The sequence below is a fragment of the Phodopus roborovskii genome, unplaced genomic scaffold (genome assembly GCF_943737965.1).
Source record: "Phodopus roborovskii unplaced genomic scaffold, PHOROB, whole genome shotgun sequence".
Classification (NCBI taxonomy): Eukaryota; Metazoa; Chordata; class Mammalia; order Rodentia; family Cricetidae; genus Phodopus; species Phodopus roborovskii.
In genome coordinates, this window is record NW_026126480.1 from 45258995 (window position 1) to 45319942 (window position 60948).

At 44.9% G+C, this 60948-nt stretch overlaps 1 protein-coding gene across 1 annotated transcript; it reads right to left on the reverse strand.

Annotated features, from left to right (window-relative positions):
• Positions 1–30887: 30887 nt before the first annotated feature.
• Positions 30888–60414, reverse strand: CUNH10orf143 (chromosome unknown C10orf143 homolog). Its single transcript, XM_051193236.1, has 4 exons — positions 60243–60414; positions 37794–37955; positions 37622–37684; positions 30888–31457 (listed from the first exon to the last, which is right to left on the reverse strand). Exons 1-4 carry the CDS (start codon positions 60309–60311, stop codon positions 31428–31430), a joined length of 324 nt encoding a protein of 107 aa, XP_051049193.1. The 5' UTR covers positions 60312–60414; the 3' UTR covers positions 30888–31427.
• Between the last annotated feature and the right edge of the window lie 534 nt (positions 60415–60948).

Genomic DNA, 60948 nt, shown 5'->3' on the forward strand with positions numbered 1-60948 from the left:
AAGCTGTTCTTGGGCTATGCATCAATCAGATGGTTCTGAGTGTATCTCGGATGAACCTCAGTAAGGATTCTGGGTAGATGGGGAGACATAGCGCCACCTCTTTTTTCAGCAGAGTGCTCAGGCACCAGCTCTATGGCAGTGACGAAGCATGACTGGAGGGTCCTGGCAGGGGGAGTGTGGTGGTTTGAATGAAAATGTCACCCTTAGGCTCATATATTTGAATCATGGTCTCCAGTGGTGGAACTGTTTGGCAAGGATTAGATATGGTCTCCTTAGAGGAGGGTCACTGGAGTGGGCTTTAAGGTTTGAAAAGCTCATGCTATTCCCAATTAGCTCATACTCTCTGCCTCATGCTTGTGGATCAGATGTGAGTTCTCAGCTACTGCTCCAGCACCATAACTACCTGCCTGTTGCCACACTACCCACCACAATGGTTAGGTACTCACCCTGTGAAACTTTAAGCCCTATAAACTCTTTCTTCTATAGGTTGTCTTAGGCATGGTGTTTCATCATATCAATAGAAAAGTAGCTAAGGGATCATCATGGGAAAATAACAGTATACCCTGTGCCAAGCACTTTGAGTTCCAAGGTATGGGGCTAGGATGGTTATCAGACTTCCAGGGTCACAGCCTTGTTTCTGCCAGTCTCCTGCACAGTAGGCTCCAAGAAAAACATGACAGCAGCTGGGTAGAGTATAGAGACAAAAGCCTCGTGATTGAGTGGAGAGGTCTGGTGTCCTAAGGCTACAAGGCAAACACTATGTCTGGAGCTGGGCCTCTCCACACTGTTTTTACCCTTGATCTGGAGTTTGAGATGAAAAACACCTTCCCGGAATTTTTAGGACCATATCTAGCCAAAGTTAAAAGTAAGATGCCCAAGTTCTCCTTTGATGGACCTCTGAAATCAGGGCTGGTGCACAGACTGGCCAAGGACATTGGTGAGGGGGGCTCCCAGAGCAGCACCAGGCAGGGAAGAAGTGGGCCTCAGCAACAGGGCCAACAGGGGCTGAAAATGAGGCTGGCGGTGGTACCATATCAGCTCTCTGGTGTGACTGGTATGAGCCACCAGGCCTCCTGAGATGGGATAGAACCCATCACCCAGAGTAGCTGCTCTCTTGGAGACCCTGGGAACACAGGAGAGCTAGGCACAGTCACCCAAATTCCTAAAGTGAGAAGGTAACAGCGAGCCTTCTCGGGCTTCAGGCAAGACAGAGGGCTCAGAGTCAGGGCAATAATGCTCAGAGGTCTTACCTGAAGTATTAGGTTCTGGTCCAGGGACACTTGTACCTCTGCCCTGTCAGCCAGCTGACACATGCAGCAGAGCACCAAGCAACCAGAGGGGCTCTTCTCCCCACCTGTGGGCCAGCAAGAGCAATAATGATAATAATGTCCCCCATTCAGTAATAATGACAAGTACTGTCCCCATCTCTAAAACCAGAGTAGAGCACACATGGGCTTCAACTCAACTGGGAGGTGGGATTGCAGAAGCCACACAGCCAGCCACAAGCCTGAGCTGTTTCCTGGAAGACAATTAATTTATACTTTTTAAAGTAAGTGGTTCACTGAAGGCTCTTATTTTATACCCAATTTCAGGTTTTTCCTATTATGTGGTATGTTCTTAGATGAGAGTGGAAGCATTGCTTCAAAAGCAAAAATCCTGTGGGCAACCTCTGCTTTACCCCCGGGGACTTCAATTGTGCTCAACTCCCATGCTCCGGTCATGACCCCAGCCACCCTGAGTCCAAGGCGCTGGGCAGATGGACTGCAGGAGGAGGAGGAATCAAGTGTGGGGTGGGAGCTATTGTGTCCCACATGGTCCAAGCACTGCTCTGTGCCTCTGGCCCTTGGTCTCTCTGCTGGCCTTTAGTCTCCCAGATGTCTAAAAGGCCTTTCAAAGTCTGCTGCCCTCACTTTTCTCCGTGGGAGGAAGTTGTTCTTCCTTGCAGGCCCTCCTGGAGTCTCTCAAACTTGATGAGAGCCATCTAGGAATTTGGAGAAAAGGAGACTGGTGGGCTAACAGGGCCTGCACTGGAGTGTGGGGCTGCACGGTTGGCAGGGGAACCTTCATTACAGGCAACCCATCCTCAGTCCCTTCCCCTCAGACATGTCATTGTCATTGTAGAAGATGGGGGTGGGAACACTGACATCTAAAACATTCATCTAAGAGAGCCCTAGGGGCAGTTTTCAGAGCAAAGCAGGGAAGAATTTAGGAACAGGATCCAACCGTGTGAGATACTGATTTAGCATCACCAGAGAGGGCCTCTAGATGGTTCAGGAGAACATGTTTCCAGCTTAAAATTTCCTAATGGACATGCCAATTTTAACTGGTTTCCCCCAGATACCTCTAAATCTCTCTTTTAGACCACACTGTATGGCTGTCTGTCATGTGGCAAATGAGATTAGAGGTATATCATCCAGATAAGCCTTCTGGCTTGGCTGTGACTGGCCTGTATTTTCCCATGCTAGGTCCCAAGGCCGGAGAAGCACCAAGAGGTGGGAGGCAACTGGATAAAAGAGCACTCCTCTTTGAACAGGCAGCTCCTAAGAATGCCGCCTGAGATTGGTGCTTCATTTGGATTCATCTGTAGATTTAATTTTTATAATAATTTAACCTGTTTTTGGGGGGGAAGCTGTCTGTGAAGTCCAGAGCAAGGAAATGAGCTACCTAAGATCTCATAGCAACAGCAGCTTTGGCAGCAAAGCATTGCTGGGCACTTTGACTATCCCAGAGATTGCTCTGAACTTCTCTCCTATTAACCCACTGAACCCCACAACAAATCATGGTGGTATCCACATTTTACAAAAGGGGAAAGTAAGGCATATAGACAAAGGCTGGGAAGTTCACCCAGGGCACTAGGGGTGGTCAGACGATGTGAGTTCAACCCATGCAAGGAGAAGGCTGTCTGATGACTGCTGTATTTCTAGGTTATTTATAGATCCCCTCTCCAGCCCCACCCTACAGGCAAGTCAAGGCTTCTCAGCAATGTGGGATTCTCACTGAGACAAGCTGAGGTACACCAGGAAAGCAGGGCTTCACTGGGTGGCTTTGGCCTTCAGCATGACCAGTGGCTTCCCAGTAGAAATTTGGGTGCATGGTGGAACTCAGAAGAAAAGGGTTGGGACTGCCTGCAGACATCACTTATGCCTAGGAAGACTCACTAACCCAAATCTTCAGGTTCTTCCTGACATATGCCACGTGTCTATGTTTTATTGATTCTGTTGCTATGCTGTGCAGGAATGCACCACATTGATGTGCTGATGAAGACTCCCTTGAAGGGGTATTAACATCTGAATAAATTGTTCTTAAGATGAAATAAACCATAATAAGCACACATGATAGTGTCCCATGGAGCACCATATTCACCATAGCATATGTTCATCAAACATTGTGGTTGGTAGTTTGCATGACAATGTCCCACATAGGCTCGTATATTTGAATGCTTAGTCACTGGGGAGTGGAGCTATTTGAAAGGATTATAAGGAATAGGAGGTGTGACCTTGTTGAAGTAGGTGTGGTCTCGTTGCTGGAGGAAGTGTGTCACTGGGGGTGGGTTTTGAAGTTTCTCTTTCTCTCTGTCTGTGGATCAGGATGTACCCTCAGCTACGTTCCTGTGCCATGTGTGCTGCCAAGCTCCCCATCATGATGATAGTTTACTAAGTCTATGAAACTGCAAGCAAGCCCCCAGTTAAATGCTGGATGTGGTAATTTGAATAAGAATGGCCCTCATAGGCTCACAGTAAGTGGCATTATTTGAAAAGATTAGGAGGTGTGGCCTTATTGGAAAAAGTGTGTCACTGGGAGTGGGCTTTGAGGTTTCAGAAGCTGAAGCTAGGCTCACTGTCTCTTTCTGCTGCTGACAATCTAGATGTAGAACCCTCAACTCCTCTCCAGCAACAGGTATGCCTGCGCCACCATACTTCCTGCCATGCTGATAATGCGTTCTACCTCTGAACTGTAAGCCAGCCCCAGTTAAAATGCTTTTCATTATAAGAGCTGCCTTGGTCATGGTGTCTTTTCACAGCAATAGAACAATTACTAAGATACACATTGGTACCAGAGAGTGGAGAGTTTCTGTGACAGGTCTGACAATGGTGATGCTGACAGAACACTTTAAGCAGGACTTAATGGGCCATACGTGTAGAAGTATGGGACACAGTGATGCCAACAGCAATGTAAATTATGATGGCCTGATTCAAGAAGTTTCAGCGGAGAAGAATATTATTAGTAAGTGGTCTAGAGACCATTCTTGTGATAATTTGGCAAAGAATATGGCTGCTTTCTGCCCTTGTCCTAGAAACCTGCCTGAGGATAAATTGAAATTTCTTGGATTAATGGACTTGACAGAGGAGATTTCAAGATAGCCTAATATTGGCTGTGTGGTGTAGTTATTGGTGTTCACTCTTACACGTATCTGTAATGAAAAGAAGCACACTGAACAAGGAAAAATACAAAATGTGCTGTTTGAGGAAACGAAGAGCACCAGGAAGTGTAATGGAATTAAGTCCTGTGCTCAAGGAGATAAAACATTTAAAGAAAAGCCTGATGCTTAATGGAATAAAGGGAGTAATGACTTCAGGGCAGGAACCTACCCAGCTAAGCTTCCAAGCCTTGAAAAGGAATTAAAGGAAAAGCTTAAGCAGTGAAGGGAAACATCAGCAGCAGAAAGCTGGCTGATGTAAATATAACTGAAAGAGAGGGCCAAGTTCCATCCCCATCAAGCAGCAGAACTTGGCAACTTCAGCCATGTGGTTCTGGCTTTAGAGTCAAGAATACAAGAAAGGGATTGTGGGAATCTCCCTCCACAGCTCAGGGAAGCAGCTGAGTCCAGATGGGACAAAGGAGCCTGCTGCTCAAGGATGGAACTGAGGTACAGAACCAAATGTCTCTCGGGATCCGGGTTCTGCCTTGGTTCCTTATGCATGTTTCACTCAGTTCCAAACCAGTGTGGATGTCACACCCACACCTAAGCAGATGATTTATTAAGTGTGCTCTCAACAGCACTAGGAATTGAGAGTGGGGGGGGGGATCTGTGCTGGGTCTTAGCACTAAGTCCATCAGTACACAGCTGTAAAGTCAATCCTGTTACATAATCAAAATGCTGAAGCTGCCTGCAGCTGCTGACCACACCCTCCAAGACAGGGGTCCGCAACCTTTGTGTGTATAGGGCATAGCACTTTGCAACAACCTCTCAGCTCTGCCATAAGGGGAGAGGACAGACCTTAACTAAATACTAGTGGCCACATCCCAGCAGGGACAGGCCAGACATGGGCAGTGGGCTAGCATTTGCCAGGCCCTCCAATGGGTCTTGTCATGAATGAAGTCAGCAGTGCTTCAAGCCAATAAACGCCCCTTGTGCTTTTGCTTCAGCTGTGATCATAACCCCTGTTAGTATAGTTTTGATCGCCAGCCCTGGCTTAGGGTGCTAGGCAGTTTCCTTCACTCCTCTTGCTGACTTCTGGCTCCTGTGTGTGTACCAACCTCTCTCTCCCTTTATTTTTCTTGTCCATATTTCTGCTTGTTTAGCAGCATTGCAACATGAGGTTACCTGCCACAGGGGTGGACGCTGTCTGCTCAGGGACTTGGAACCCTCAATGAGGACATGGGGGCATTGTCAGATGGCTGAGGGCAAGCTGGCAAGCAGGTGGAAAGACCCTATAAGCAAATGGCTTCCTGGGTCTATAAAAAGGCTTTGTGCTATCCTCCCTGGTTGTGAATCCCTTCTGGCCCATGGCAGTTTCAGGTGGGAGCAGCAGCAGGATGCTTGAAACCCAACAGGTTTAATGGCTCCAGTGCTGGCTGAACTCCAGCCCAGGCCTCTGCCCAGTCCTGTAAATGGAATCAGCCTCAAATTACAGTAGCTCAGGGTTTCCAAATTCCCTGGCCAAAGGGTCACTTTAGCACTCAGCTTCTTAAACTTTGGGTCATGACCTACATAGGGGTCATGTAACTGAATATGGAGCTTGCAAAGCTTTGAAAGCTGCCAAAGGTTGCAGGCAATGGCCAAAACCTAACTCAAAACCAAGCATGGGATGAGCATGAGGTGTTTCTGGCAGTGCCCGCCCATTCATGGTTGTATTTTCACTGTGCATACAAAGCGTTCTGCTGTTATTGAGTAGAACAGTTTGACCGCAGAAGAAAAGGATGCTTGTCGTTCGTTTCCTGTCATTGTTCAGCATGTGCTATCAAGTCAGACTGCCTTCAAATTGTGTGTTAAAATAATTAACTTTTAAAATTGCTGTTTCACTCACTGACTGGAGATTCATAATAGAAAAAAAAATAATTAAAATCCTTAGAACTAATTTTGGCTTGGGATTAGGACAGAACTCCCTGATTGTCCTGAGCACACTTTTGCTGTGTTCAACTACATGCTTACCCCAGTTTCATCACTGTCACTGCAATAAAAATACTCCGACAAAAAGCGACCTATGGGGGAAAGAGTTTATTTGGGTTCACGGCTGCGGGTTATAGTGCATCGCGGTGGGGAAGCCAGGGTGGCAGAAATTTCAAGCGGCTGCGAAGGGAGCAAGCACACTCAAGAGCGGGGAGCGATGAATTGGTGCATCGGGCTAGACTTTCTCACCCTTTTAAAAAAAGATTTGTTTTCATTCTGTGTGTATGTGTGAGTGCCCTCATGGAGTAGAGGCATGATGAGAAAGACAATGCAGGATGCCAGGAGGACCTGATTTCATGTGAGACTATCTCACCTTGTTGGTTGCTTACTGGGGCATTTAATTTATGATGGGGCAGCATGCTTGGCTTTTTGCCTCCCTAGAAAATGTCCGTGTCCCGGGAGACAGCCTCTCGTGTTTCTTTAGGCTTTTCTCTGCTTGTGGGATATAGAACCAGTCTGTGTACCATGTCAAAGCACCTTGGGTCCTCCTTCCCATAGCTGGGATGCAGCCCCATGCCCCTGTAAAGTGTTCTCTGCCACCATTGCAAGGGAGATTCTCCGGGAGTGACTTCTTTTCCTCCCTGAAATACATTTAAAAATGGCTGCCTTGGTGACTTGGGATGGCAAGTGCTCCGAATCTCTAGAACACTCTTTAGTTGGAGATGTTTCCCCTAGCAGCCAGCCAGCCCTTAAAGCTCTGTACATGGGGTGTTAGTGTTCAGCTTTGGCTCAAAACTCTCTGAGGTGTCAGAAGAAGTGAACAGGTAATTTGGACTTTGGACCTTTTACCAGGACCATAAGAACCTCTGCATAAAATGTATAAAGGAACAGGGCACAGGGGTTTGCAGCATGAAGCCATTTTTTGTTGTTGGTGGTGGTGGTAGTTTGTTTTTGTTGTTGTTTCTCTATGGAGTTTTGGAGCTAGCTTTTGTAGATAGACCAGGCTAGTCTCAAACTCACAGAGATCTGCCTGCCCCTGCCTCCCAAGTGCTGGGGTTAAAAGCATGTGCCACCACCGCCCAGCTGAAACAATTTTCTTGTGGGTTCAATGATAACTAGGCCTATTGGTGAAATGAAGGTATAATGGAGCTGGGGAATGACCCAGAGCAGTGAGTAATCCTACAGCCAGACCCATTGGGCTTCTGATCCTTCCAGTCCCCCAGCACTGAAGATGTGTACACTTCCTTGAGTTTGTGGCCCTTTGGTCATTTGGAAGTCCTGTGTGTCCCAGCGTTACATTGCTCACTAGCAGGGCATGATATCTGAAGTGCTGGGGGCGGGGGGGGGGGGGCATAATCCCATAGAGAGTGTTAGGGAGGCCTTGGGGTATTGCCTAGCATATCAAGGCCTGCTTGAGTAATGAGAAATGTCCACTGGTCTATTGTCCAGTACATTCACTGTGTCCAAGCTGGAGAGAGGGAACAGATGTCTCCCCAGGCAGCAGCCACAAACTGGCCTGCCCTTGGACTTTTGCTATCATGCCCCTCTGCTCCTGCTCTACCCTGCAGTTCCATTTCAGGGAGGCCAAAGTAAACAGCAGAGCCCACAGTTGCGGCGGAAGGTCTGGCACCTAATATCGTGTAGGCCCCCATCACATATCTGTATGCCCTAGCCAGCTGGTGATGGAGCCACATGTACAGGTCATGACATTGGAATGAGCATGGCACACACTGCTTTCCCACCCACAGCCTATTCTTTTGGGGAATAAATATAAAATTGTCTGGAACAACAGACAGGGCTTGAGGTAGCGTCAACATTGGAGTCATGGGGGTAGGGGACTGGAGAGATGGCTCAGTGGTTAAGAACACTATGCTCTTTGAGGACCTGGACTCAATTCCCAGCACCCACATGGTGGTTCACAACCATCTATTAACTGCAGTTCCAAGGGATCTAGTGCCCTCTTCTGGCCTCCTTTAACAACAGGCCCACACATGGTAAACAAACTTACATTCAGGTGAAATACTCACACACATAAAATAAATATTAAAAGCCAAGTTGAGATCATGATTAAAGCCGTGGCTTCATTTGATTCAACTCTGAATCCTGGGATGGTGTGATGATAAATTGTTTATGATCTAAGAAAACTTGCCTGAAGATCAAAATGCAAAGCTAGCCACAGCCATAGAGGCCAGGCAGTGGTGGTACACACCTTTAATCCCAGCATCCACACTAGTTAACCATAGAGGCTGGATGGTAGCAGTGTTCATCTTAATCCCAACACTAAGAGGGTACATAAGACAGGTCTCAGGGTTTCATTTGGTTATTTAGTATTCAGTCTGGCATTTGGTCTCCAGCCATGCTGAGAACAGGATCACCCCAGCCTCAGTAGAGGCAAGAGCTAGTGACTGACTGTTTTGCTCAATATCTGCCTCTGGGTTTTTAATACTTTGGCTACTACAGGATGGTCCTTCTGTGAGGATGTTCTGGATCCTGGCAACAGCAGCACTAACCTACATGATATTTTTAAATTTGTATGAAGACACCGGAACATTGTACAAAAGCTTCTATTACTATGCATTTCTCAGAGACATTTGCCCAGCCACTGAGGGTCCTGAGGGTGCCACAAACAAAGATCAACCTATACATTCACTTTCAGATGCCTCAGTAGGAGGCCTTGGCATGGGAGCTCCTCAACATGGCCTTCTCCAGCTGTCTGTCCTGAGAAAGGGAATTTCCTCCAGGATGCCTGAATCTTAGGGGATATGATGGGTTGAATGACATAGTCTCTACAGTCTTGGGCATTTGAATGCCTGGTCCCCAGTTGATGATGCTGTGAGAGAGGTAGGAGGTGTGGCCTTCCAGGAGGAAGTATATCACTGGGCATGAGCTTTGATAATTTAAAGAGTTCAGTTTATTCTCTGCTTGCAGCTTACTGTTTAAAGTGTGAGGTCTCATCTTCCTGCTTCGGATGCCTGCTGCCTCTACTCTGTCATCACGTACTCTAAACCTCTGAAACCATAAGCCTCAATAAATTATTTCTTCTATAAGTTGCCTTGGTCCTGTTGTTATATCATAGAAATAGACAACAGAAAAGCAATTAAGACAGGGACCGCTTTATCTCACATGGGTGACACAGGCCAGGCACTGTCCACTTGAAGACCCAGGATGCAGATGGGAACTTTTCCTTTAGTTCTAGACTTCATTTGTTTCCCAGAGACAGTGTCACAGCTGGCCTTCCTTGGGCGAGGTTGGATAGCAGGCTCATAGAATCACCTGCCACCCTCCAAGTGCATCTCTTGGACAAGCTGAGAAGCTGTTCCCAGCATCCTTGCCTGCTGGTGAGAATGGAGGTGAGGATGGCAGGATCTGCCTCAGGTAGCTCTACGTGTCCTGGGAAAAGACCATAGAAGGGAAGGCAGGGACAGTGCTCTGGATGGGGAAACCCAGTGTGCAGGATAAGAGTCCGTGTCTGGGGCCAGATGTAGTGAAGGTGTAAGCTCTAATGTGAAGTCCTCAGCTCTGGTGGTACTGGCTCCCATCACAGGCACAGATCTTTTTTTTTTTATTATTATTAATTTATTTTATTTTATATAACAAAGTCCAATTAAATGAAAACAAACATTTATACACAATATTTGGGACAGATCTTACAGCCTGCAGTGCCATGTACCCCAGGCCAGCCTTGAATTCAGTGGCCTTCCTATCTCTGCCTCTCGTCTCCAGTGCTGAGATTATAGGCATGTGCCACCATCCCTGATGTTGACTTTGCATGTGTGTTTGTGTAGTCCTATGTATGCACATGTTTTTTGCTTGTTTATTTGTTGTTTGTTTGAGACAGGGTCTTTCACTGACATAGAACTCATTGTACCCCAGAGACCTGCTTGTCTCTGCCTCCCTAGTGCTGAGAAATACAAGCATGTGCTGCCACACACAGGTTCTGGGGGTTAAATTCAGGTCTTCATGCTCACACAGCAAGCACTTTACCAACCAGACTGGATCCCCCAGGTCCCTGGTATTAACTTTTAATTATACATTATAACAAACCTTGTGAATTGAAATTGGAGGAAAATCTCCCATTGTGTGGGAAATAAATGTATTATTTTACAGTCCTGTAGGTCAGCATTTCAAGCTAGGCCTTACCAGGTACACATTAAGGTATAAGCAAGGCTATACTTCCTAGAATCCCACCCTTTGCCTCTTTTGGCTGCCTGTCTTCCTTGACTTATGGCCACTTCCCCTGCCCTGCAGGCTAGTGATGGACAGAGGGGACCCCTTCAGTCCTCTGGCCACCATTATCTCCTCACCACTCTTTCACTTTAACAGTTGTCATTGAAGACATCACTGCACCCCCAATAACCAAGATGACACATCATCCTAAAGTCAGATAGTTAGTAGCTTTAATTCTGTCTACAGTCTTAAGTCCCTTTGCCATATAAGGTAACATACAGACCCAGGGATTAGGATATGGCTAACTTAGGGGGGGTGCTTATTCTGTCTAACGCCAGGATTTTCCTGGCTATCATATTGTTATTGATCTCTAACTTAATTCCACTTTTATTAGACTACACCTTGTGCATTATCCCAGCCCCGTACATTCATTACCACTCTCTGTGTGGCCCAGCATGTGGGGCTGTACCTCAAAGAACTCCTTCCACACCCTTGGAGAGAAAGTGCACCGCACAGGGTAAGTACCAGTTAGGTCACAGTGATGGGGTGTCACATCCCCTGTGTACATCATATCTCTGAAACGTTTTAAAGATCTCTGAGCTGGCAGGACTGTCTGTTTTTGCTTTTATTGGCTACATTCATATTTATTATTATACCTGCTTGATAAATGGACCCTCTTTTCTTTATGTGCATCCTTCTTTATCTCGTTTAATCTCTTGGTGTGTTTGCTGTCTGATTGATATTCATGGAGCTGTTCCAGATATCTGCATCAACTGTTTATGTTCCATTGATCTCAGTCTGCCTCAGCCTTAGAGTCACAGCCAGGTCTCCAACTTCCAGATTTTTTACTCCTACTTGAGGTGAAATGCATACGGATAGGGGCTGGGTTGAGGCAGGGTCTTGTTTAGCTCAGGTTGGCCCTGAACTCAGTCTGTAGCCAAAGCTGGCTGGAGCTGCTGATCCTCCTGCCCCCACCTCCCAAGTGATGGAAGCGCAGGTGTGCACCACCACACCCGGCCAGCTTCACTATTTAAAATGCACAGACCAGCCGTTTCAACTCCTTTTGCATTGCACTAGAATGTCTTCATCTTACAAAACTGCGATTCTACACACGCCAGAAAACAACCCCTGAGCTGGGTGTGACAGTCCCAGCACTCAGAAGGCAGAGGTGGGAGGACAGTTGCCAGTTCCAAGTCAGCCAGGGCTGCACAGCAAGGCTCTGTCTCAGAAAATACATGAGAAAGATAACACTGTATTTCTCCCTTCTCCCAGCCCTGGCAGCCAGGATTCTACAGTCTGTGTGTAGCAGTCTGACTGCAGCAGCTGCCTTTGGGAAAGTGCTATCATTTGGCACCTGTCCTTCTGTGAATGGCTTATCCCACTCTGTATAAGAACCTCCAGCCTCACCTGCATTGTATCATGTGTCAGGATTTCCTTCCTTACAAGGACTGAACACCACTCCATTTGTGTTGGTCTGAATGAGAAATGCCCACCTCCATAAGTTCTGGTATTTGCATATTTAGTCCTCAGCTGGTGGCTCTGTTTGGGGAGACTTAGGAGATTTGCTCTTGCTGGAAGAAGTAGGTCACCAGGGCCCGGCTTTGAGACTTCAAATCCTCAAACTACTTGCTGTCTCTGCTCCATGCATGTAGTTTAAGGCGTGAGCTCTTAGCTTCCTGCTCCTGCTACCATGCTTGCTCTTGCTCTGTGCCTCCCTGCCACGATGGACTCTTATCCCTCTGAAACCGTAAGCCAAAATAAACTTCTGATATAACTGGCCTTGGTCTTGGTTTTTACTCACAGCGACAGAAAAGTAACAACACAGGATTGTACCTCCCCGTCATCTGTCTGTTTACCTGCTCAGCTGCCATCAGGCATGTGGGCCCCTCCCTCAGCCTCTCAGCCACTGTGAGTAGTGCTGCTTTGAGGCTTTGTTTTCAGTCCTCTTGGAGGAATACCCAGAGTTGCTGGATTGTATGCTAGCTCTATGTTTGCTTTTTAATGAACTACTATGCCATTTTCCATAGAGGCTGTGCCATTTTACTTTTTCACTGGCAGTGTCTAAGGCTCCCAATGTCTTGAAATCCTTACCCAAGCCTTCTTCTCCATCCCTCCTTCCTTTGCCTCTCCCAGCCTCCCTCCTTTTCCAATAGCCATTTTAATGGTTGTGAGATATAGTTCTTGCCCTGTCCATCTGTTTCTTTTCTATTGCTGTGACAAAACACCATGGCCAAAACATCTTATAAAGGAAAGTATTTAATTGGGTTTATGGTTTTAGTAGGTCAGAATTCAAGGTGGTGGAGCACAGGCGGAGTGGCAGGAACAGCTTTGGGGTGGCAGGAACAGCTTAGGATTCACACCTTGATACACAAGCAGGATGCAGAGAGAAAGATCACACTGGGACTGGCATGAGTCTTTTGAAACCTCAAAGCCTGCCCCTAGTGACACATCTCTTCCAACAATGCTATACTTCTTAATCCTTCCCAAACAGCTCCCCCATTTGGGGATCAATAATTCAGTTATGTGAGCTTACTGGAGCCATTGTTATTCAAACTATCACATGTTGTTCTCTTTTTATTAGCACATATTAATTATAAAAACTTGATTTTATTATTGGCCTTTCTTCTAATCAATTTTGTTATCCTATGCCTTTGAATTACTGGACTTTGCCCACTAACATTTAACATGATTATCTATATACAGTTGAACAGGCTATGCTAATTTATTAATTTTCTATTTCCTTCGTTCTTTGTATTCTTCATGGTCTGCCATATTTTGGAATGATTTGATACTTGTAATTTTTCCATCTTACTGTCTTTTGTTTTAGCCATTCCTCTTTCTATGACACTATATTAGTGGCTGCTTAGGAGACAAAATATACACAGAGTATATTTCATATTAGTTACCCTTGTGCCATTTTATACCTGACCATGCCCTGCCTATTCTCCATGCCATAGTCCACAATCTGTGTCTAACCTGTAATAGACCTCACATGATAACATGGCATATTTTTGACATAAACAATTTTTTTGTATTTCAAAGAAATAGAGACATTACAAGCTCTCTCATTTCCACACATCTTCCGAAAACTGACAGCCTTCATTGCTTCTTGGAAATTCCAACAGGAAAAAAAAAAAAAAAAAAAAAACTTTCCTTCCAAGGACTTCCCTCAGTGTTTTTTTATAAATGACAACACGTTGGCTAAGCACTTTCTCATTTCAAGCTTGTCTTCATTCCAGAAGGATGCTATTTTGGATGCTGGGCTTTGAAATCAGCAGGTGTCCTTTCAGGATTTTCAAGACATGGTCACACTGCCTCGTGGCTTCCACAGTCTTGACAGAGAAATCTGTAGTCACGGCTGTTTTCAGCCATGTGGAATGTGTCTATTTTCTCTGGGTGTTTAAAGACTTCCCATGTGTCACTGCAAATACCTCAAGCACCAACCTGCATCATGGTTCAGACAGCTTTTCCTTGGCTAAAGTGAGGTATGTGTAGTTGAAGGTCAGCTGGAACTTGGGTAGCATTTGATCTTTGCCTGGGGTTTATAGCTCTCATTTGCAGTGAGAGTTGACCTAGCTGTGTCCACATGCTTGCTTCTAACACCCAGATGTCTTCTCACCTGCCAGCTGGAGGATTTTGAACAGGAATATAAACTAGGAGAGGAAAGACTTTGGAAGAGGTTGAGGAATGCAGAGCCAACTCTATGTGATGAGTAGAGACAGTTGTGGGCAAATTTGCCCTGTGAGGCTACCAGGGAAGCTGTAGTAACACATACTCACCTGGTTAACCACCTGAACTAGCTCATGATACTCTGAAGGTGGGACAGCCATCAGAGCCCATGTAGAGGCTTCCCATTTGGCTTAAAGGTGGACATGTTCTTGCTGTGTCCTCATGTCACCCCGGGTTCTATTCTCTGTCGTAACACCTTTTCTAAAAATTATGTTATCATTCATACTGAATTAAGGCCCCTTCCACTGACCTCATTTAACCTTTATTGCCTTCAAAGACCTCATCTCAAAATGAACACAACCTGATTAATTTGGGACTTTCACAGGAAATCTAGGGGGACATAGTTCAGCCCCACAATTCTATCACAGGCTCTAGACAGAAGAGCTGCCCCATGGTTTGTGTTGTGGAAGTCAGGTGGCAGCTCCTCAGGCTTGGTCGCTGGCTATCTATCACCGTATCACTTCATCCTCCCCCAATTCATATGTAGCTGATATGGTTTCTCTTCTGCTTATATAGAATTAATCTTAAATCACTCAGCTAGTGAATGGCTAGACCCTTCCCATGCTGAGTGTTTCCTCCACAGTGTCTGGTATTTGGTAGCGCTCAGAGTTAACATTTTTAGATTTTTTTTAAAGATTATATTTAATTATTTATTATGTGAGTACATGTGTGCATGCATGCATGCTAAGGCATACACTGCAGGGGGCAGAGGACAACTTGTAAGAGCTAGTTCTCTTCTTCTACTGTGTGGGTTCCGTGTTTAGAACTCAGGTCCTCAGGCTTGATGGCAAGTACCTTTACTTACTGAGCCATCTGGCTGGCACTAGAATCAACTTTGCTTTTGCTCCAGGTTGATTCTGCTGACAGACCCAACAAACAGTTCATGCTGTAGTTCAGGCTACCCACCACAAATGATGCTTTAAACAACAGAAATACGGGGCTGGAGAGATGGCTCAGAAGTTAAGAGCACTGGCTGCTCTCCCAGAGGTCCTGAGTTCAATTCCCAGCAACCACATAGTGGCTCACAACCGTCTATAATGAGATCTGGTGCTTTCTTCTGGTGTGCAGACATACATTCAGGCAAAACAGTTTATACATAATAAGTAAATAAACCTTAAAAATAATAAACAACAGAAATACATTTTCCCACAGTTCCAGAGACTAAGAGTCTAAAGCCAGGTGCCACATATGTAAGTTCTGATGAGGACCACCCTTCTGGCTTGCTTTCTTGATATTGGATGGTGGAGAGGCAGCAAATGAGCTTCTAATGACACATCTTCTAATGACATATCTCCTGGTCAAGCCAAGATCAACTCTAAAAACCTCGGCTGACCTTAGTTATCTTCTGCTAGGCCCCACCTCCAAACATGGTTCCTCTGGGATCTAAGGCTCCAGTATGTGAATCTCGGTGGTGTAGATTAATTCATTGTAGGCCTGGTGTTTCTCTTACACTGTGATGAGGAAACTGGGACCCAGGAAGATGCAGTCACTGAGCTAGAGCATGGAGTGGCTACTTGCCTCTTTCTATACCAGGGCTGTGTAGCCAGAAGTCTGGTTGGGGATCATGAGCCCTGGTCTTCTAAGCTACTCACCAGCGCAGGGCATCCCAATACGAGACACTGATACACCCATGTCAGGACAGTACCTGCAGTGACTGGAGTGCCTAGGGGTTATATGATCCACCAGAAGGTTAGTGTTAACTCCTGCCACTGCCAACAGCCCGAGCCAGAAGCAGCTCTTTTTCAGGTCTCTCAAGTACCCAGAGCCTGACCATTTGCAGGCACTCTGAGAAAATCACTTCTCATGAGCTGCTGAAGAGCTACATGGCTTCTGAGAGTCCTGAGATTGAGATAGAAGCCCATGTGGCCCTGTGGCAGTTTCCTGTACAAAGTGTTCTGCCCCATGGGAGCAGGATAAACAGCCCACAGATGAGCTTGTGGCCAATGCTGCTTTCTCTTTAGCAGGGTCTGTAGATCATGACTTGGCCTTGCCTAAGTCTGCAGTGTCTCCTACTTGTGACTCCTTCCTCTAGGCTGAAAGGAAAGCCTCTATAGAGCTTTGTTCCACAGAATGAGGTAATGCCTGCAAGAGGCCAAATTGGAACTTTCTAGAAAGTTTGACTCTCATGTTAGTGTATAGATGGTATCAAAGAGAGCTCCTGTCATCACCAGACCCAGAGGTGGACCATGAGGCCAGAGAGATGACCTCTGCATAGGGGCAGGTGAGTGAGCACCGAGGGTTCATGACATAACATTCAAATTTCCCGATGTGAGAGATTTGGTGGCAGTTACATGCTAAGAGGTATTTGAGCTGAGCACTGCTTCCTCCCACAACTGCATAAGCCATGGCTCACGCCACCACTCCACCTCTCACTGTACCCCCATGCTGTGAGGGGATTGGGCTTCAGCTTCTGGGAGAAATGCTTGATTCTTGGCCTTTAATAGGTGTCATTAATAGGTGTGCACCCTCCTGGAAGAATAAAGGGACATATGAGCTTCATGGCATCAGGTAACTGTAGCTCAGCATGTAGCAAAGGGTACAGTCACAACAGGAAGATGTGCAATTACAGGGACAAAAATACCCCAAGGAAATCAACACGGGACTTATTAATATAGGACCCATAGGTGACAACTGTCAGACAATCGGTCAACAAGGGGCCTCGTGTCTGCATGATCCCAGCTAACCCGTCATGATCTTTATGAAGTGTCCTTCTGGGGGGTCCGGATCTTCAAATACGAGGGGAGACCCTTCCCTTTTATTAGCAGCTAAGCTCTTTATATACTTTTACTATATTGAGGCAGGTTAGAAGTCTAAGCTTTATTGTCTTATGTTATTGGAAATCCAGATTCCGGCAGGCTTCTCCCTCAGGTCAAGCTTTGTCTGCGAATATATTCTCAATTTTCCATGTACAGAGACCGTCTGGAGAGGGGCAGGAAAGATTATGACTGTAATATACTTAAATCCAATTTATTTGCCTGACCAGAAACTTCCACCCTTCACGATTGCTTCCTACCCAAGATGCCGTCTTTGATTCTTTCACGATAGGGAGAAACGTGCGTGGGCTGCTTCCAGCAGAGTTAGGTGCCCAGAACACTGTGGATCCCACTGTGACTGGGTCAGAGGGTGGAAAGTGGGTATGCAAGAGTTTCCATTCAGAACTTTCCACTTGCTTCTAAGGTCACACTTGTCTCCTGGAAGAGAAACAGGGTAACCAAGGTTCTGCTCTCCTCTCGAGAAAGTCCTTTGCCTGCCTCTTCCCTGTTGTGGCCACTTATCCGCCTCCTTTGATCCAGGCCTATCTTTATCAGTGGTCATCCTGTCCCTGGGTGGTGCCTGGGCCAGGATGGCTCTGACCTCACACTATGGGCTTTATAAGCTTGTGCTGCCATTTACTCCTCGCCTCCAGACATAGGCTCACAGCCCTTTTTGGAGGGGATGGTTTTGGACATTATTTTCTTTCTTTCTTTTTGAGATTATCTTCTTAATTGGTATTTGTTCATTTTAAAATGATGGGCTGTAAAGGCACCAACTGGACAGATGGAGATGTGTGGGCAGGACTGCCTGGAGAGTGCCCAGTTGTGCCCAAGTCCTCCTGACCCCCATCTTGGCCAAGGGATGTCTGTTATCATCCTAGGCCTAGGACTGTGCAGCAAATGATTTAGAAGTATAACAGCCTTCCCGATAGTTATCTGTGGGCCTCACCTACAGCCACTTCAGTGTAATAGATCACACACACACACACACACACACAATACCAACTGTGTATACTCTTCCCTAGTATTCTAGAAGGGGATGAAACAGAAAGGGCAACTAGCCATGAATAAAGAAGTGGTGGACTCTGAACATGGAGCAGGGGCACGAGGCCCTGGGTAGGGTCATGGCTACAGAGAAACAAGGTCACAGAGATGCTGTGTAATGTGACTAATTCAACCTCCCATGTCCCAAGAAACCCTCCATTCCAGACAAACTGGGACAGGTGATCTCTACAGCAGCCAGAATTGGCACAGACTTGGCATCGTGATGCCCTGGCTTCCCGGGCCTAAAGAAATTGGGCCAAGAGGACATGTACAGGACCCAATCGAGAGAGATATCATGAGGAATTTTGATCTGGGATTATGAAGGCCGAGAAGCCACCCAGGTCTCTGAGCTAGAGGCCCTAGCACAAGTATAAGGTTAATCCTGCTCAAGTTGTAGGGCTCAGGATGTTAATGGGGAGGTCTCAGTCTGAATCAAAAGATGGAAGGATAGGAGATCAGTGAGTGAGGCTAGAGAGATGAAATCCCAGCATAGGCAGGGAGCGAAGGTTCCCTTCCTCCACCATTCTATCCTAATCAGGGCCTTAGTAAGGATGGAAGGTGAACCCAACTAGACTACTGATTCAAATATGTCCTCAAGAAATATTTCTACCCTCCCCTCCCTCCACCACACACACACAAATAACATTTCCCAATGTACCTGGACAGCCTTTAGCCCAGTCCAGTTGACAGAAAGTTGACCATCATGAGTCATCTTGGTCCCTGGATCTGTCTCTTCCTTTGAAAGCCACAGATGATACCGATGGCCCCCTACTATCCCCTACTCCTGGATACCTTTGATCTCCCATAAGACGTTGGAGGCCATACTGGGCATTGGTGGCTCACAACTTTAATCCCAGCACTTGGGAGACAGCGGCAGGAGGATCTCTGTAAAGATCCTGTTCTACAAAGCTAGTTCCAGGACAGGCTCCAAAGCAATACAGGAAAACCCTGTCTTAAAAAAACAAAACAAAACAAAACAAAACAAAAAGACATTGGGGGCCTCTAAAGAAAGCATGGTGAGCAGTGATGTCCTGTTTCCTGGGAGTCAAGAGTATCAATTTGGAGATGTGGTGAACATAGCACAAGGCTGGGTGTGTGTGTGTGAGAGAGAGAGAGAGAGAGAAACTGATTGGTCTGGGAAGCTGCAGTATCTTGCTTCTTAGTCTGTGAGAACCCAGGATAGGGTCCTTGTCCCCTGGCACTTCCTTCTCATGAGGTAAGCACAAGAGGGACCAGGCAAGTTGGGCTTAGTGCTACTACTTCCTCAAGAGAACATGGCATCATGACGAAGTCTGAGCCTGTGGCTCCCATCCTCAATCCCTATTGGGCTGAAAATACTCTGTCCTCAGGAACCTGAAGATAAACAGTCCAGAAAGAGCCCTGACATTGTGCTTTAGAACCTGCTAATCTCTATACAAAGACAGAACATGCAAAGGCTGTTTCTCAGCCTTGCATGGAAAGCTGGGGTAAAGGTACTGGTGCTATTTAGATCTTTCTAAGGGAAAGGTCACAGCAAGGCTCCTCTTGCAGAAAAGCCTAGGAAGTGGGTCATTTGAGTTTCAGCATTAATCCCTTACTTCAGGAAGAGTAAGAATCCAGTGGCTGCCCTTCATTCTACCACATCCTGTGTGATAGTTTGAATGAGAATGGTCTCCATGGGCTCATATATTTAAATACTTGTCTCTAGTTGGTAGAACTGTTTGGGAAGGATTAGGAGGTGTGACCTTGTTGGAGGTGTGTCACTGGGGACAGGCTTTGAGCTTTCAAAGACTCTTATGATTTTGATTTAGCTCTCTCTGCCTCCTGTTCATGGATTGAGACATGAGCCCCCAGCTGCTGTTCCAACCGCCTGCCATCATGCCCTCCCTCTGCCATCATGGACTCTAACCCTCTGGAACTGTAAGCACAACTGAACTCTTTCTTGCATAAGTTGCTTTGGTCATAGCGTTTTAGCACAGCAATAGAAAAGTCACTGGATGGCAGACTAGAATTAAATGAGCAGGTAGGTAGTCCACAGGTCCAGTTGAGATGGTTGACAATGGCCATGGATGGGTTCAGGAAATTGTGTTGGCCTCCTTGGCAGCCCTGGAGCATGAACTAGCCTATAAAGGGAAGCCTGGTTCTTGCTGAGGCCCTCACGCTGTCCTGTACCCCTGAAAACCTTGATGGGGTGTACCATCATGGGAGCACTGTTCTTCCACCCAAGACTCCATGAGATTAGCTTTGCTTTTACAGAGGCTGGGCTGACTTCATGCCAAAGATGAACTGCAAAGTGGCTAGCACCTCACTTCTGACACTCTGGGTCTGAACCAGGAACCTCCTGCAAATATCAATTTCAAGGATACTGGTAGTTACCACCAATGTGTCCCTAAAAGAGAAGCCAGTGGTCCTTGGGTAGGTCTGGGTTAGAAGTCTCAGGAGGCAGCTCTGAGTGTAAGCCTGAGCTCAGAATCAGTGCTTAGCTGAGCAGCAGGTGGAGCAGATAGCAGGACATTTCAAGGGTGGGGACTTTGCTAGGCATGGTAACACACACCTTGAATTCTAGCACTTGCATGGCAGAGTGCTGTGAGTTTGAGGACAGCCTGGTCTATATAATAGCGTGTAGGCCAGCCAGGGCTATACAGTAAGACCTGTCTCAAAAAATACAATGGGAAAAATAATGAGGATTTTGCCATCCTGTCTGCTTCGTGTTGATGAATGGCAGCAGAGAATCTCCTAACATCTTCACCATCACTTAGTACTATGCTCTTTAAAACTTTGCCACCAGGGGAGGACTTGGGCCCTGTTCCAACTGATATGACAGACTTTGAAGACTCCCCATGGAAGGCCTCATTCTCCCTGGGGAGCAGAAAGGGGACAGGATAGGGGGAACAGGAGAGGATGGAAGGGTGTGGGAACTGGGATTGACATGTAAAACAAGCTTATTTAAAATTTAAATAAAAAACATTTAAAAAACAAAAAACCTCCTTAACAGAAAGCTGTTCAAATCCTATAGATTTGATTTGAATTTTAGTTCAAGAGGTTTAACAACTTTTGATTTAGGAACAAACAAAACAAAACAAAACAAAAAACTAAGAGCAACACAAGTATCTCTCAATAGGATGCCAGCCAAATGGACTACAGTGTTATCTGGTCAGTGTAGTAACTACTTCTAGAGCAGAAATGCAAAAACTACAGAATGTTGTTTATAATTTTAACAGGTTGTGTGTCTACACATGCACAAACATCCAAGCACTCACTTCTACATCCATAGATATACATACATGTGCACATGTATGTGCACAATCATGGATATATAATAGACATGAAACCATATTCACACACTCATAAGTGGGCACACATACAAATAATATATATGAAGACAGACATATGCATGTATACATGTGTGTACACACATATGCACATATTCAGGTATACACTCATGTAGGCTGTGACACAAGTATACAGTGGGAAGATGTGGGTGGTGCCTATCTGTGTGGAGGTGGCTAGTGTCTTCTGGTTTTCAGGACTGGATTCTAGTCTGTACTAAGGCAACCAGCATGTGTGTGTTGTCATGTAGGTGGGAAGATAATATTGCAAACGTTAGGTGCTTTGGCATAATGTAGGCATAGCTAAATAGCTCAGTTAAGAAATTTGATCACATTCATGGTCACAGAAGAGTTCATGGGCAGATCTATACAGGTGAGTTCCTTTAGTTTGCTTTTCTAGAAGTTTTTTAAAATATTCTTTGTCCTTGACAGCCAGGTGACATTTGAGCAGAACCCTGGAAACCCTCTGTACTGCTCAGGTCTCAAGCCCAGCCCCAAGGCCCCTCCTCCGGCCTCCCTTCTGAGGCTGCTCTTCACAATAGAAATCTCAGCCTTGTTGCTCTGGGTACCCATCCCTCATTCTGAGACCATAGCTGCTCAAGGCAACCTGCTGTCTTTCAGCATGCCCCCAACACTTCTGAAAGTCCACCGATGCCAACAGGAGCAGGAGAGCAACTCCTGGAGGGGAATGGATGACATGGCTTGTGAATAGAAATGAAGTGGGTATGGGCTTATGCTAAGGTGCCACTGATTTCATTTGATAATACGTAAGTTATGTCAAATATTCTAATCTGTTGAAGATACATAATAAAGTTTTTAAGAATAGATCAAAACAATAGTGTGAACTTGCCTTTACACAATCCAGGGGAAAATCTAGGAAGGAGAGGAAACAGGTCAGCAAAAGGCTCACATGAGTCTGGGCAAAGTGGCCACAGCTCACTTTCCTAGTTGCTCAACATATATTATTCATTTACTTGTCTGTTTGTTTATGGGGAGGGATAAAGAGAGATGAGAGTGGGCACATCCATGCTACAGTGTGCATGAGGAGGTCAGAGGACAACTTGCAGGAGTTGGTTCTCTTCTTTTACCATGTGGGTCCTGAGAATAAAACTCAGGTCCCCAGCTTTGGCTGCAAGTGTCTTTACCTGCTGAGCCATCCCGTTGGCCCCTGCTTTTGAGTATGTTTGGATTTTCAAAGCATCTACTGATTGTGAATATTATTTTCAAGATTGGGATGTTTAGGAGTCGAGATATTTAAAATAGATTATCAACACTTATAATATACTGACAGTTTTAGGAACTCTAATTGTTAAAATCTTAAAGCTTAATTGGAGGAATTATCAGATACAAAGGTATCAACACTAGAACTCCTCACCAAGGCGGAGGAGCCTTCTAAAATCTGCACTTCTAAACTGGCTTGCCTCCTGTGAGGCGGTGGGCATCCTACCACCTGTATCACTCCACTCTCAGGCTCCTCAGTAAGTGCTACACTAAGACAGGAACCAGAAGAGTCCTGTCGTCTTAGGGATCCCCTTTTACCCCAAACCTAGAACATGCCTAGATCAATAAAAGGATGAAATGCATCCACAATAGCACTCCCACACACCATGCCATGGCCTGAGTCAGGTAGCCCCCTGTAGCCCCAAACCTGAACTTCTTCTTAACATGGCTTGGTCTTCCAGAAGATTCCATGTCTCCACACATATGTCCTTGAGGTGTTCATAACATTCTCTGAAGAACAAGGGTGCCTGTTCAACCTAAGGTAGAGCAGGGTGGCTTTCTCATTTCTATGTAACCCTGACAGAATCCACAGGTCTTGGCAATCTGTGGCACTGAGAGAGGCGTGGAGAGGGAAAAGCAGAGAGGAGAGGTGTATAGTCAGGAGAGATGGGGAAGCTGGGGAGGGGTGGGGTGGGGGGGACGAACAAACAGGGAGAGAACTCCAGTCTGGGACAGAGCTGACATCTGGCTTGCATGGCACCTTGAAGGAGGACATGACTGAGAAGTAACCACAGGGCTACAGAAGAAGGATGTTTGGTAGAGAGGAGACTGAGAGAGCAGGTGGGCTGTCCCAGTTGGAGTGACTGAGCTGTCATGGGCTCAGAACCAGGCCACTCACAACAGGAGGGCAACAAGACTGCCACAGAGACTGGAGAAAGGGTGCAGTGATTTCCAGGGCTGGAAAGAAGGTTGAAGCCACAAGGACACCTCCATCTGATGCTGAGTGATACCCACTGCCTCCCCCTCTCCTCCTCCCTTTCACTTCTACTTGCTAGGTAGATGGGCCAGATCCTGAAGACAGAGCTTAGCGTAGGGGAGGGGAGGGGCTTCCCTGGGCTCAGCTGCTTGCTGGGTTCCTGCTAAGTCTGGGCAAGGCCTTGCTCAGGGCTTCAAATTGTACCCAGCTGCAGAGTCGCAAATGCAGGGAAATGAATTCTTTGGCTCCTAAAATCCAACTTGGCTGTGAATGGAAGGACACATCCTTGCTGCCAGATAGATCACAGGGTCCTAAAACAGATAGCTGGGTCTGATCTGGCCCTTCCTCCAACCACTAGCTGCCAAAAAAAAAATCACAGGTTCTGGAGGTATGTCTTGGCTTCTAGGGAGGGCATCTACATACAAAGAGTGAGGCCAATGCTGCCTCCAGAAATACCTTAGCAGTAAGGTATTATTACCTAGTAAGAGGGTTCAGTGGATAAAATGCTAGCTGCAGAAAGCCTCATGACCGGAGTTCAATCCCCAGATTTCATGCATGTGGAAGGAGAGAACCAACTCACAAAGCTGTCCTCTGACCTCAACACACTTGCAGTGGCACACACACATCCATGCACAGGCATCACACACACACACACACACACACACATCCATGCACAGGCATCTCTCTCTCTCTCTCTCTCTCTCTCTCTCTCTCACACACACACACACACACACACACACACACACACACACACAGTGAGGTATTCTGTGTCCCACAAGTGTTTGCTTCTCTAGCAGCTCACTCAAAGCAGATTTCAAAACACAAATGCAGCCAAGAGGGTGTCAGGTGGCCACGGCATGGCCAGTCACACAACTGGAAATGTGGCTCAGAAACCACATGTAGGCCTGAATCCAATGCAAATGCTGTCCTGGGGTGGAGCTGCACCCGTCCCCAGTCCTATCACTCACCCTTCCTCTCCCCCTCCCCCCACACCGAGACAGCCAAGGGTTTACACACAGAGAGCTACAAACTAGAGTCTGATAGCTCATTTCCCAGGTCTGACTACACCATCTCTGTGGCAGAACTGGTCGCAAGAGAAGGTACTGGGGTGTGCTGAAGATGTTTCGTCCTCCCTCAGGCCTGGCACCCTTGGATTCCCTGCCACTACCACAAAGCTCACCTCTGAGGCTACACCCCAGGGAGCTGCTCGGGAAATACCAGCTGCAGGTCGTCACACGGAAGGCAGACATCGGTGGATCTCATTGCAATTCATTTTAATTACGTGTGACATAAAAAGACCACCTACGGATGAGACGATGCTGCCGTAAGAGTCCCAAGGTTGCTGTGGGGAATACTTCATAACTGAAGTGTGTTCTCCCCAAGGAGTTATACCACCATTTGATTTAATTTTTAATTTTTACATTTTAATCAAAAATAGATCAAATGGTGGTGGTCTCTCCAGGGAAGTATACTTCAGATAAGAAACCGGCCATGCTCCTCTTAAATATGTAAAGCTGCCATCTTCCTGTAAGTCACGAGGGTGATGACGCCTCCGCCAGGCACCCCCCCACTGCATCTGAAGAATGACACCCTTACCCTAGGCTGCACCTGCTGCATTCTCTAGCCTGTTTCACACAGAACAATGCAGTGGTACAGAGCAGCCTACCCGGGAAATGCCTACTATGTGACCCAGGCGGGACATCTTACCTAGCAGCCAGGACGATGTCTGAATCTCCCTGTCAGGTGTGTGCACCTGCAGGCAGTCACTTTGTGATACTGTATGTTCTAATCATTGCAAGGAAAGGCAGGCACATTTTATCCGGGTGCCCGCACAGAACTGATGTCTGCTATCCACCATGTCACCTGGCTGTCACACCATGGCTGAGGTTCACCTAGTCTCCTTCTAGTGCTCATGTGGATCCTGGGAGTGGCCATCCATAGTATCCATGTGATTTCAGAGGGCAAGATGTGCATCCTGAAGATTCTCAGGACTTCCTGTTGTCACCATGAATTGGGGTTGGACTGGCAGAACTCCTTATGGCACTGGGAGGGAGGGGAAAGAAAAGAAAAAGTGGTCCATGCCCTCAATCTCTCATCTTGGCATCTTAGTGGGTCACTGGAGGGTCTATGGGGAAGGCTGGGGACTTGATGGGAAGGCACTGGACCCTGGCATGGGACTGAGGAAGATGAGTGCTGCCTAACCCTGAGACAGGCTTTCATGCACTTTCTATTAACATGCTTAAGCCAAGGATGACACATGCCCCCATCTCCGTGCCAGGAAAATCACAGGGTACTCCCAGAGAACAGGTGTATGTAAACCAGTGCTAGCAGAGTGGCTTTGTCAAAGTGGCCCAGAGACAAATGGAGTGCTCAATCCGCCAGCCTGGGTCTTGGAGCTGTCTCCACTTTCAGTGTGCCTCAACTTCTCCTGTCCACCCACCACTTTCACTGGCAGGATAGGCAAATGGCATGGAAGCAAGCGACCTTTTTCCCAGATCCAGCACCCTTGGGCACTCTAACCTCCCTGTTATTATTTTGGTCCATGACTTGGTCTCCTATCAGGGGCACATGGTACCTCTCAGTTGCTCTGGCTAGGGCTGCCAGGCAGCAGTGCAAACCCTTAAATCAGACAAAATCCAGAGTCATGAAGGCCCATGGGAGCAGAAATTTCACAGAAATTTTGGTCATTTTCAGCCTCCTAGGGCCATTCCCCATCCCCAAGGTCCCAGCCTGGTTTTAAAGCACCTGGGTGGAAGAAACAGCTCTGAAGACAACATGTTAACCTGATAAGGAATGTGCAAGGCCACAGCTGGCCTCTGAGACTTCTGGTTCCAAGCAATGGAAGTTCAGGGGTATCACCGAGGACAAGGCCAGGGTAGATCAAACCCCAGCCGGTGGCTTCACTTTGCAATGTCAGATATAGTGTGCTTAAACTTAAATGGTGGATGCCACACATCTGGACCCAACCCACAGCTAAATAATCCATTGAGGATTCCTAAAGAGACAGGTGCTTTGCAGCAGCAAGTGTTGTGTGGCAGCTCCTCCCTGACCCGGGGGTTCAACAATGGTACACACAGCAGTTGGAGATGGATGATGAAGCACAGCACATGAGGACTGCTGAAACCAATGCAACTTGCTTACCCATCTTGGAACAAATCTACCAGCCAGGGTAGTGTCAGGAGAATCCTCCCGTCTAGGGGAAGGCCAACTTGGTGTACTGCAGGCCAGGGTGACCCTGGGAAAGCCAGGCCTCCTGCATCTGAGGATGCTTCATTGAACTTAACTCAAGTGCCCCCTCCCTCCCTTGCTTTTCCATATTTAGGGTGAAAGCAAGGTCCTTATGCTTGTCAAGCACTACTTACTCCAAGGTGAGAACACTTGCCTGGACAACTACCCCTTTCCGAATTGCACCCTGTGTGATGCAATTTGTTACCTATGTGACACTACACACCAGCACATTAGAACTAACTTGTCTTTTGCACCTTAATCTGCTCCAGCCCTTGGCAGCTCTCATTCTACACCCTGCCTCTCCAAACTAACTCTTTTTAGATTCTACGTATGCCTGAGAACATGCAGCGTTTGCCTATGAGTGGCTTCCTTCATTTCGCAAAATGTTAGTTTCCCCACATTGTTCAAATGGTGGGATGAACTTCAACAAAGAGGACAAACTATAAAGTGTAGAAAGGCCAGTCTTGTCAACAAGTGAAATCAACAAAACTGGATGTGCACATGTAAGAGAAGAAATTGAACTTTAACCACACTTTTAAAAGGAAAGAGACAGAGAGACAGAGAGGGAGGGAGGGAGGAGGGAGGTAGAGAGAGAGGGTAGAAGGGAGGAAAGGGGGAAGGAGGAAGGAGGGGAGGGGGAAGGGAAGGAGGAAGAACAGAGGGAGGTGGAGGGAGAGAGGAAGAGAGGGAGGGAGAGAGAAAGATAATGGCAATAGGAAGTACAGAGGACACTCAGAAGCAGAGATAGTTCAAACACATGTGAGGCAGGATTACCGCCCAGAATATGTGAGAAATTCACAGAGCTCAATATCAAAAACACAACAGCCTGTCTAAAACTGGGCTCAAAAACTTCAACAGGACCAGTAAGATGGTTCAGAGGGTTAAAGTTCTTGCTGAGTAAGCCTAAGGGTCTTAGTTCAATCTCTGGAGCCCATGTAAAAGTGAAAGGAGAGAAAAGGCCCTACAAAGCTGTCCTCTGAGCTCCACAACATGCCATGCCATGTATGCACACGAGCATGCATGTACATGCATACACACAGCTTAAAAAGACTAAATAGCTATTTCCCCAGATGTCTTTAAGTACTGACCATGGGTCATCAATGATCATCATTAACATTGGGGGATTGGAAAAGACATTCTAATCCTTGAGATTAAATTCTTTCTGCTAATTCAAATTGCATACAAAAGGATTTGTCAAAAATATTGGGAAACTCAAGCAATTAGCAGCATTATCAACTGGAGTTTTTGAAAATAATCATGTTATCGAGTTGGGAAGATGGTTCAGTGTGCCAGGGGCTTATTGAGCAAGCATGAAGAACTGAGTTCTTATCTCCAGGCTCCATGTAAAAGCTGGGTATGGCAGCGCACGGTGCTAGCATGCCCTTCTCTGCTAAGAACTTAACATGCTTCTGGAGTAAGTGTTTTTCAAATTGTTGACTTAGAAATTGCCATCGATTTACTTTAAGATGCTTAAAGGTTTGTATACTTGGCTACTTTTACTGTAATGTAAAACCCAACAGTGACAGATTAAAGGGACAAAAAAGAATTTAGCTAATGATACACACATAAATGCCCAGTGTTTCCTTGGGTGGAAGTAAATGTCTTTTTCCTCTTCTTGACAGGGAAACAATGAGGAAGCCCTGGGAAGGGATAATCCCATTTCACGCTCCTCAGGGGTGCCTAGAAATCCAGTTTAGTGCAATCTATGCAGGTTCGGCCTGTGCTTAGTACCTGCAGTGATGACACGTGGCCTGGCAGGCAGAGTAAGCTATGCATGAGGACAACTGACCTGGCCTCCCCCAGCAGCTGCATGTCTCAACCCCAGTGATGTCCAAAGTTGAAGAAGGATCTGCACACCTCTGTGCTGGCCCCACACATGTCCACAAGCAGAAGGACACACCTAGGGCTACCCAGAGCTGGGTTCAAATTCACAGAGATTGGGCTACTTCTGTCTCCCGAGTGCTGGGATTCAAGGTGTGCGCCACCACTACCTGGCCTAATCATATGACTTTTTAAAGATGAGTGATAGACCTAACCTTATCTGTATGTCTTGAATGTATACTATTTTATCCCATGTATAAAATCATCTTTTCCCTACACACACACACACACACACACACACACACAGAGAGAGAGAGAGAGAGAGAGAGAGAGAGAGAGAGAGAGAGAGAGAGATAATGACCTCTGATAATGTGAAGGATACTTAACGAATAGCATTTTGTTAGAACCAAAAAGAGCTGCCTCAGGCCATTGGTAACAATCCCTCATGAATGACTCCGTATCTCATTCTTCTGCAATGAATAAGTGTTGTTTTCATAATCATACAAAGACCATTTAAAACAAGACATTACCCAAATGGCCCCTGTCCTATAGGACAGCTCTGTGGTCTACAGGAGAGAAATTGGGTCCAAGGACCAGTAGTCATAGTTATAAAGGGGAGAACTATCGAGCTGAGCAAATGGGGTTGAGGATGTGAAGCTGCAGAAAGTGGCAGGGTGAGCTGAAGGATGCATAGCCAGGTCACACTACTCTCCTAAGGACAGCACAGCTGCAGGTGCATTCTTGCTGGGACAGGAAGCTGTCAATGGGATTTTCAGAGCTCTGCTTGCTTTAAAGGAAAGATGCCAAGAAATCACGTGTGCTGCCCAGTTCCATCTCCTCAGTGTTCATGCTCTAAACAGTCTGAGAATTCCAGGCACCTATGGTGAAACTGCTGTGTCCACAAGCTGCCAGCCTCACCTCACTCCTGGCTCTTTTCTTTGTAAGCTTTCCTAGTCTTGGCTTCTCAGAAGAGAAGGCCTGCTCTGGACCTGGAGTGGCCGTGCAGCAGGGGAAAGGGTTGTCACAGCAGCCTCCCCAGGCCCTCATACTGAGCTGTCTTCATGCTGATGGACAATCCCATGTGACACCACCATCCAACACAGATGGGGAGAAAGAGGCTCAAAGAAGAATTTCTTGTGCTGGAGAGATGGCTCCATAGGTAAAGGTACTTGCTACCAAGCCTAACCTGAGTTTGATCTCCAGGTTCCATAGAGGAGAAGGAGAAAACTGGTCCTTTACTGACTTCCACATATACTCTGAACACACACACACACACACCATGTACCACACACACATAAAACACAAACACACCACACATACACCATACACACATACCACACACATACACATCACACTCATCACATTACACACCCACACAACACATACACATACCACATATACCACATACCACCTCCCACACCACATACATAACACACCACATACACACATCAAATACCACACACATACACACACACATACCACATACACTAAATAAAAATACACTAATAGTAATTTTTAAAAACTTCAGTGGTTCTTTAAGGCCACTCATGACATTTTCAGTAGGCAAATGACAGAATCAGTGTTCGCTGGATTCTAACATGGAGTAGGGATGTTTCTCATGGGGTGGATGGTGTCAGAGAGACTGCTGGGTTCACAGAGACACTCCAGTGAACTGTGTGCTTCTGCAAACACAACAATACCTGGCACAAAAATTTGGACATTCCTTCCTGTGAGTAGAGGACAGAGTTTATAGATAAAAGGGAAGTGGGAACTTAGGAGGTTTGCATTTGTTCATAAAAATTAATGTCATTTTTGAGGAAAACAAAACTAAAGCTCTTCAAAAACAAAACAAACAACAACAACAAGACCCCACATTTTAAGGCCACACACTACAACCTATCTTCACAGTCTTGGCTATTTGGGCATGGGCTATCATCTCTAAGACCATCAATAAACAGTGCTGGAATCTGTGTTGGAGCATCTCCTTCACAAACAGCATCACAGTAGTCCCCGCAGCCTGCTTTCCCCTTCTCTAGTTCTGTGTGTGGGCCTCACCATGACCACACACCAGAGTTAGCATGGACTGGGCTCTTCCATGAGTTCCTGGCAGGGAACACAAGCTCTGTAAAGAACATGATGGACACATGGCAGAAAGGCTGGATGGAGCTCCACCTCTAGCTTCCAGCTAAAGAACGTGAGATCAGCTCTCTAAACCAGTCAGTTCTTTAGCAAACAGGACAGACAGCTCAACAAGTATCCTGGTGTGGAGAAAACAAGGTCAGTTTCCAGAGTTACACAACACACTGAAACCCAACAGCTGTCCAAAAGTTCCATTTTAATATCAGTGAGGTTTTGTCCCTCATAACTACAGTTGGAGAATTACACGGCTTGATTGGACATTAACATTTAGCAAAATTCACTTCAAGATTATAGAGCATTTAAAATATAAAAATAAGTCTTTTAATGAAAAAGAACATGTAAACAGCCTCAGTTACGTCTAGAAACAACTCCAAAGTCCAAAGGCAGGGAGAATTCCAGCTGTGCCTTATGATAACATGAGCTACAAGGCTCCAAAATCTCTAGGCAGTTTGATATGGAATCTGTTGATTTCTAGAAAATTTCCTCTCCAGCAGAACACATTAGCAAAGTGGCTGCAATGAGCCACCATACTCTGGATGTTTCTGGCCTTGCAGAGGAAGTGGGATTACCTGAGAGGCAAATAACCCATGCAGGGAGCCCTGGCTGTCATGGAGGAGGTGGGCACCCAGCTGAGCTGTAAGGGATTTGCACTGGCCATCACACAGGGATTCAAACCCAACTGGAATCTTCCTTCTTCCCATTTGCATCTTCTAATGACTCCCGGTATGGTTAAAATGGCCCTGCAATAGTGAAAGAACATATTGTGAAGATTAATTTCCCCTATATTCAGTAACAGGCTTCAGCTACATAATCACCAACCCAGAGGACACCATTTATAATAACTGGGCTAAAATGGATGTGATGGCACATGCCTGTAACCCCAGCACATGTAAAGCTATGACAGGAGCACTGCTATCCTAGGCTACGTGATAAGTTCCAGGCCAGTCTGGGCTTCAGAGTGAGACCCTGTCTCAAAAATAAGATAATAATAATTGATATAGTAACAGGAGAGGGAGAAAGGGAGAGAGACACATACACACTAGGCTAGCTCTTGTGTATCACCTCTCAAGTACTGGGATCACAGGAGTGAACACCGGGCCTGGCTTCCACTTGTAAATAGTAACTTACAAATGCATTAATATGCATTACACTGGAACTAAGGTAGTTAAAGTATTCCTAATGCTGCCTAGTAAACAAAGTATTCTTAACAAACGTCACATCCTTACTTGGAGAAAAAGAATGAAACATCACTCAGCTAGTCATAAAATAAAAATTTTAAATGTGCTGTCAAAACACTGAATCAGGATTCAAACAGCAGCAGAATGGCTTGATCCTCATGTGAAATCTGGAAGTAGCCCAGGACCATAATGGTTCCCACCAGCGCCCTCACCCATATTCTTGGAGTAGGCCTCTTCTCATGTCCCCACAAAAGTAGATGGGAGAATGAGATGGCTAAGGATCACAGTGGCCACGTGCCACACTGCTATGCAGCAAGAGGTCCCATCGACATCCAAGAGTCTCTGTCACACTTGGCTATATGCTCTGGCACACAGCAGTGTGCTTTCTGGCCACAGGCTAAGAAAGGGTGGGCATCCCTGCCTATAAGGCCCACATCAACACACTAATAGATTCCCTAAAGGGGATGAGATCTAGGAATGTTTGGGTGCTCAGGAAATGAGGAGATGACAGTCCAGTCAAGGGTTTCATCCATTCTCCAGAAAACAAATGCTGCCAATGGGAAAGACTCAGACATTGCTTAGAGAAGACTGGCAGGTGGCCATGTACTCGTTTTATACCAATGGCTCATGGCTCACCTGAGCCATGAGAACAAAGTACTATGAAAGCTGGTCAGACACACGTGTCTACCTTTTGATCCTAGGGAATGAGAACAATGTTGAGGTCAGAATGTTCTAGAAGCAGGAACAACAGGAGCCTGGTGTACATGCAGCTCACAGGCAAGATTACATTATCTGTCCAGAAGGTCAAGCTCATTGAGGTCATGAGGACACTTTATATCATAATGGAGAAAGGCGGAGAATTTACTCAAGAACATATAAAAGCATGTGTGAGGACATATGAGAACATGATATGTAGTATACAAACATGTAACATACAAGATCATAGAATATCATCATTAAAGAACACACAACATATAAAATCATAGAAGAGCATCTAAGATCATCATAAGAACGTGTAAGATCATAGAGATCATATAAACAAATATAAAAACACAAGATTCATTGAAGAATATGAAAACATACATCATCACAGAAGATAATCATATAAGCACATACAAGAACATATATGATCACTATGCATATAATCTGGAAACAAAAATGTAAATGTTCCTGTTTTTCCTTGCCAATTCTTCTACTCATTGTTTCTTTGTTCTTGTCTTACTATGCCAGCTGGAAACTCAGATACACAGAGCAGAAACAGCCACAGCAAGAGTCCTTGTCTTCCTCCTCAACAATGGCTCAAACAATTCCATCAAGTATCACGTTCAACTTTTAGCAGGATAAACTCTGATCATGGTTTGCTAAACTAAGTTATCAGTTTGGTTTTGTTTACTTGATTTCTCTCTCTCTCTCTCTCTCTCTCTCTCTCTCTCTCTCTCTGTGTGTGTGTGTGTGTGTGTGTGTGTGTGTGTGTGTGTGTTTCATCCAGAGTCTTTCTATAGAAAGACTGGCCTGGGACTCCTTTGTATCCATGGTCTCCAATTCACCAAATTCCTCCCAGCTCAGCCTACTGAGCACTAAGGAGTAAAGGACTAAAGGCATGAGCCACCACATATAGCTGAATTTACTATAAACAGGACCTGGATCTAACAGGGAAATGCAATGATCACTTGTTTTCATTTTTCTAATGTGAAATCATCCAAGCATCCTTTCATATTGGACGCTGTAAACAAAAAAGCACACCAACAAAACTACATGGAATGGCAGCAGCTTTTTGATAACTTTCTTGGTTTCTGCCACTATTAGTGGCTTGTGTATATTCCCTTCCAGAATCAATGTTGGTGACTAAATATTCAGGGGGAAAGGAAGCTAAGCTCTCTAGCCAGAAGCCTAGTGCAGCAGCTATTTGCTTACAAGCTACAGACTCCTGATCTCTGCAAAGGTTTCACTCCAAGGTGAATAGGTGTTGCTAGTGAGAGGTCCTTCAGACCACGCCTTAGGATTTGCTGCCCCACAAGTCATTGGCTAACCAGATCAAAATCCCACAACACCTCACTCCTTATAACTCTGAGGATTGGTGAGAGGGCTCCCTCTGCTCCCCACATTTCCTGGACCTTGCTTATCACTCCCACCCTTCATGGATATACCTTATAACCCATATCCCTCAAGATCTACATTATAATCCTCAATCCCTCACAGATCCTCTTCTGTTTATTCTGTAGCTCCTGCAGCCTTGTTATGCCTCACTTAATTGGTCTGAATTGACAAGGAGCAGCAGCATTCCCATGGATATAAGGACTACAGAGAAGTCAGCTGTTTTGATGACAGTCCAGCATTGGGTCACTTGTGGAATGAAAGGGAATCTGCTGCTAACAGTCCTTAACCATTATGTCTGGATGTGTAAGACAGGACAGTGCAGAGCAGAGCAGTAAAAACAGTAGCCTGACAACTGTGGGGACAGACACCTAAGTGCCACAGAACCATGATGTTCCCACACTCATTCCAATCTTTGAGAGCAGTTGATACGAGGCTGGGAGGAGATGGTCCGGAGTAAAGATATATAACACAAGATGAACTGTGACAATTATAATAGGGGAAACTGTCAGCAACTGTTCATGTCTACAACCTTAGCACTCAGAAGCTGAGGCAGGAGGATTACAACAAATCTAGGTCAGTCCAGGCTAGAAGATAAAGTCAAGGCCACCCTATGCTATATAATGAGACTATGTCAAGCATGCAAGCAAACCAAAGAACCCATGTCAGCAATTACTGAGCTAGAAACCACTGTAAGAATGAACGAGAATGGACCAGATAGAAGGACTGAAGTGCAAATGTACTGAGTGAGACGGAGAACATATTGAGAAAAGGTTCATGCATTCCTGAGAAACAATTCAGTGATTTAAAAAACCTGACAGAGGACTGGGAGATGTCTTGACAGATAAAGCAGTAACATGCATAAATGAGGACTTCAGTTCCAGTGCTTAGAACCCATGGAAAAGACAAGCAGTCATGGTAGCCTGCTGGTAATCCTAGTACTCGAGAGGCAGAGATAGGGGATCCCTGGGGCAAGCTGGCTAGCTAGACTAGCCAGAACAAGTGAGCCTCAGTTTCAGGGGGAGACCTTGCCTCAGTAAATAAATGGAAAATGATCAAGGAAAACAGTGTCAAGTTTGGGTTTACACTCACACACACGTCCAAACACATGTGTACTCATATTTATGCAAGTACACAACACACATAAAAATATATACATGCCATGCTGGACAGTGGTGGCACAGGTCTTTAATCCTAGCATTTAGGAGGCAGAAGCAGGCAGATTGCTGTAAGTTTGAGGTCAGCCTGGTCTACAGAGCTAGTTCCAGGCAGGCTCCAAAGTGAGCCTGTCTCAAAAATAAATAAATAAATAAACAAATAAATAAATAAATGCACGTGCAAATAAAAAAATAAAAGACAGTTGAAGAGCAAGGAACTTAGGTCCCACACAGACAGCTCTGCCTAGAATTCAGAGCAGAAAATATCAGTTGGATCAGAAACATACAAGAGGCTCAGGTCACACAGCAGCTTTGGGGAAAAGCCACCAAACAAGCCGAGAGGCACACACAGGGCTGCTATTAGGGATTCCACATGAACCAAACTGACATAGCACCTGCCTCCCTCAGAGGCAAAGGAACCGTCGGAGTCAGGCTGGGAGTGGTGAGCCGGCAAGGCAGCATCCCTGTGCATGCGGGCAAGTGGCTATGAATGAGCCTGAGTTTAATAAAGTCCTCTGAAGTTTGCAGTTGCTGCCCACCAGTGATTTGCTGCTAAGTAGTGCTCCCTGGGATCCTGCATCTCTAAAAACATTATTTGCTTTTTATTTAACACTGAACCTTTTGATGTTTTAGAATATAAAAATAGTAAGTGTCTTATTATTTTAAAAGCTTAGGAGAGAAACTAGCCGTATTATTAGAAAAAGAAGATATATGCAGCATAGTCTGTTCAAATATCAAGAGGTGTGACTTTTCAAATTCACATTTCAATCTTTATTTACATAAGACTTTTAGAAATAGTGGGTGTAAATATTAAACCGCCCAAGCCTGGGTAAAATTTTATTGAGAATAACTACAAATAAAAGGAAACTGATTTTTTAAAGTCAGTTTCTGAAATTTAGATGAAAAGAATATTGAGCATTAACCAAAAAAAAATAATATTTACATATCAATGTAGATTTTCTGCTCATAGATTCATTTCCTATGGAACTAAAGGAGGCAAGCTTGGGGAATTACAAAGGAAGGGAAAACCCTAAGCAAACAGGTACTGTTGTTCAAACAGAATATTAGCCAAAATGATCCAATCAGATGCTTGAGCTAATTCTCCCCCCCCCCCCCCTTAAGCCATTCATGCCAGAACACAACCTCTCTGAGTGTTAGGAATTCATGCTACTTCCAAATGTGCCTCTGACAGACAGGAGGAGTTGAAAGCTATAGCCCAAGGATATGGGGTTGAAGGCAAGAAAAAGAACCATCCAGTTACAACCACAGAGGTTATTTGATCATAGTGGGGCCACAATTCTCAAGCAAAGTATGACTTATTTACATCCTAAGGTATATTTGGCAGCCAAGGGAATCAACCTAAATATGCTAAACTCAAATGACTGCATTGTGAATTTGACCTCTGCTGAGAAATATACCATATATGCAACATGATGTTCTGTTGAGAGACAACAGAAAATAGCAAAGCACACTTTCCTGGAGGAAGAATGACATTGAAGTTTGCTTTTGAATTGATTGAATGACTTCAGTTACCCAGGTTCATGTGGGTGGCAGCTACCGGGGCATTGGGTCTGTCTAGGACAGAGTCAGTGCCTGGCATTATAGAAACTGGCAGCCAGTCCTGTGTCAGCTGAAGATGCTTGTAAGTTACAGACTCAATCTTTTGCTCATCAGGAACAGCAATTCACTTCTCTGAAGATCTTTAGGGGGCAATCTCCCACACTCATACTCAGATACATGCTCACTCTCCTGGTTTCTATGTGGAATTTAAATACAGTTCTATTTTATTACAATAAGAGATTTCAAATTTAAAATAAAAAACCCAAGAATTATAGAGGTTATCAAAAACATATTAACTTGTTCTTAGAGTAAGTTCAAAATTAATAACAAAGGCATTATTATGCTAATATATACTTTATGATATTCTGCCCTTCAGCGGAGGCTGAAAATTGACTGGCGGTTTTTGACCTCCCTTTATTTTGAACTGGTGGTGTGAAAACTACATTTCCTTCAGAAATCTACAATTTATGTAAAGTTTATGGAAACACACTAGAAAAGTTTAAACAGATGAGGACACCCCAATGCTGACTTCTGTTGAGATCATTTAAATAAGGCCGTGTCTCTTCTTCAAGATGACCTTCAAGCTCTGTATGTTAGACAAGTAGAGGGTCAACTTCCTCCCCTCAAGGTTGCATTCCAGCAACCAGAATCTTCACATATGTACACATATACAAATACGGTTCTTAGTAAGAACTTTAAATTTATAATTTCTAGTTCTAAATAGGAAGCTGGAACACTTTTTTTTTTAACCTCAACATAATGCTAACAAAAAAAAAAAAAAAAAAAAAAAAGGAAAGAAAAAGCTCAAATCAACCTTCAGCTTTATTTATGTATGTGCTTGCAGATTTTATTAACTGTTCTCCAGATCTGATGCTGAAGAACTCTATCTTTATGTCTCAGTGAAATCACACTTACAGACTCCCCTGCGATACATCTCGGGCAAGGCTGGGCTGAATTCCTTCCGCCATTCTGCAGAATCTATTAAATGAAGCACAGACATGCATGCGTCAGCACAAGGATAGGCACAGTTTTATTAAATGAATGCTATGGGCTCCCAGGGGGTTTGATGGCAAGAAGAAGCACATACCACCGAGCTCGGCCTCTCCTGGCTATACTCTGGCGGTGGTGCAGGCTGGCCTCGGGACCATGGCTCCTGATCCTCTGTGCTCCAGGACAGCAGGGTACAGGTGCTTACCATGTGGCTATTGTACTCATGGCCACCAGCTTCTGACCTCCTGCATGCCCGTTTCTGAAAAACAAGATTTTACTTCTGATGACCTCAGGCAACATATAACATTCTGAATTTATTTTCAGAAAACTTCAGCTCCCAACATAGACCCCTGTGGAGCTAGAAAGCTTTCTAGAACACGTGTGGAGATGACTTTCAGAACTCACAACCATCACTTACCTTAACCTTGTTTGTTCAAGCGCTGTCTGTGGTTACTCGGCTTGATAGATTTAAAATAGTCATTTTAAACAATTTTGGCTGAAATTCCTGTAATAAACTACTGTGACTGGTTTATTGAAAATGTACCAAACCTATAAATTTTGTTCAAAGAACTACTTATATGCTTCAACACATCTTCCTTAGCATCGAGTTGCATTCTTTCTTAACACAGTATGCATGGCTCACTTGTGAATAATTCTCTTACCAGCATGGAAGAACAAATTACTTTTATTGATCTCAGAGTCTGCACACACAGCCCATAACCAGGTAATGTGGAAGAAAGTTAACATTTGGTTTCTACATCCACAAGAACTAAATAAAGTTAATTACAAAGATAGTCCTTCAACACTTCAGAAGAAAGCATCATGTCCTAATGCCCCAAGATATATTCCCAGAGCCATCCTGTTCTGAGCAACAGAGTCAAGAGGACATCTGTAAACACTCACCAATCTACCCTTGGCCAGGGGCCAGCATGTCCCTCTAGTGGCCACCCAGAAAGGCCTTCTGAACACCTCCCAAGTCACAAAACATTTGCTGGTATGATCCACTGGTAAATCACTGTCTTTGCCAAGTCTGAGTTTCCCCAATCGTGTTTATTATCTATGGTATCATTTATTTAATAATTCCTAGTTGGCTCTTAAAATTTGTTCATTGAAAGTTTCAAATATATAGTGAGTTTTAATAGCTGCCTTCTGTGTTAGTTATTTTACTGTTGTGCTAAAACACCACTACCAAAGCAACTCATAGAAGAGTTTATTTGGGCTTACAATTCCAGGGGGGCCAGAGGCCAATGGGATGGTGGTGGGAGCAGCAAGCTAGAGTACACATTCTTTTTCTTTTTTTCAAGAGAGGGTCTAGTCTCAGACTCATAGAGATCCATCTGACTCTGTCTCCCAAGCACTAAGATTAAAGGCGTGGGCCATCAGTGTCCAGTTTCCACAAGCATAAACCTTGAAATGGTATGAGTCTTTAAATTCTCAGTGATATACCTTCTTCAACAAGGCCACACTTTCCAATCATTCCCAAAGAGTTCTACCAGCTTGGGGAGGGGGAAGAGGCACACACAAGGTATTCAAATTTATAAACCCGATGGGGAACACTTCTCATTCAAACTACCACATTTCACTTCTTGGCCCCATAGGCTCATGGTCATAGTATAATGTAATGCATTTAGTGCAACTTAAAAGTCCCCATAGTCTTCCAGTCTCAACACTGCTTGAAAATCCAGTGTCTCTTCTGATAAAGACAAGCCCTTAACTGTAAAATTAAAAAGGAAATTACATACTTCCAGCATACAATGGCACAGAATACACATTACCATTCCCAAAGGGAGGAATATAGAGCTAGTGAGGAACTCCTGGACAAAAGCAAGATGGAAACCCACCAGGGCAAACTCCAAATGCTGTAGTTTCATGCCTGATGTTAAAGGGCTTTGACCACCTCTCATCCTCCCACCAATTCTTCCACTGAAACCATTCTTTTATCATGAAGTCTCCCTCCAATTTTCTGGTCTTTGAGTATATGTGTGTGCTCACATTTTAATCTGAATTAGCTATGGTTGTATGCATGAGCATGGGTAGGAAGTTATTTACTGGTGCATAGACTACTTTTCAATGGATACACCACTGACAAAAAAATGACACCCCTCCCCCAACTCCTGCAGCCACCATTAACTGCTAATAGCCCCATTGGGTTTTTTGAAACATTAATGGGTTTATTCAAGGAGGAGACATTTCACCATGGGTACATGGGACTGAGTTCTAGATTTACTACAGGCATTTCAAGAAGCTAACCTAATTTACATAACACTTCACAAGTGTGCCTGGTTTGCCTGATTCCCTGTCCTGTCAAACTGACAAATCAACACTAACCATCACAAATACCAAGGCAAAAAGTAAAACTAAGAGACATGACCTCTCCCATCACCCTAACACAGGAAAGAACTTCTAGAAATGAAAAACAGGTTCAACACTAGGAAATTCGTGAAAACCGTTAATATGTTAGTTCTCATGAGGAAAACAATGATACAGTTAGCTCCAGAGATACTAAAAATCATTTGAAATGTAAATGGAATGTATGACAAATCAAAAACAAACAAAAAAATCTAAACTAAAATAGGAAGCAAATGCTTTGGGGTTTTCCTTTAATTTTAACTGATGTTTTCTTTATGTTTCTGTGTGTCTGTGTGATGTTTTGTGCGCCACATGTGAGCAGGTGCCAGGAGATCCCCTGAAGGTAGCAACCCAGGTAGCTGGAAGCTGCTGAGAGGTGGGATTATAGGTATGCACCCCCAATCCTGGCTCAGAGAATTTAACATTCTCTTTTGGAGTAGGGGAAGGCTTGTTGTTTTTTGTTTTTGTTTTTGTTTTTAATAAAATCTTATGTGGCTAGCCTTGAACTTGTTATGTAGCCAAGGATGACTTTGAACTAATCTTCCTGCCTCTGCCTCAACAGTGCTGAGAATATAGGTAAGTACCCCATGCCAGCTTAGAACACTCTTTAAGGCACAAAGTCCATAAGGACTCATTTTAAAAGTTTCCTATTTTTAGATAGGATGACTTGAGACTACAAAGATGAGAGTTTTCCCTAAGTTAATTTGAAAATTCTACTTAATCCCAGGAAAAATACTAACAAGCTATTAATATTTTATGAGTAACATGAATAGATATTAAAGGGCACATGGAGGAAAAAAAAAAAAACAGCCAGAAGCTCCCTGGAAAAGGAAAATAAACACTCTGGACATTCAAACATACCATGTCTGTATAATGATACTGGGTGGGGACTTGTGCAAAAATAGGCAAGATATCACCAACAGTGAGGGTAACCAATAGCTGTTTAATTGGACTTAACAGGAGAGGATTCATGCCTCGTACTGTAAACTTAGCTAGCTACCTGGCTAAAGAGGGTATTTAATGAATATTTAAAATACATAATACATAATCTTTGATCATGTTTCTGGATTTGAAATGTCCTAAATTCTGAAAAATGTTCAAGTAAGCATTATTTTTTCAATATGACAACCTTTCTTAATCACATAGTTGCACAACATACAGCACAAGAAACAAATGTAGGCTGACTTATTATGTAAAATCTGTTTCCAGTCTGTGTCCCGACAGGACCCTCAACCTAGAAGGACTGGCCTTTCTAAACTTAGGCCTTGAAGAAAGCTGTGTAATCCCTTCAATTTCATTAAACTGATTAGTTATGGCTCAGCATTGACTTTCAACCCTGAGTTCACACTGACCTCCCTGCAGGACATAGGTGACACACTGTGATGTGGTCCCTCCCAAGGGCTCTCCAGCCCTCTCCCTCTAGCATGCAACCCCTCACCAAGACACTAGGAAAACACACTAGTTCTTGCTGTCTGCAGACTTTGAGAATAAAGCCAAGTTTCTTGACAGGTGGTAGTGGTGCACGACTTTAATCCCAGCACTGGGGAGGCAGAGGCAGGCAGATCTCTGTGAGTTTGAGACCAGCCTGGTCTACAAAGCTACACAGAGAAACCCTGTGTGTGTGTGGGGGGGGGGGAGGTGAACTATGTTTCTCTATCCCCAATTTCTAATCTATGTGTTAGAAAGTCTTATGTTATGCCCTTTTCTTGTTGTTGTTCTCAAACTTCTTCCCTAGGGGAACATTTTCTCTTTCTAAATAATTATCTGCCTCTGCTGTCACTGATGCCCCCAAAAAGAAAAAGTAAATTCAGTAATTTATATATGCATTAAAAAAAAAAGATAGGGAAGCAGACCAATTAAACAGAGCTCAAAGTCCAGAAAAATCTCCAGATTATATGGAAAGTTGTCACTCAAATCACTGGGTTATATCCAGTCACAAAAAGAGGAACATAGTATGTACTTATTCATATTTGGATTTTAGACTTAGAGCAAAGGATCACCAGCCTATAATTCACACCACCAGAGGAACTAGGATACAAGGTGTATTCTAAGAGATTCATATAAGGCCCCTCACAGAAGGGGGAAGGGACAAGTTCTCCAGAGCACATGGGGAGGGAGGGGGGGTAGTGATTGGAGAGGGAACTAGGAGAAAGAGAAGAAGAAGAGAGGGAAAGCACGTGGGACTAGGAAGATTGAGTCAGGGGAAGAATAGAAGACAGAAAAGAGAGAGGGAGGGAAGGAGGGAGTGACAGAGGGAGAGAGAGGGAGAGAGAGACAGAACATAAAAGAGGGAGCCATTATAGGATTGAAGAGAAAACTGAACCTGAAGAAATGTCCAGAGACCTACAAGACTGACTCCAACTAACAATTTGAGCAACAGTGGAAAGGCTACCATAAATGCCCTTCCCTGATAATGAAATCAACAACTAACTTATCCACCATCATGGAGCCCTCATCTAGTACCTGTTGGAAACAGAAGCAAACACCCACAACTAAACACTGAGCCGATCTAGAATCCAGAAGCAGAGAGGAAGGGCAAGACCAGGCTGCAGAAACACATAGAGGCAGCTGACCCGAACAAGGAAGAGCTAACAGGCCCCCAGACTGATAGCTGGGAATCCAGCATGGGACCAACTCAGACCCCCTGAACATGGGTCTCAGCTAGAAGGCCTGAGCAATCTAAGGGCCCTCAGACAGTGGAACCAGGATGTATTCCTGGTGCACAAAAGGACTTTGGGGGCACATCCCCCATGGAGGGATACTCCCTTAACCTAGAGACAGGAGAGAAGTCCTAGTCTCTACTTCAAATGACTTGACAGATTTAGATGACCCCCTCCTGGATGGCATCACCCTACATGTGGAGTGGGAGGGGGGATGGGACAGGAGGGTGGTTGGGGTACATGGGGGGGGAGAGAGGGAAAGAGGGAGGGAGGGAGGAAAGAAGGGAGGGAAAGGGAACTGGGATTGATATGTAAAATAAAATAAAAAAAAATCACTGGATTATAAATAGGCTTTTAAAAATGCATTTATTTTATTATGCATATGAGTATTTTGTCTGCATGTATGTGTACCATTTGTGTCTCTAGTGCCTGTAAAGTTCACAGAGGGCTTTGGATCTCCTCGAACTAGAGTTATGAGGGTTCTGAGCTGCCAAGTGGGTGACAGGAACTGAATCCAGGTCCTCTGCAAGCACAAGTATCTGAGCAATCTCTCAAGCCACTCCCCTGACACCCCCCCCTTTAAAAAAAAAAAAAGGTTTTGCTGTTCATCCTAGGCTGGACTAAACTCAGAGCAATCCTCCTGCTTTAGCCTCTCAAGTGATAGGCTATAGATAAATGTCATCATGCCTGGTTAGTGTAAATTATTTGGATAACTAACTGGGTAGCCATTTGGAAAAAGACAAAAACAAAACAAACAAAACTAACTAAACCTTTATCTTCTTTTTAAATTTTATTGTATTTATTTATTTATTTTTGCCTTTGGTTTCTTTAAGATAGAGTCTCACTATGTAGCTCTGGTTGTCCTAGAACTCACTATGTAGACCAGGCTGGCCTCCAACTCATATATATCTACCAGCCTCTGCCTCCCAAGTGCTAGGATTAAAGATGTGTAACTATTACTCCTGGCTTTGATTGCATATTTTAAAATAAACCATAGAGAGATAGATCATTGGATAAGAGCACTGTCTGCTCTTCCAGAGGTCCCAAGTTCAATTCCTAGCACTCAAAAGGCAGCTCACAACCATCTGCAGCTCCAGCGGATCCTACATCCTCTTCTGACCTCTGTATCAGATAGTTATAGAATACACATACGTACAGACAGGCTAGGAAAAAAACAAAAACAAGAAACACCAGAGTGACTTGTGCCCTAACTACAGTACAGGGAAAGATTATGTACCCGTGTCTCAAAACCAGAAGAAAAACAAACAAACAAACAAAAAACCCAAAACCAAAAACAAAACAAAACAAAACTCCTACACATCTAACTGGATATAAACAAGAAATTCTATAGGACAAAGCAAAACAAGCCTACAGTTAGGTCACAAGGTCCTGTCATCCCAGCAGTGGGAGGCCGAGGCAGGAGGATCAAAGAGAGTTCAACTCAGAGTACAGCCTATGCTATAGAGTAAGACTGAGCTTCAAAAACTTTTTAAAAAGGGCTGGAGAGATAGCTCAACAATTAAGAGCACTGTCTGCTCTTCCAGAGGACCTGAGTTTGGTTCTGTAACTTCAGCTCCAATGCCCTCTTCTGACCTCTATAGGCACTGCACACAGGTGCTGCATACACTTAACATGTAGGCAAAACACCCATGCACATAAAATAAAAATTAATAGATTTTAAGGAAAAAACAAACAACTAAAACAAATATGCCAATAAGCTGAAGATATCTGAAAGAAAAAAATACAAGAAGAAAATATTTGGGGCATATGCTACGAAGGCTCATGACCATCATATGTGAAACCCATAAAAGCTGAAGAACAAGTTGTGTGTGTGTGTGTGTGTGTGTGTGTGTGTGTGTGTGTGTGTGTGTGTGTGTGGTGGTACAGACCTGTAATCCCAATTGTTTCGAGGTAGGAGGATCAGGAGTCAAATCCAGCCTAGCTTGCATTACATGAGGCCTGTTTCAAAAAACCAAAAACCAAAAGAAAAAATGTAGTGGTACCACCTCCATGAACAAAAGACAGATGATTTACAAGCAATCTGTTGAGAAGCCATCACACATCAGTCATGACTGGGTGCTCAGTTAAATACACTCATTCCAATGCTTTCTTTGTCAAGTTCATTAGATGACAAAATGTCTGGGGTATTAGTGGGCATGTCGTTGGAGGTGTCTGTGATGGTATTCCCAGAGAGAATTAGCTGAGGGGGTAAGCTGGGCTCTGGAGGTGGGCGGCACCATTCTCAGGGCTGAGGTCATGGACTGAAGAAAAGGAAAAGAGGAAAAAGTGGGTTGAGCACCAGGACTCATCTCTCTACTTCCTGAGAACACAGCAATAAAAACAGTTACTAATACATCTGTGTTGGAAAAACACAAATGAAACTAACATCAAGATATCATCTGTCATCCATCAGCCTGGCACAGCTTCTCAAATGTGACACAGCCTGTAGAAAGCAAGCCTTTCCTAAGATGCTGAAAGGAAGAGAAAAGAAAATATGGTGAAGTCATGAGAACCCAGCAATTCTATCTCTAGCCATCTACCCAAAGACACACCCCTGGTATTGGAACTACTGCTGTCCACTCTTAGCTTCTCATAGGTATGACATGGAAGTAATGAGAAATAAAGATGAGTGTGCATACACGTAGGCAGAAATGACCTGGAGGTATCAAGACACACCAGTAAGTGTTCATACATGTACACAGTATGACATGGAGGTAACGAGACACAGATGAGTGTGCATGCATGTATACAGTAGAACATGGAGGTAAAGAGACGCACAGATGAATATGCATGCATGTATACAGTATGACACGGAGACAAGGAGACACACAGATGAATGTGCATGAATTTATACAGTATGACATGGAGGCAAGGAGAGACACAGATGAGTGTTCATGAATTTATACAGTTTGGCAGTGAAGAGAAGAAGATACACAGAGGAGTGTGTATGCCTGTATACAGTAGAACATGTAGGTAAGGAGACAAACAAATGAGTGTGCATGCATGTATACAGTATGACAATGGAGATACAGAGATATACAGGATAAGTGTGCCTGCCTACATGTATATGGTATAACATGGAGATAAGGAGACATTCAGATGAGTGTGTACATGGATGCACCTCAGATGGTTCACAGCATCCACATCTGAGAGCAATGAGCTCAATACTCACTGCAACCAACACTGCCATTTTGGTTTCTAAATGCCATTCAGAAATGGAGCAGAGAAAACAAGAGGAACTTACATTTTTTTTATATAAAAGAGTTTTTACACTTATTTACATTTATTTCTCTACTTTTGGGGATGCACATGCCATGGCACATATGTGGAAGTCAAGAGTGCAATGTGTAGGGGTTAGTTTCTCTCCATGAATGCCCCAGGGGTCAAGCTTTATGGAAAAGTCTTTACCCACTGAGCCATCTCATCAGCCTGAGACCAAAACATTTTTCAAACCAAAATACTTAGAAACTTCTTATAAAAAGATGTGGACACATCAACAGGGCACAGGTGCCAACCTGAAGGACTCCTAGTGGCTGGAGCAATTTAAACTGTAGAGTAAACCAGAACATTGGGTTATAATTCAGAGAGTTGTAAACATCATGCACCTGCCCATTCTGAAAATAACCCAATAATGACAGGAACACAATTAGCAATAAATAAATAAATACCATGGAGAAAAACAGACAAGATTTGTCAACAAATGCTAGAAACTGTGTATGTGGGGATGGGGTGAATTTCAATAAGCAACCCAATTAGGCTGATTCAAATAATGATCCTCTTGCCTCAGTCTCCTGAAATATTGGCAGTACATGTGTATGCCACTAGGCCCAGATGCAAAAGGGTTTTCTAATGAAAACCATCCATCCCTCACATTGCCAGTGGCACACAGCCATGAGTCTAGAAACACTGGCTTAACCCAAATTATCTTCTCATAATTACAAGCCATCGAATCTAAATTTTTGTTTCTGACCAACCTGAAATGGACATAGCCCCTCCTGTTGGTCATCAATATCCTCACAAGTTCCAAAGTTATCCTTGGGTACTTCCTACTGAGCATCTCTGCACTCTCTTGCTCTTCTGTTTCTGGACTATACTTTGGAGTCTTTTGACTCTGGATCACTTTCTAAATGGTCTGTGTTCCACTGAAAACAAACCCCACAAAATACTTTCACTGCCATGCAATCACAGAGGGAGAAGGGTTATCATTTGGCCATTGTGTCTCTATAGAAGAAACTGTCAATTACTGCATCACACAGTAGGTCCAAGCCAAGTGTGCCTTCTCTATGTTTCCACATGAAACAACTCTTCTACTTCTGGTCTTAAGTCTCATCTTCATTATCTTCCTCTTTTAACTTAACTATAGGCTTTCCAACACATTCTCATTAAATTTGATTTCCATTTTGTCTTCTATTTTTTACTTGTTTTTGTATATATGCATCTGGGGAGTATGCACATGTCTGTGGTGGTCAGAGGCCAGTTTGGGGGGTATTATTTCTCAGGAACATTCTCCACTTTATTTATTTGTTTCTTTTGTTTTGAGATAGGTTTCTCAACTGGCTTGGAGCTTATCCATTAGCCTAGACTAAGTTCGCCCTGGTACTATCTCTGCATTCCCAGCACTAGGATTGCAAGCACATGCCACCACACTGAGAATTTTTAAGAGATTTCTGGGAACTGAACTCATGTTTGCAAGGCAAGTGCTTTGCCAACTGAGATATCTCCCACCTCTATGTTGCAGTTTAACATATTAAAACATTTTCAACTCTTATTCTGCCATGGATTACAATCACCATGTCTATTTCCTCGAGGATTTTGCAAGCTTTCTGCATTAAGTTAGATGAGAGCTTTTAAAAGACCACATCAAGGCCCAAATACCTAGTTACTTGGAATCTACTCAATTTTTACATGGAGAAAGATACACAGTGTGTGTGGTGGTTGGAATGAGAATGGTCTCCATAGGTTCAGACATTTGAATACCTAGTCTCCAGTTGGTGGTGCTGTCTGGAAAGGTTTAGGAGTTCTGGCCTTGCTGGAGGAGGATGTCACTGGGGGGTCAATCACTTCCTGTTCACCTGCTTGCCATTCAAGATATAAGCTCCTAGCTTCCTGCTCCTGCCACCATACCTGCCACTTGCTGCCATGCCTACCCTCCAGGATGGACCCTTATTCCTTTGGATCTGTAAGCAAAAAACAACAACAACAACAACAACAAAAAAAAAAAAAAACACGAAAACCTCTTTTCCTTAAGCTTCCTTGGTCATGGTATTTTATCACAGCAAGAGAAAATTAACTACTACACTGTGTTAAAATTGGGTTGCTGTCAATTCTCAATACTTTAGGCTAATGTGGAACTATTACTATTCCTCACACTATGTGCATATATGTTTTCATTTCTCTTGTTAGTAACATAGTCAGCAACAGCACCGTCGTCGTTGTTCTTCTTTTGATAACTGGACTTACTAGAAAGGGGAGCAGAAGCACAAACTCAAACTAGAACTTGTATTTCATCAGTGAAATTCAAGACACTTCGGGAGCTATTCACAACAGTTTGTGTGCAGTGAAGCATCTGTAACAGGAAGGCCAGCAGTGATGAGCCAACATTCTTTATATATATACATATACATACATGCATATAATTTATTTATTTTTATTTTAAGTGCATTGTAATTTTGCCTGCATATATGTCTGTGTGAGGATGCCAGATCGCCTGGAATTGAAGCTACAGACAGTAGTGAGCTGCCATGTGGGTGCTGGAAATTGAACCCTGGTCCTCTGGAAGAACAGCCAGTGCTCTTAACTGCTGAGTCATCTCTCCGGTCCTCCCCACTGGCGCCCCCCCCCCCAAGACAGGGTTTCTCTGTGTAATAGCCCTAGCTGTCCTGGGGTTTGCTCTGTAGACCAGGTTGGCCTTGAACTCACAGCAATCTGCCTGCCTCTGCCTCCCAAGTGCTAGGATTAAAGGCATGTGCCTCCAACACCCAGTTGAGCCAACACTCTTTAGGTGACTCAGGTGGTGGTCCTGGTCCTTGATTCTTGGTTCAGGAGAAAAGGAAAGGCCTACTCTGATATCATGGTAGGTAGGGATCCTCCGGAATATGAGGCCGTCCATGATGTATGTGGTGACACTCAGCAATCAGAGTGAATTAAATGACTCTCATTTCTGTGCTTATGAATAGCTGATCTACATGCTCACATGGCAAGGCCTACCCCAGACCTTAGGACACCGACTGCTGCAGGAGCTCTGATACCAGGACTGCTTGTGCTGACCACTTCATTCTCCCTGCTCCCTTCCAGAGAGTTCAGTCCGCTTTCATGAAGGCAGATGAAGATTTACCACCAAACTAAAAAGACACTTCACTATATAAACAAAATTAAAATCCCAACTAGACACGAAGACCCTATTACTTAACAGTAATTGAAGCAGATCAAATGAACAGCGGCTTCATCTGAGCACAGCTGAATCAGGGGCTGAGCTGAGCAGACACCTCTGCAGACAAGGCATGAATTAAAATAAAAGTCATGATCCTGCTGCCTCAATGATGGGACAAAGTTGGGACAGGCCTCAGAATGTCCAGCTGCTCTCCCTGAAGAGGAAGGGGGTCACTTCTTTGTTGATGTGGATACTTCCTTTATTGGAAGTGATGGGCCCAAATGACCTTAATGAATGAAGAGCCCAGAGGGAGGAGGGGTTAAGACTTAGCAATTTGCCAGAAATGAGATTCAAAAGCATAGCTTCTGTGCTGACAAGATGAACCCTTTCAGAAAGCAGATGGGACATGACCCTGGTACTCCTGGAAATGCAACAGGGACTGAGGAGCCAGGAGCCCACACTGCAGCTCCTTTGTGGGTATGGCTCTGGGTTACAGAGTACCTTCCAAAGTCCACCTTCCTACCCTAAACTCTAGAAGAGTGGAGTGAATGGAAAGTGAGAGTTGCCCTTTGAACTCTCCAACAGGAAAACACGGCATAGTCTCCACAGTCAGAAGAAAAAAGAGACAGCACACTCTTGAATATCAAACCCCCGGGTGAGGCACTTACACTACCTGTGTTAATGTGACTTAGCATGAGTGACATATGCACAATATAAATCAGAAAACCAAGCCAGGCATGTTGGTGCACATCTTGAATCCTGGTCCTGGTACCTCAGAGGCAGAAGCAGGTAGACTTTTGTGAGTTCAAGGCTGACTTGGTCTACATAGTAAGTCACTGTCTCCAAAAAAAAAAAAAAAAAAAAAAAAAAACATTAAAATTAAAAAAAATTAGAAATCCAGGAAGAGTCATTAGAAATCAGTAATGCATTGATGCCAAATCTACAAGAAAACATATTTAATATATATAATATATAATGAATGAACATAAAAGAAATAATTTCATACATGTGCACATGTATCCCAGTACTAAGGGAAGGCAGGAAGATCACAAGTCTGAGGCCAGCCTGGACTACACAGTGACATGTCATCAAAATAATAATGATGATAATACACAGTAGCAATAGTGATCTAACTCTTCACTTTGAGAAGCTTTATTATCAGCCTATCCTGGAGCTGACAGGCACTCTGCATGTACACCACCGGTCACATCCTGCTACAGGAAGCATATCAGATGGTTTCCTGAGCTTCACTCCACTCTATCTGCCACAATAAAAAGAAGTTCCCTTGTGCTGCAGTTGGCTGGCCATCAGTCTGCACGTGCAGCGGGACTTCCAGGAATCGAGATTAATAAGGCCCCACAGATTGCCATTTACAGTGAAAGCATGGTTTCCATCAAGCAAGGACTCCTTCCTGATGACATTTTCATTTGGAAAATGACCTTGCACCCTTGGGAGATTTGCTTCCTACAGCACAATGAAATCTGGCTGTATGTCAAACATAGAGGGACTGGAAGTTAGGACTCTTATTCTCACTCTCTTGGTCTCTACCTTACAAGGACATGGGGGGGACTCTCACAAGATAGACCATGACATCTTGATGCTGCAACCTCATTCAGCCATGAGCATTATTCAAAAGACTCTCAACTGACTAGGCAAGGTCTTCCCGTATTTCCCAGCCAAGTCCACTTGGCAAAGAGATGGTGAGTTACAATATCAGCAAGCCAAGGGCAAAATAACAGGCCAACTAATGCTAGGATAGATTGTCACCTTGAGGCAGCAATGGAGAAGAGAAATTCATTCCTTCACTTCTAATACAAAGATGAGGGGAGGGGACGGGAGAGATGGCTCAGCAGTTAAGAGCACTTGCTATTCTTTCGAGGACCTGTGTCAGCCACTCACACCTGCAGCTCCAAGGGATCCAAAGCCTCTGGCCTCTGCAGGCAATTGCATATACCCACATGTAGATACACAACTACACATAATTAAAAATAATAGATGTAAAGGTTTTTCTTCAAAAGGGGGATAGGTAGAAGAAAAACAATCACCACAAGTTTGAGGCCAGCCTGGGCTATGTAGGGAGCCACTGACTCAAATACCAAAAAACAGAAAAGAAGGACACAGGCCTTCCTCAGCTGCCAAGGTGAGGCCCTCCTTTCATACAGTGACTAGCCCCATGCTTGGCAGCCATATCACACCATCTCCAAGCTTGCCTGAACTATTCTGTTTTTATTGTATGGATGGATAATGATGTGACCATCTCCAAGGACAACACCAGAATTCTCATTAAAGTGCTCTTATAAGGAAGAAGTGATAAGCAAAGGGGTCAAGACCAGGCTGCAGAAACCCACAGAGACAGCTAACTTGAACAAGGGGGAGCTTATGGCCCCCAGACTGATAGCTGAGAAACCAGCATAGGACTGACCCAGACCCCCCTGAACATGGGTCTCAGTTAAAAGGCCTGGGCAGTCTAAGGGACCTCTGACAGTGGAACCAGGATGTATCCCTGGTGCACAAAAGGACTTTGGGAGCACATTCCCCATGGAGGGATACTCCCTTAGCCTAGAGACATGAGGGAGGGCCTAGTCCCTACTCAAATGACTTGACAGATTTTGATGATCTCTCCTGGAGGACCTCACCCTCCCTGGGTGGTGGGGTGTCAGGAGAGGGGGCATGGGAGGGAGAAGGAACTAGGGATCAATACGTAAAATAAGAAAAAAATATAAAATAAAATAAAACAAAATAAAAAGATGCAAAATAATAAATAAAATGCTCTTATAAACTTGGACCTAATGGGCCTGCCCTGTTGGCAAAGAACTGTGGACACTGAGAGCTTGGCCTGCTGGCAGGGCCTAGGGGCCAGGCCCAACAGCTGTGCAGCACCTGAGGGAGAGCCTGCACCCTTGCCACTGCTGCCCCAGCTGAAAGGAGACCAGAGACCTCTCCTGTCACATGTTCAAATTGAACTTGGTGTGGGAGCAGGGAAGACAAATGTACTCAGTGGACTTGCTAATGATTAGCTTTAGGCTTTTGTGAGTTTACCCAGGACAGAAGCCCAAGTCACATTTGGATTACAACATTAAAGATAATTTTTCTACAGTGTTAGGGATAGAACAAACACTCTCTCTCCAAACCACACATATCTCTAGCCCCAACTCTAAAGATCTTAAGAAAGCAATTATGCACATCCACTGATAGCGAGAAGAGCCCAATTAACACCCCCTGTATGTAAATAAAATGACATTTCATTTCTTCCCCATATCACAGTGGAAAGTAAGGACTTCACTGGAGTCTTAGGATGAGAAAAATAAAGCACAAAGGCCTTGGCTGATTCTTGTCTGACACCTGTGATTGACAGACCTAGGCTTTCACTGTGTTTTCCAACTAGATGGAGACAGAACTACAGAATTCAACTGATGGAACTCTAAAAAGGAAACAATTTATAGAAGAGATGGCAAGCCTAATAGCACCTTAGCATACAATTACCCTTGTCAGGAGAGTACACTATTGGCAGAAGGATAAACATACAGATTGAGGGAAGGATACTGAAAGCTGAGAAATAAGCCATTGTGTTTATTACATTACATTCATTCAAACCATTACAGTCTGATGTTTGACAATGGTGTCTGAAGGAGACCATCTCACAACACACAGTGGGGGCTCCCTCTTGGACCCTGGGTTAGGTACAAACCACACCCAAACACCTGTTTTCACAGAGAGATCCTTTATTAGTCGGCAAGAAAAGTTTAAGTGGCTTCTTTCTGATTCACACAGAAAAACAGCAGCAAATGACCTTACAGGTGCTATTTTCAAGAAAACAAGGGAAAGTCTGTGTTAGAATGGGCTAGGATGTGATGGTAAGAGATAGAGGACTAGGGAGAAGGAGAAAGGGACAAGGAAAAGGAGCCAGGAGTACTTGGTCCTGGAGGGACAAAGGACTGCCTCTAGACAGAGGAGACACAGACTTGGATCATAGGTAAAAGGTTTAAAAAGGTAAAGGGGAAACCTGTGTTATGAGGAGGTGTTTAATTTTAGCTGGGCATGTTAATTAGATGAACCAACCAATGGGGGTTTTTAGTTGCTGGACTTCAATACTTGGGTAACTGGACCCTGGAAGTCAGCCTTAGGGAGAGGAAGTGGCCAAATAAGGGAATAGACCTTGGTGGCTAGTTTTAGGAATGTAATCTAATAGCTTTTAGCAAGGCAGAGGGAATGTGGGAAAAGGGCAAGGCCTGCCAGAGCCACATGCTCTAGTAGGCTAGTTAGTGTCACTTCAGTGTCAAGAAAATCCACAAGGGAGACACAGTCTTCAAGAGAAAAGGGTGCTAAGATGATTCACTTTCAAATGTAAAAAAGACAGACTGAGGTCCTGCTACTTGTCACATATAGAAATCAACCTAATGTAGATCAGACCTACATATAAGAATGAATAGTAAAACCAGGTATGTGGCATGCACTGGTAATTCTAGAAGGCTGAAGCAGGAAGACACGGAGTTCGAGGATAGCTTGGGATACATCAAAAGACTTTATATCAAAATCAATCAATCAAACAAACAACAATGGGACTTCAGAGATGGCTCAGAGGCTAAGAATACTTGCTGCTCTTGTAGGATACTGGGATGTGGTGGTTTAGATAAGAATGATGCCCCCCCCCACTGGCTAAGTCACAAGGGGGTAGCACTATTAGGAGGTGTGCCCTTGTTGGGGTAGGTGTGGCCTCATTGGAGGAAGTGTGTCACTGGGTGTTAGCTTTGAAGTTTCAAGGGCTCAAGCCAGGCCCAGCTATTCTCTCTCCCTGCTGCCTGATGATCAGGATATAGAACTCTCAGCTACTCCTCCAGCACCATGTCCACCTCTATGTTACCACGATTCCTACCATGGTGATAATGGACTAAACCTCTGAAACTGTAAGGCAGGCCCAATTAAATGTTTTCCTTTATAAGAGTTGCTGTGGTCATGGCGTCTCTTCATAGCAATATAACATTGACGCCGGGTTTGATTCCCAGCACTGACATGGAGGCTCACGACTATCTATAGTTCCAGTTCCAGGGGATCCAATGCCCTCTTCTGACCTCAGCAGATACAAGGCATGTACAGGGTACATAGGCATACATATAAGTAAAACACTCCTAAATATAAAATAAGAATACATCCTTTTAAAATTAATTTTATGGTATGTAAAGTAAGCCTTTTTAAATGGGCAAAAGGTTTAAATAGGCTGTTAAAAAAAAGAATCTGAAGAAACAACATCAAATCTTTCTAAATTGTTAATTCTTACATTCTTATTCTTAGATCAGTGCAGCTCTCAGATCTCAGCAGAGAAATGTCTGTGTGGTACATGCTAGGTAACATGGAAACTCCAAGCTGGTCAAAGTTCAGCCACAGATGGGGCACGCCCTCCCACCAAGGCTGAAGGGTCACTGTGGGAAAAGGGCAGAAAGATTATCAGAGCCAAAGGTCCAGGAGGGCCAGAATGAAGCAGTGTCTTCTGGACATGACAGGACTGCTCAGTCATGAACTCAGCATATAATACTAGCCCCACTAGAAGACACTTGATGGCTTCCGAAGGTGTAAGAGGTTACCAGAGGCTGCACCCTAAAAGAAAATTAACTCCACGCTCCAATAACATGGTCTTGAGAACTCAGAAGAAGCAGACTACAGTTCAGATAAGGAAGGCAGACTATACAACAATCATAGTTTTTGTTTGGGTTTGGGTTGGTTTTTTGAGACACGGTATTACTCTGCAGTGCAGGCTGACCTGGACTCATTACAGAGTACAAGCTGGCCTTGAACTCATAGGGATCCTTCTGCCTCAGGCTCCCAAATGCTGGAATTACAGGTTGTTTTTTTTTTTTTTTTTTTTTTTTTCTTTTTTCATTAGCAAGTATTAATAGTACAAAATCCTGTACTTCATTATGACACAACTGAATTCTAGTTTTTCCTAAATAAATGAGGTTTTGGAAATACCAGCAATTTGACACATTCACCTAGGCCTCCTTCATTTCTTTTCAGTTAAACATGTGTGCCCGCCAAGTCAGACAGACAAGACAGTGCTTCCAGAACACCTCTCTTGGCGCTGAGCACTTGATAGTCAAGGACACCAACCCACAGTTGGTGAATACAGCAGCCATGCAGGAAATCCCCAAGCAGGGGAAAGTTGTCTTCCTGTGGGCCCTATTTCCACTCTACGTTCTTGTGCATCTATAATAAAATCTGACCCCAGGTGGAAAGGACTAATATTCTGTGTAGCTGTAGGAGAACACCTAGGTCAGGGTCACAACCAAAGAGGAACCACTGGCCTGTTTCCTTTACTATGGAGGAACATGGCCAAAATAACTAAACCAAGTCAGGTACAGAACTCAGCTCAGCAGATTCTAAGAGAAAAAGGGGGGGGGGGGGACAATGGCTCAGTAGCTTCTTTCTTGAGGAGTGGGCTATAATGACTGAGGAAGAAAACCTTAATAACCACCAAAGGGCAAAGCAAAGGGTTTTGTTGGAGGGCCCTGCCTCATCAGCGGGTGCTCATTAGGGTTCCACTGGGGACCGCACTCAGCAGACAAGCTATCAAATCTGCATCCGACGGAGTGAAACGGGCAGATTCAGCTCTCCATCTTCGTACTTTTAAGTTAGACCCCTTAGGGTTTCTGGGATGGTGTTAAAGCCATCAATACGTTTAAGTGGTTTTGCTGACAAGGACTACTGGCTTTATTGGATAATTTCCCGAGTGTTAGCAAAGGTAGGTCTTGAAGTTACCCACAGATAAAACAGAGGGATAAAAAACAGCTCTTCACTCTCACCTACCTATTCCACACCTTAGCCCCCAGTTTTTAAACCAATTCAGAACAGTAAAAATAGGTAACCTTGGCAGACTGAGGCTTTCTGGTTCATTCACACCAAAGTCTGTGTACCTGCATCAAAAAAAAAAACTCCAAAATTATCTGACCTCTCAACATCCTTGAGTCTGTTTTCTCTGACCCGAGAGCCTAGCTTGCATGAGGGTATCCATGAAAGGAAAGGTCCTGGCTGACGCCAGGACGCAACATACCGCACTACTGCCTTTTCCCACAGAAGAATTCACAGAGGGAAGATCAGAGCAAGTCAAAGGTCACTAAGGCTGACTTGGCCAGACTAGGGAGCCAAGTAAGGTTCCTGGTGCTTTTGGCTGGCTGTGAATTAGCTGCTGCTGAACTTTTTTTCTAAGACCATCTTTAGATGAAAACAGAATAGAAAACCCTTAAGACAGACAGTGTTAACCCTTCTGTGCTTTAAACAGGGGAGGGGACTACAAATGTCTACATTACATTTGTGTACCATTGAGAACAGAGCCAGTCAGAATGCTACGGACTCAGGGCAAGAGTGGGTGGGGACTGTTAGGAACAAGGCAGCAGTCTCAGTGGGGATCTTGATGATAGTTGGCAACAGGGGTTCCAGATGCGATGCTGACAGCAACATGTAGCCCAACAACTCACAGCAGGGTCCCCAGCCCTAGCATCCCTTACATGTGCTTCTTCAGCCTCCACAAGTACACACAGCCAACACAGACCTACACTTTATCTTTCATCTTCGCACTCCAGTCCACATGTTGGCTTCTTTACCCACCTGGACCCCACGGCTTAAGAGCTCCGAAGAAGCAAGATCTAGGACTGAAAGCTCTTAAATTTTATTTATTTATGATTATTTCATGTATAAGGGTGTTTAGCCTGCAAGTGTACCTTTGTACCTCTTGCTTGCCTGATGGTCACTAGGGTCAACAGAGGGCATCAGATCCTGTGGAACTGGAGTCACAGGCATTTATGAGCTGACATGTGGATGCTGGGAATCCTCTCTCTAGCCAAGCTCAAACTTTTAAAAAAGTCCTTCGAACTAAACTGTGTTGTATAGACTTTTCCTATGAATTGAAACATTGAAACACACCCTCCTGGGGGTCACTCAGTGGTAGAACACACCTGCCTAGCTCTGGGGTCAATCCTCAGCTCGGCAGAACTCTGGCTGACCTCTGCCTCTGCCTCAGTCCACACTTCCATCACTGTGACTTATGTAGGATGTCATGGTGAAACCTTGTGCTTTAGCTCCATGGCCCACACAGGGCTGTACAGCCCAAGATGAAGGCACACTCTAGAAACTGAGGTTTGCACTGTTATTAGGGATGCACTCTCTGCTGATCTCACCAGACTCCAACAAATAACCTCCAAACACTATGTCACATAGATGGCCACAGTTGACCTTGGTGGATGACAAAACAAAACCAGGAGACATGAATAGTGAGAGAGAAGTATGGGGAGAAAGGCGAGGTACAGAAACAGAAGGGAGAAGGGGCTAAGAGTGGTCATATGCCTCCCCACCAGCACTGACCACAGCCCCACAGTCCCATACAACGGCCACAGTAAGTTCTTGAATGCTCTCCCATTGTCTGGAATACCTGTATCATAGCGATACACCAGCTTTGACAGTTCAGAAGAGAACACCAAGGATAGAATTGAGGGAGAATACAGGGCCTCTAGGGCCCTGGCTAGCCCTCTATCTGGGTACCACCCTCTCCATTCCTAAATAAGGGATCTTAATCGCATCTAACAAGACTGCTCACCTCCACAGAGTTGTGTGTGGGAAAAGCAGAAGAGCCCAACTGACTGGATTAGACTTGCCTGAGCTAACATGATTTGGGTTCCATTACAGAAGCCAAGTGGTGCCTGGAGGGAGATGCGGCTACATAGAGCTAGTGATGCTGGCTATGAGGTACACAAGGTCCAGGACAGAGATCTAGTCACTCTTTCGTTGTTGCTTGTTTTTTCAAGACAGGGTTTCTCTGTGTTGTCCTGGCTGTCCGGATCTGGCTCTATAGACCAGGCGAACCTCGAACTCAGAGACCTGCCTGCCTCTGCCTCCAGAGTGCTGAGATTAAAGGTGTGTGCCACCATTCCTGGCCTAGTCATTCTATTTATGTTAAAACCTACAGCACTAGCTGTGAGGACAGGCTAGGGTGGGGAGGACACATGATCCAGGACATAGTTAGTATCCTAGTTACTCTTTAAGTTCTTTAAGATGTTTTATTTTGTGTGTCTGTGTGCAGGTACACATCCACATGTGTGCAGGTAGAAGCCAGGGAATTACCTTCGTTTCATTTCTTGGGCACTTGCCACCTCATTTTTTGAGATAGTCTCTCTCTGATCTGGACCTTGCCAAGTAAAATAGGCTGGCTGACCAGCTAGCCCCAGGGATCTCTACCTCCCCAGCACTGTGATGACAACTCAGGTCTTGACACTTGTACTAGAAGAACTTCATTGACTAAGGTATCTCCTCTGTCCCACCTTTTTCTTTCTTTCGTGGTGCTGGAGATTGACCCCAGGACCTTGTGCATAAGTACTTGCTTTATCACTGAGCTACCCCTACCCTAATCATTCTTGCTTTACTGTAGTTTAAAAAACAAAGAAAGGAAGGAAGAAAGAAAGAAAACAAAAGCTGGGTAATGGTTTATGCCTTTAATCCCAGCACTCAGGAGGCAGAGATGGGCTGATCTCTGTGAGTTCAAGGCCAGCCTGGTGTACAGAGAAAGTTCCAGGACAGGCTCCAAAGCTACAGAGAACCCCTGTCTCAGGGAAAAACAAAAAACAAAAAGAGACAAAAGATAAAATAAACCTCCCAAAGTTGCCTGCAGGTGGGAATTGTGGCCAGGTCTATAATCCCAGCACTGGGGAGACTAAGGTAGTAGCATTGAGAGTACAAAAAACGAGCTTGGTCTACAAAGGAAACTTCAGGCCTCTTGTCTCAACACAAAACCTCAAGTCAAAGAAACATTGCTATGTTAATTGGAAAGACAAATCAGCACACAGCAAATCCACAGCACTGGAGCAGCAAGGAAAACAGAATGCTGGAGCCAGGTTTAGGGGTGCACACCTGTAGTTCCAGCTCAGGCAGGAGGCAGTGGACCAGAAGCCAAGGTTATTTGGAGCTGCATAACATGGCTTGAGGCCAGCTTAAACTGTAGAAGACTCTGTCTCAAAACACTACTAAAGCCAAAAAACAGCAGCAACAACAACAAAAAAAACAAAAAACAAAAACAAAAACAAACAAAAAAAAAACACTACTAAAGAGGTAGTAAATGAAGGAGAAGCAGAGGCAAGCACAGTTCTGCTAAGAGACTGCCTATTTCAAACTTCTGTTCCACAATGAAGCTCAACACAAAACCATAAACTTACTTAACACATTGAGTTGTTTTTATTTTGTGAGGTTTTTTTTTTTTTTTTTTTTTTTTTGTTTTGGGGGGAGGGGTGGTTTTGGGTTTTTTTGGGGCAATATTGTTGTAAATCAATTGTGAGGTCTGAAGTTAGAACTCTCACTAGAGGTTGATGCCCTGCAGGTTCAGCTCCTGGGAAGCACGTGACACAGAAGGCCTTCGCCTACCCTTAGCTGCTTACTTTTCCCAAGGTTTGGGGCAGGAGGTTAGGTGCCTGCCGACCCTGAGCTCTCACACTGGTCCTCCATTAACAGGCTTGGCAGAAATGGAGATATTTTAAAGAAACGTGACTCTTAATCTAACCATCAGACTAATCAAACAATGGACCCCCAAAGAAATGGGAATTTCCCCAAGTACCTCATGGTGGGAAAAGGAAAAAGTCTCGGACAAGGGGATAAGGCGGCGTCTCAGGGACAGAGATTCCACACAGTTCTAACCTGGCCGACCACCTCACAAGATGACAATGACGGGCCAGTGTTGGCCGGGCCACACTTTTGACAAGGACTGCTTAGACATCCTTGGCTCCCTATTTCACCTTTATTCTCACTTCTGGATTCCAAAGTCAGACCTGGAGTGGTTCCCTGGGTCCCTTTGTCCCTCTTCCAGCGTTGCTGACTAATCTTTTTCTATCTTCAACTTTTAACTTGGTCCTTTCAGTGTGTTTATTGAGGATGGATGACCAGATCGGACTTATGTTGTGACTCATAAATTCCATAACACGAAATTAAGGTTTGGTCAAGAGAACACAAGGCTCCGCATCTATGCGCAAGCGCAGCTGGAGGGGCGGGACTGTCCTCTACCCGGCCCTGCCTCCCGCCCCGCCTCGGCAACAGACTTCCGCCGCCCAGCCGGCCCGCCGTCCGGAAGAGCCACGCCTTAACCGCCCGCACGACAGATAGGGCGCCGCCTCCCTCTGCTCGCGCCCCACTCGGAGCTTACCGCGTCCCCTGCAGCGGGGAGCTCCTCGGTCCTGCGTCGTCTCCATCGGCCTGGGGCCAAGCTGTCCATGCGGCTTTGCGTGCCGCCTCTCAGGCCACCCGAAGGCGGGACCACCCAACCACGTGCCTACAAAGCCAATGAGAAGGCGTGGGGCGTGGCCTAAAGAACAGACTACCCGGTCTAGGGCTGCAGACCGGAGTAGCCGAAACCCGAGTTTCCTATGGCCCGAAGTGCGGAGATTCGTTCACTTGCCACAGGTCAACGCCTCGCAAGCTGTGACTGGCTTGTCGCCTCTCGGTCCACAAAGTCAGTCCCAAAGGTCGTTTGTTTAGCATTTGCCACGCTTCGGCAACCCTTGGTCCGCGGGAGGCGCGCCCTCCTCTTTTACCTTGTGATTGGTTACTGAGTCCTGATAGATAGAGCCTCGGACCAATCGGCATGGCTGTGGCTGCGCTGGGCTGTCTGATAGCTGCTAGCTTTGCTTGGTGGTGCGAGCTCGTCCTTGGAGGTAGTATCCTGCCAGCCCTGCCGTTTTTTTACCGGCTGGTCGTAAGCAGACCTGGCGAGCACCGCCGGCATGGGGACGGTCACCGACATGGGAATAGGGTGCGGCTCCAGGCCCCGGATTTGCGGAAGGCTGCACACCGACTTCTCAGAGCCTTAGGCCAGGCAGGGTTCCTGCAGCAGCTTGTCCAGTCTCTTCCTC

Bases quoted from the DNA above. Each gene is read 5' to 3' on its own strand.
- CUNH10orf143 (XM_051193236.1), bottom strand. From the start codon at position 60,311: ATGGACAGCTTGGCCCCAGGCCGATGGAGACGACGCAGGACCGAGGAG. The intron at 37,685-37,793 runs GTATGTGCTTCT...TTCATTTAATAG, and splicing joins AGGAGAGGCCGAGCTCGGTG to ATTCTGCAGAATGGCGGAAG. The intron at 31,458-37,621 runs GTAAGTGTGATT...TCACTATTGCAG, and splicing joins GATGTATCGCAGGGGAGTCT to GGCCATTTTAACCATACCGG.